At 43.6% G+C, this 72,089-nt stretch overlaps 1 protein-coding gene across 9 annotated transcripts; it reads left to right on the plus strand.

The window, feature by feature from the left end:
- Window positions 1-24,716: 24,716 nt before the first annotated feature.
- LOC139355360 (UPF0488 protein C8orf33 homolog) lies at window positions 24,717-44,134 on the plus strand. 9 transcript variants are annotated; one of them, XR_011622653.1, is made up of 6 exons: window positions 24,717-25,148; window positions 35,387-35,508; window positions 36,042-36,238; window positions 36,324-36,418; window positions 38,424-38,493; window positions 43,959-44,134. XR_011622653.1 is itself a non-coding variant. In XM_071095484.1 (3 exons), exons 1-3 carry the CDS (start codon window positions 24,779-24,781, stop codon window positions 44,020-44,022), a joined length of 504 nt encoding a protein of 167 aa, XP_070951585.1. In that variant the 5' UTR covers window positions 24,717-24,778; the 3' UTR covers window positions 44,023-44,134. The 9 variants fall into 9 exon arrangements, 1 of the variants encoding a protein (XP_070951585.1); XR_011622647.1 differs by having other exon boundaries at window positions 35,387-36,238; XR_011622650.1 differs by lacking the exon at window positions 24,717-25,148 and adding an exon at window positions 25,334-25,421 and having other exon boundaries at window positions 35,387-36,238.
- Window positions 44,135-72,089: the final 27,955 nt, after the last annotated feature.

Below are 72,089 nucleotides of genomic sequence, written 5' to 3' on the forward strand. Positions count from 1 at the left end.
TTTCATGAGAACTCACTATCACACAGACTGCATTAAGGAGATACCGTTTAACCACTTATGAAGGATCTGCCGCCCATCCCCACGTTCCACCCCCACCCGCGCCATGAAACCCCATTCTCCCACACTCCCACTTCCAACCTCCATTGTCCACCATGATTAAATCACCTTCTACAGAGCCCCACATTTAACATTCCCCGTTACAATTCCACAAGAGTTTTGGTAGGGAGACAGAGCCCAATCATATTATTCTCCCCTTTGTCCCCCAATTTCACGTCCTTCTCATACTGCAAAATACAGCTTTGCATTCTCAACGTTCCCCCAAGGGCTTAACTCATTCCAGCATTTACTGAAATGTCAAAAGCCCAAAGTCTCTTCTGAGATAAGGCTGCCATCCCTGCTGCCCCTAAGTCTCTGAAATACAACGCAAGTTAACTCATTCCAAAGTAGAAAGATTGTACAGGCATTGGGTAAGCATTCCAAGCCAAAAAGAAGAAATTTGCCAGAAAGCAGCACAAAATACAGATGGGACTTACAGATATCATGCAAGTCAAAACCCCAGCAGGCCACTCATTCCATCCTACAGCTCCAAATCATCTTTTGGGAATCTATGTCCACATCCGGAGCACAGGGTGGTGTGATAGCTGGTATCCCAAGGCCTTGGGAAGCTCTGCACCTGTGGCATTGCAGAATCTTTCCCCTCCAGCTGCCCTCGTGGGTTGGGCTGGTGTTGAATACTTGTAGCTTTTCAACACTAAGGGTGCAAGCAGTTGGTGGGTCTATGAATCTGGGGCCTGGAAAGGCTGCCTCCCTGAATGGGTATGGAGGCTCCAACCCTGTACTCTCCTTCTGCACTGCCCGAGTAGAGGTTTCTCACGAGGCTCTGCCTCTTGGAAAAGCTTCTGGCTGGACACCCAGGCTTTCTGATACATCCTCTGGAGCCCAGGCGAAGGCTCTGAAGCCTCTAATCTTGTGCTTTATGCACCTGCTGGCTTAACGCTATGTGGAAGCCACCAAGGCTTGGAGCTTGCACCCCTGAAGCAGTGACACAAGCTGTACCTGTGCATCTTTCAGGCATGGCTGGAGCTGGAGCTGCAGGGATAAAGGCAGCAGTGTCCTGAGGCTGCACACAGCAGTGGGGCCATGGGGCTGGCCCAGGAAACCATTCTTTTCTCTTAAGCCCCAGGGCCAATGACAGTAAGGGCTGCTACAAAGGTCTCTGAGAGGCCTTCAAGGCCGTTTTCCCCATTTGTCTTGAACTATTAGCACTGGGCTCCTTCTCATACAAATACGTGAAGCCTTCTAGATCTTCCCCCTGTAAACCAGCTTTTCCTTTGGACCACTTGTCCAGGTTACAAATTTTCCAAAGGTTTAAGCTCTGCTTCTCATTTCAATATGAGTTCCAACTTAGGGTCATTTCTTTGATCACACACAAGAACGTAGGGTGTTCGACGTCGGCCTGAGCTTAGCTGCTTAGGAGTTCATTCCACCAGATACAAAACCCTCAAGTTCAAAGTTTCACAGATCTCCAGGGCAGGGTCACTGTGTAGCCACTTACTTTGCTAAAGCAAAACAAAAAAGCCTTGGTTCCTGTTCCCAGTACGTTCCTCATTTTCATCTGAGACCTTCTAAGCCTGGCCTTCACTGTCCATCCTTCTGTCAGCCTTTTAATCACAACCATTTAACACATCTCTGCAGTGGTCCAAACTTTCCCTCATCTTCCTGTCTTCTTCCAAGCTCTCCAAACTCTCTAACCTCTGGCCATTGCCCCATTCGGAACCTGCTTCTACATTGTCAGCTTTGTCAAGGCCTGGCAATGTGGTAAAAGAAGAAAAGTCCATTGTCAGGGGGAAACATCAAGAAGGCCTCCAATATTTGCATGAAAAATACCCAGTACTAATAGCCAAGAGATTGGGGAAAAGGCCAGCAGACATCTCATAGCTTCATTTCGCAGCATTAATTTTCTGTTTGTACATAAAGAAGAGAGGTTTAATTGACTCACAGTTCTTCAGGCTGTAAAGAAGGCATAGTGGTTTCTGCTTCTAGGAGGACTCAGGAAGCCTCCCAATCATACCAGAAGGCCGAGCGGCAATGAAATGTTTCATATGGCAGGAGTAGAAGCAAGACAGAGCGAGGAAAGCGGTGCCATATCCTGTCATACAACTAGATCTCATGAGAGCTCACTATCAGGAGATCAGCATCAAGAAGATGGTGCTTAACTGTTGGTGAAGGATCCTCCCACCACCCCGTATCCACCCCCCACTGTTTCCAAGCAAAAGCCTGAGGCAGAGGCAGAGCCTCTTGGAAAATCTCTACTAGGGCAGTGCAGAAGGAAAATATAGACTTGGAGCCCCCACGAAGGATACCACCATCCACCAGACCCCAGAGTCATAGACCCACCATCAGCTGACACCCTCAGCATGGAGAAGCAACAGGCACTCAACACCAGCCCAGCCCATGAGAGCAGCCATGGGGGGCTAAAGCCTGCAAAGCCATGGGTACACTGCCCTAGTAGAGGTTTTCCATGAGCCTCTGCCTCTGCAGCAGGCTGCTCCCCTCCTACTACCCACCACCCTATATCCAGCCTACTCCTCCCCACCTCTGTTTATTTCCGACCCCACCCCTCTCCCATCCATGAATAAATCACCTCCCGGAAGGCCCCATCTGCAACATTCGGGATTACAATTACGCATGAATTTAGGTAGGGACACACAGCTAAACCATATTATTCTGACCCTGATCCCCCGAATATCATATCCTTCTCACAGAGTAAAATGCAATTATGCCTTTTCAAAAGTTGCCAAGTCTTCAGTCATTTCAGCATTAACTCAAGTGTAAAAAGTTCAACATCCCACCTGAGAAAAGGCTTCAGTTCCTTTTGCCTATGAGTCCCTGAATTAAAAAAGGGGTTCTTTTCTTTCAAGCTACAATGATGGTTCAGGCATCCGGTGATGTTTCTCAATCCAAAGGTAGACGTTTGCCAGGAAAATAACACAAATGGGGTCACAGGCCCAGTGCAAGTCCAAAACCCGGGAGATCAGTATCCATTCCATCTTACAGCTCCAAAACCATCATGAGAACTCACTGTCATGAGGAAACATTAAGGAGGCGGTGTTTAACCGTTTGTGAGGGATCCTCCTCCAATGCCCACTTTTCACCCTCTCCCCTACCATAATCCCCCCATTCTCCCCAATCCCCACCTTCCAACACCCACTGCCCTCCATGATTAAATTACCTTCCACCTGGCCCCAGTGTTCACATTTCTGATTCCAATTCCACATGACCTTCTGGAGGGACACACAGCCAAATCTTATTATTCTCTCCCTGCCTCCCAAAAGCTCATGTCCTGCTCACCATGCAAAATACAACGATGCCTTACCTACCACTTCCCCAAGCTACTATACTTTTTTACAGCCTGCAGAACCATGAGCCAATTAAACCCCTTTTCCTTATGATCATACAGAAAATTACCAGCGGGAAGTGAAGCTATGAAACGCCTTCAATGATTTTCCCCATCATCTTGGCTAAGACCCCCAAGATCTTAACTCAGTCCGACATTTACTCAGACGTCTGAAGCCCAAAGTCTCATCTGAGTCAAAGCTGCAGTCCCTTCTGCCCCTCAGCCTCTGAAATAAAAGCAAGTTAACTACTTCCAAGGTACAATGATTGTCCAGGCATTGAATGAGAGTTCCCACCAAAAAGGAAGATTTTTGCCAGAGAGAACAAAACACAAATGGGAATTACAGGTCCCATGAAGGTCCAAAACCCAGCAGGCCAGTTATTCAAACCCACGGCTCCCTGTCCCTGGTGTGAGGGCTAGGCTCCCAAGGCCGTGGGCAGCTCTGTACCTGTGGCTTTGCAGGGTTCAGCCCCCCAAGCTGCCCTCATGGGCTGTGCTGGTGTTGAGTGCCTGTGGCTTTTACCCACAGAGGGTGGGCCTACGAATCTGGGGTCTGCATGATGGTGGCCTCCAGTGTGGAGGCTCCAACCACAAATTTTCCCTCTGCTCTGCCTTAGTAGAGGTTTCCCATGAGGCTCCGCCTTCCTGGCAGTCTTCTGCATTTTCATACATCTTCTGAAATCGATACGGAGGCTCCCAAGCCTCTGGACTAGTGCTCTGTGAACCCGCTGGCTTCACACTATGTAGAAGCCATGAAAGTTTATAGCTTGCACCCTCTGAAGCAGTGAACCAATCTGTACCTCTGCATCTTTCAGCCAAGGTTGGCGCTGGAGCTGGGGCTGCCGGGATGCAGGCAGCAGTGTCCTGAGGCTGCACACAGCAGCGGGGCCATGGAGCTGACCCAGGAAACCGTTCTTCTCTCCTAGGTCCCAGGGCCCCTGACAGCAAGGGCTACTGCAAACATCTCTGAAATGCCTCCAAGGCTTTTTTCCCATTGTCTTGGCTATTAGCGCTGGGCTCCATTTTATGCAAGTTTCTGGAGCCTTCATGAATTTTCCCCCAAAAACAAAATCAGCTGTTCTTTTTGACCACTGGGCCAGGCTGCAAATGCTTCAAACTTTTGATCTCTGCTTGTCGCTTAAATATACGTTCCAACTTGAGGTCCTTTCCTCGGTCACACATAAGAGCACAGGCGGTTTGATGCAGACAGGACCCCTCTTATGCTGTGCTGCCACCAAATGCGCACTAAATCATCACCCTCCCGTTCAAAGTTTCAGAGATCTCCAGGGCAAGGTCACCCTACAGCCACGTTCTTTGCTACAGGAAAACAAAAGTAACCTTGGCTCCTGTTCCCAGTAAGTTCCTCATTTTCATCTGAGACCCTCGTGAGCCTGGCCTTCACGGTCCATCCTTCTGTCAGCCTTTCAGTCACAACTATTTAACAAGTCTCTACAATGGTCCAAACTTTCCCTCACAGTCCTGTCTCCTTTCAAGCTCTCCAAACTCTGGCTGTTACACGCTGCCGAACCTGCTTTACATTCTTAGCTATCTCTGTTGCAGCCTGGCAATATAGAAGAAAAAGAAGTCCATTTTCAGGGGGAAACTTCTAGAAGGCTTCAGATATTTGCATTAAAAAGAAACCCAGTGCTAATTGCCAAGACGATGGGGAAAAGTCATTGAAGATATTTCATGGCTCCACTTTGCAGTACTTATGTTCTGTATGATCACAACAAAAAGGGGTTTAATTGGCTCATGGTTCTGCAGGCTATAAAGAAAGCATAGTGGCTTCTGCTTCTGGGAGGACTCAGGAAGCCTCCCAATCACACCAGAAGGAAAACAGCAATGAAAAGTTCCATATGGCAGGAGTAGGAGCAAGACAGAGAGGAAAGAGGTGCCACACCCTGTTATACAACCAGATCTCAGGAGAACTCACTATCAGGAGATCAGCATCAGGAAGAGTAACCACGGGAGAAGGATCCGCCCCCCAACCCACCTCCACCCCCTACTGTTTCCAGACAAGCCTCATGTGGAGGCAGAGCCTCTTGGGAAACCTCTACTAGGGCAGCACAGAAGGAAAATATGGGCTTGGAGCCCCCACCCGGGATTCCACCATCCTCCAGACCCCAGAGTCATAGACCCACCAACAGCTCCCACCCTCGGGATGGAAAAGCTACGGACAGGCGACACCAGGCCAGCCCACGAGAGCAGCCATGTGGGCTAAAGCCTGCAAAGCCACAGGGGCACTGCCCTGGGAGAGGTTTTCCATGAGCCTCTGCCTCTGCAGCAGCTACTCCCCCTTCCTACTACCCACCACCCTCACACCAACCTACAGCCAGCCCACTCTTAACAACTCTACCCACCCCCTTTCTCCTTCCATCCCCACCTCTCCTGTCCATGATTAAATAATCTCCCACTAGACCCCAACTCTAACTTTTGGGATGACAATGCCACGTGACTTTTTCTAGGAGCACACAGCCAAACCATATTATGCTGACCTTGACCCTTCCGAATCTCATGTCCTTCTCACAGAGTAAAATACAAACATGCCTTTTCAAAAGTTTCCAAAAGCCTTAACTCATTCCCGCACAGTATTGTCCCTGGTCCGCCAAATCTCATGTCTTTCTCACATTGCAAAACACAATGATGCCTTCCCTACAGTCCCCCAGATCTTAACTCATTCCAGCATTTACTCCAATGTCCAAAGCCCAAAGTCTTATCTGAGACAAGTCTACAGCCCTTTCTGCCCATGAGCCACTGAATTAAAAAGCAAGTTAACTTTATAATTCCAAGGTACAATGATTCTACAGGCAATGGGTACGCATTCCCAGCCAACAGAAGAAGAAAAAGTGCTAGAAAGAAGTACAAAACAGAGACGGGACTCATAGGATACATAAACGTCCGAAACCCAGCAGGCCAGTCACTCAATCCTACAGCTCCAAAATCATCCTTTTTGAATCCCCGTCCCACATCCATGGCACAGGGCTGTGAAGGCTGGGCTCCCAAGGCCTTGGGCAGATCTGCACCCGTGGCTTTGCAGCGTTCAGCCCCTCTGGCTGCTCTCATGGACCCGGCTGGTGTTGAGTGCCTGTAGCTTTTCCACGCTGAGGGTGCAAGCTGTTTGTGGGTCTACGAATCTGGGGTTTGGAGAATGATGCCTCCCGGTGTGGGGGCTTCCACCCTATATGTCCCTTCTTTGCTCCCCTAGTAGAGGTTTCCCACGAGGCCCTGCCCCTTGGAAAAGCTTCTTTCTTGGACATCCAGGCTCTTCTGTGCATCTTCTGGAGTCTGGACAGAGGTTTCCAAGCCTCTAGTCTCTTGCTCTGTACACCTGCTGGCTTAACACTATCTGGAAACCATCAAGGCGTGGAGCCGCCTCTGAAGCAGTAACCCAAGCTGTACCTGTGCATCTTTGAGCCATGGCTGGAGCTGGTGTTGCAGGGATGCAGGCAGCAGTGTCCTGAGGATGCACGCAGCAGCGGCCATGGAGCTTGCCCAGGAAACCATTCTTCTCTGCCAGGCCCCAGGGCCTGTGACAGCAAGGGTTGCTGCAGAGGTCTCTGAAATGCCTTCAAGGCCTTTTTCCCATTGTCTTGGCTGTTTCTACTGGGCTCCTTTTTATGCAGATACTCTAAGCCTTCTTGAATTTTCCCCTGAAAATCAGCTTTTCTTTTTGACCACTTGGTCAGGCTGTAGATGTTCCAAACTTTAGATCTCCACTTGTCTTTTAAATAGAAGTTCCAACTTGAAGTCATTTCTTAGGTCACACATAAAAACACAGGCCGTTCAATGCAGAGAGGACACCTCTTTCGCTATGCTGCGGAGACATTCATTCCACCAGATACATCCTAAATCATCACCCCCAACTTCATAGTTTCACAGCTCTCCGGGGCAGGGTCACTGTGTAGCCACATTCTTTGCTAAGGTCAATGAAATGGATCCTTGACTCTTGTTCACAGGAAATTCCTCATTTTCATCTGGGACCTTTTAAGTCTGGACTCCAGTGTTGATCCTTCTGTCAGCCTTCTCATCACGAGCATTTCACACTTCTCTATAGTGGTCAATCTTTTCCTCATCTTGCTGTCTTCTAAGTTTTCCCAACTCTTCTGACCTCTGTCTTATACCCACTTCTGAACCTGCTTCTACATTGACAGCTATCTTTATCACTACCTGGCAATGTGGTAAAAGAAGACAAGTCCATTTTCAGGGGGAAAATTCATGAAGGTTCAGATATTTGCATGAAAAGAAGCTGAGTGCTGGTTGCCAAGACAAAAGGGAAAGGGCCTTGAAGGCATTTCATAGCTCCACTTCATGATACTAGTTCTCTGTATGATCATAAAGAAAAGAGGTTTAATCAGCTCATATTAAGTGAGCCAATTAAATCTGCAGGCTGAAAAGGAAGCATAGTGGCTTCTGCTTCTGGGAGGACTCAGGAAGCCTCACAACCATACCAGAAAGCCAAGGGGCAAGGAGATGTTTCATGCGGCAGGAGTAGAAGCAAGACTGAGAGGGACAAGAGGTGCCACACCCTGTTCTATAACCAGATCTCGTGAGAACGCACTACCATGAAGACGACAGTGTCAAGACGATAGGGCTTAACCATTGGTGTAGGATATGCCTCCCACCCCCACCTCCCACTGTTTCCAGGCAGAAACCGGCTGCAGAGACCGAGTTCCTGGGAAGCCTCTAGGGCAGTGCAGAAGGAAAATGTGGACTTGGACTCCCCACGCAGGGGACTACCACCCTCCAGACCCCAGATTCATAAACTCACCAACAGCTTGCACCCTCAGGGTGGAAAAGCTACAGGCACTCAACACTAGTCCAGTCCATGAGAGCCGCCATGGGGGCTCAAACCTGCAAAGCCACAGGTGCATTGCCCTAGGAGGGGTTTTCCATGAGACTCTGACTCTGCAGAATGCAACTCCCTCTTCCTACTGAGAGGAGCCGGGCACATTCCTCAGCCCCGGGCTCAAAACAAACAAGCCCAATACAAACACATCCCATCCTCCCATCCCACCACATATCGCCATATATCTCTCAAACTTCCTGAGCCCAGTACAAACACATCCCATCCTCCCATCCCACCACATATCGCCATATATCTCTCAAACTTCCTGAGCCCAGTACAAACACCACCTGGAAAAGTCTCCGATAAGGAGGCAGCCGTTCAAAGTTTTACTGAAAGCGCGGGAACCAAAAGAATACCTTTGTTCCCCTGTAACTTTCGGGCTATAAAAAGCAAACACTCGCATTGTTCGGGGCCCTCTTGTATGCTGTGTAATGGAGGGACCAAGTTCGAACTTGTCGTAAAGATCCTTGCCGCTTGGCTTTGACTCTGGACTCTGGTGGTCTTCTTTGGGGAACAGAGGGTCTGGGCATAACATCTGGGGGCCCGTCCGGGATTCCCCAAGCCCACCAGACCCCTGGTCAACGGATCTGCTAAGATCGATCTACTGATAGGTGAGCTGGCTCGTCTCCGTTTGTCTGTCTGTGTCTGTATGTCTGTTCTGAATCTGAATCTGTGACTCGCGAGGTCTGAAACTGGAGCTGGCACAGTCCTGGCGGACGCGCTATAGGACGACCAGTGGAGGCTGGTGGGAGACGTCCCCTGGCTCTGGTCTGATCTAGCTGTCTCTGACCCCGGTTCCCGGGCGCGCGCATGCGGTCTGAATTGCCCCAGTTCCCGGGCACGCACGTGCGGTCTGAATTGCCCCGGTCCCCGGGCTCCCGGCTTCTGGCGCGGATTTCCTTTACAGGGATTCTAACCCACATTCCTTTACAGGAAGAGACACAGAAAGTGAGACGGGACATCGGAAAGAAAAAGGGGAGGAAACGGTAGACTGGAGAGTCAGAGAGAGAGACAGAAAGAGAAAGAGACTAAGTATAAAGGAGAGAGGACACGGGATGACAGAGAGAGAGAGAGAGAAAAAGTGCACGAATGAGATAGAGACTTAAAAAAGAGACCCTGTGAGTCTGTCAATCAAAGATTTGGACAGAAATGGAAAGATTAGGGAGGGAGCAGGCGGACGGGAGGCGGCTGCTGCACCTGGACCCGCCCCCCGGGCTGAGTCGCGGGAGGGAGCAGGCGGAGGGGAGGCGGCCGGCACTCACCGGCCCGCTGATAGGGAAAGTAACTTTGAAGGGCCGGCGGGGCGGACAGGAGGGCGCACTTCGCGGACTAGACCCCCCCCCCCCGCCCAGCCGCCTGACTCTACGGTGGCTTTACCCCTTCGGGAAATAGGACCCCCAGATGACACAGGAATCCCCAGGATCCAGTACTGGCCATTCTCCACCAGTGATCTGTATAACTGGAAGACTCAGAGTGCTCGGTTTTCAGACAACCCCAAAGATTTACTGGCTTTACTGGATAGTGTCATGTTCACCCACCAGCCCACTTGGGATGATTGCCAGCAGCTCCTCCGAATCTTGTTTACCACGGAAGAGCGAGAGAGAATACAGGTAGAAGCTAGAAAGCTGGTCCCGGGGGACGACGGTCAACCGACTGCCAACCCTGACCTCATAAACGCGACCTTTCCTCTGACCAGGCCGGCGTGGGACTACAACACGGCAGAAGCCTTGCAGAAAATTCATCAAGAAATCTGGCCCAAGCTGAAGGAACTATATGAGACCGGTCCCCCGCCGACACCCCATCCGTACCAGCCAGGAGACTGGGTCCTGGTCAAGCGACACCGACAAGAGACCCTAGAACCCAGGTGGAAAGGACCACTCCAGGTACTCCTAACCACACCCACCGCCCTAAAGGTAGAAGGCATCGCGTCGTGAATCCACTACACCCACGTCAAGCCGGTGGACCCAACCTCCGACCTCCTGGGACCAATCACGGCGGCGGCTGAAGCACCGGACACGTGGACTGTGGACAGAGCTAAGAACAACCCCTTAAAACTCACCCTGCGCCGACAGCATAGCTCACTGCAAACATGCAGTTAGGTAGTCTGACTCTAACGTTGGTCGCCCTAGTGGCCGCTGGGGAAAACATAAAGCCAGCTCCTAATCCCTTTGTCTGGAGATTCTGGCTTTATGAAAACCAAACCCACTCTGGGCAACCTCATAAGCCCGGGAAATTAGTGGCCAGTGCAGATTGCCCCTCCTCAGGGTGCAATAGCCCAATTTTACTAAATTTTACCGATTTCCCAATAGCCAAACCAGTGGCACCAATGATATGCTTCGAGTATGATCAGACTCAATACAATTGTAAGCACTATTGGTGGCACCAAAGTGCCGGCTGCCCTTATAACTATTGTATCGTCCATAAATACCAATGGTGGGGTGGAAAAGAACAGATAGATCCCAGATGGCCCTTCCATCGTAGACGAGATGGAGACCTTTCATATACATGGATAGTTAGAGACCCCTGGAACTCCCGCTGGACCACGCCTCAACACGGGGCTGTATACTACTCCTCCGCCTCCACATGGCCTAGCAGTCACCTCTATCTGTGGCGGGGTCTAGTGCAGGTACGGCCCCTGGTCCATGGAAATATCCAGTGACAAGAAAACCGCCTGACACAAGATTTACGTCCTTTTTCCTGGTTAAAATTATTGCAAGAAGGATTAGAACTTGCTAACCTTACAGGACTTCACAGCCTGTCTGGCTGCTTTCTGTGTGCCACTCTAGGGCGTCCACCGCTAACCGCTGTCCCCCTGCCGTGGGGATCCTCTACCTCTGCCCAAGCTAACAACCACCGAAACCTCTCATATGCCCCTATCCCTAATGTGCCACTATACCTAAACCCCAGTCAAGAAAAGTTTCCCTACTGTTTCTCAGGAACTAATTCCAGCCTCTGCAGCATCACTGCAACGCCCCCTAATATCACCTTAAGGGCTCTGTCAGGCATATTCTTCTGGTGTAATGGAACATTATCTAAAAACCTATCAAGCCCCTCTGTTACCAACCTACTGTGTCTTCCTGTCACATTAGTTCCCCGGTTGACTCTACTTACTGCCGGAGAGTTCCTAGGGTATACCGGTAACTGGACTAGTGCTGTTATTCACCCAGTCCCTAGACCGAGACCTGCACGAGCCATATTTCTCCCCCTCATTGCAGGAATCTCCCTCACCGCATCCTTCATGGCAGCCGGACTGGCGGGGGGAGCCTTAGGTCACACCCTCATAGAAAGTAACAAGCTGTACCAACAATTTGCCATTGCTATGGAGGAGTCAGCTGAGTCCCTTGCCTCCCTCCAGCGGCAGCTCATGTCCCTAGCACAGGTAAACTTGCAGAACCGGAGGGCCTTAGACCTACTCACTGCTGAAAAAGGGGGTACGTGTATGTTCCTAAAGGAAGACTGTTGTTTCTACATAAATGAATCAGGACTTGTGGAGGACCGGGTCCAACAGTTATGCAAGTTAAGCACAGAAGTAAGAACACGGCAGTTTGCTTCAGCTGCAGACCAATGGTGGAACTCATCTATGTTTTCTCTGTTAGCCCCCTTCCTTGGACCCCTGCTGAGTCTTCTATTTCTGCTTACCATAGGACCTTGTGTTGTTAACAGAATTTTGCGGTTCGTTAGAGAAAGATTTGACACTGTACAACTCATGGTCCTCAGAGCCCAATACCAACCTGTAGACGCTGAAACAGAATCAGACTTGTAAGACCCAAGATTGGCTCTAGAGATACCTGAAAAGAAGGGGGGAATGAGAGGAGCCGGGCACATTCCTCAGCCCCGGGCTCAAAACAAACAAGCCCAATACAAACACATCCCATCCTCCCATCCCACCACATATCGCCATATATCTCTCAAACTTCCTGAGCCCAGTACAAACACATCCCATCCTCCCATCCCACCACATATCGCCATATATCTCTCAAACTTCCTGAGCCCAGTACAAACACCACCTGGAAAAGTCTCCGATAAGGAGGCAGCCGTTCACAGTTTTACTGAAAGCGCGGGAACCAAAAGAATTCCTTTGTTCCCCTGTAACTTTTGGGCTATAAAAAGCAAACACTCGCATTGTTCGGGGCCCTCTTGTATGCTGTGTAATGGAGGGACCAAGTTCGAACTTGTCATAAAGATCCTTGCCGCTTGGCTTTGACTCTGGACTCTGGTGGTCTTCTTTGGGGAACAGAGGGTCTGGGCATAACACTACTACCCACCACACTTCAGCCAACCTACACAGCCAATCTACTCCTTCCCACCGTAACCACCCCCCATTTTTCCTTCTACACCCACCCCGCTATCCATGATTAAATCACTCCCTCCCACTTCCTCATCTTTCTGTCATGCTCTAATGCCTCCAAAACCACCCAATCTTTGCTAGCCACTACTGAGCCTGCTTCTACTTTTTCAGGTATCTGTATAGCAGGTTGGTTATGTAGCAATAACACAAAACCCCATTTAAGGGGAAAAATTCAAGAAGATTTCAGAAATTTGCATATCAAGAAGCCCTGTGCTAATAGCCCAGACAAAGGGAAAAAGGCCTTGAAGGTATTTCACAGCTCTCTCTGCAGTTCTAATTTTCTGTATTATTGCAAACCAAAGAGATTTAATTGACTCATGGTTCTGCAAGCTGTGAAGGAAGCAAAGTGCCTTTCCTGTTTCTGGGAGGAATCAAGAAGCCTCCTAATCATACCAGAAAGCCAAGGGATAATGAGCTGTCTCCTAATGCAGGAGTAGGAGCAAGACAGAGTGAGGAAAGAGGTTCCACAGCCTTCTAGACAACCAGATCTCGTGAGAACTCACTCACCATCAGGAGGACAGCGTCAAGGTGCTTTATCATTCATGAAGGATCCACCCCTCACCCTTTGATGACTAAACCTTTTTCCACCTGGGCCTCCCCATGTGGAGTAAAATTCCACATGGGTTTTGATGGGGACATAGAGACAAACCATATTATTCTGTCCCTGACCCCACGAACGTCATGTCCTTCTCACATTGCAAAATACGGTCATGCCTTGCCAGCATGAGTCTTAACTCATTTCAGCATTAACTCAAAGTTACAAAGTCCAAAGCCTCATCTGAGTCAAGGTTACAGCCTCTTTCGCCTATGAGCCTCTGATATAAAAGCAAGTTCACTCCTTCTAAGGTATAATGATGGTACAGGCATGGTGGAAGCTTTCCATATCCAAAAGGAAGACATTTTCCAGAAAGTTTATTTCTATCTGAGACCTCCTCAGCCTGGCCTTTGCTGTCCATGTTTCTGTCAGGAATTTTGTCACAACCACTTAACCAGTCCCTAAGACACTCCAAAAATTTTCTCGTCTATCTGTCTTTTTTTGAGGCCTCCACACTCTTCCAACCTCTGCCCAGTACCTGGTTCCAAAGTTGCTTCCACATTCCCAGGTAGCTTTACAACAGTGCTCCAATCCTCATTGGCCATTTTCCGTATGATTTATTTTGAAAAAGAGGTTTAATTGGCTCATGACTCTGCAGGGTGGACAGAAAGCACAGTGGCTTCCAATTCAGGAAGTCCTCAGAAATCTCTCAATCTTCATGCAAAGCAAAGAGAGAGTGAGTTGTCTCACATAGCAAAAGAAAAACACGGCGAGTAGGGAGGTGACAGAGTTTTCGGTGACCAGGTCTCACGAGAAGTCACTCGTGATTGTGAGGATGGTACAAGGGGATGGCGCTGAACCATTCATGAGAAATTTGCCTTCATAATTCAATCACCTTATACCAGGATCCACTTTCCACATTAGGAAATATAATTAAATATGAGACTTCGTGGGGACACATATTCGAATTGTATCATCAATCTCTGAGTATCAAGACATCCACAGCGGGCTTTATCCAGCCAACTTCCTTGAGATTCTTTATAGGGTTTGAGGTCTACAGCATAGACACTACAATATTCACACTTCAAAAAGCAATAAAGTGGCATTCTCATTCATTCCAAAAGGTACAACGGTAGTGCAGGCGTTCGTAGCATGACTTAGTTCATGTTTGCTACTGTTTCTCTTCTATCACCATATTGACTCTTACCTACACAGTTCCGTATTCAGCTGGATTTCAGTTGAGCACAAAACCATCCTGGCACTCCCACCGATAGCTGGCACTAGCTCTTTGTTAGTGTTATTATTCTGCTGTAGAAAGTATCCTTGAACTGGAAACAGTCCACAATCAAATATCTAGTCATTCAAATCTATCAAATCCTGGGTGACTTTTTGAAAAAATAGTCTCTCTTTTGCAAGAAATGCCACATCTGTGATTTCATGTCTCTCATTCAAATTGGATGGAAGCAGCAAATTTCCACTGAAGTAGCGAAATAAATCCTGTTCCTGTGATTCTGACGTCATCAGCCTCTGCACCTCTGTCTTCTCTTCTGCCACGTGTTGCCTGCTCTCTGTGACTTTGGTAAGAGCTTCCTTGTGTACATGGATGAAGTTCAGGATGTTGCCTGGTGTCCCTGAGACAGCACTAACAGGTCCATGACTGGGTCCAGGTCCTGCCTGGAATGATTGGCAAAGCGCTCACTGACAGTGTGGAAGGCATCTGTGGTGAAGTGGGTGGCGTGGTCCAGCTCCAAGGACTGGCTGAAGCTTGAAGACGAACTGGCCACCTTCCGATGCTCTTTCTTAAAGCCTATCATTATCACCTGCTTGTATGTCAACTCATTGGCTGTGAAGATGAGCTGAGTGCCCTGTTGTCCAACTTCTTAGTGAAGCACTTGAAACTGTCCATCTTGCTCTCCCACTCCCAAAGGTTGAGTGTCACCCTGGGGTTAGGCTCAGGGCCAGGGAGAGTCTGGCACTCACCATCTCAGCCTTCCTCTTGTCCCGTCTCCAGGCTGTCTCTTCAGTGCTGGTGGGGCACATCAGGAAGTGACAAAAGCTGTGGCACTGTGCCTGTACCACCCAGAAGCTGGCCGTGTGCTTCATCGACCAGATTGGGCCCTTTCTACACTTGAACACAGATGTCACTTCACCATAGGTTGGCTCACAGCAACCTCTGTCTCCTGGGTTCAAGCGATTCTCCGGCCTCAGCCTCCTGAGTATCTGAGATTACACATGCCTGCCAATATGCTTTGCTAATTTTTGTATTTTTAGTAGAGATGGGTTTCATCATGTTGGCCAGGCTGGTCTCAAACTGCTGACCTCAAGTGATCCACCTGCCTTGGCATCCCAAAATGTTGGCATTAGAAGTGTGAGCCACCGTGCCCGGCCAAGCACAAAGCTTTTCACATAAAAATGGAAATGAACTTTTTAGTGTTTCATGTAATTCATAAAATGCAATTATTTTGGATTCTACTATATAATAAACATCCATATGTGGGCTAAAGTGCTTGGATGCCAATAATTCAGTTGTGATTGTGGGTGGGAAGAATTGAGATGGTGCAAATAAACTTTAAATATTTTTTTTACTTTCAAGATGGAGTCTCGCTCTGTCACCCAGGCTGGAGTGCAATGGTGCAATCTCAGCTCACTGCAACCTCTGCCTCCCAGATTTAAGCAATTCTCTCTCTCAGCCTCCCTAGTAGCTGGGATTACAGGTACCCACCACCACACGCAGAAAATTTTTTTTTTTGAACTTTTAGTAGAGATGGAGTTTCACCAACTTGGCCAGGCTGGTCTTGAACTCCTGACCTCATGACACACCTGCCTTGGCCTCCCAAAGTGCTGGGATTACAGGCATGAGCCACCATGCCCGGCCACTGCAAAGAAACTTTAAAAGTGACATAAGCCAGGCACGGTGACTCATGCCTGTAATCCCAGCGCTGTGGGAGGTTGTGGCAGGCAGATCACAAGGTCAGGAGTTCGAGAACAGCCTGCTCAAGATGGTGAAACCCTGTTTCTACTAAAAACACAAACCTCAGTCAAGTGTAAGAGTGGATGCCTGTAGTCTCAGCTACTCGGGAGGCTGAGGCAGGAGAATTGCTTGAACCTGGGAGGTGGAGGTTGCAGTGAGCCGAGATGGCACCACAACACTCCAGCCTGGGTGGTGGAGTGAGACACTGCCTCAAAAGAAAAAAGAAAAAAAAAATGTGGTATGAACCACAGCTAAACTACAGTCAAATAGAGAGTAAACCAAACCATCTCAAAGTATATCATCAGTTATCAGGCAATAACATGCAATTTCTAAAACCTAACTTAAATGCAGCTTTTAAAGACATTTTAAACATGTCAGTTGAGTCAGATTTGTTGAATAAAGTTAGCAAATGGATATCTCTTGAAAATGAGAGCTCCAGGGAATTAAAAAATATAAAATTCCCATTTCCTTTCTGTGTTAACAGAGCTAATTATGATCTTTACTTAACATGCATAAGTCAACAGAACAACTCAGTATTCCACCAAATTAAAAACAAGAATTATATTAGAGAAGTGAAACCCAAAAGAGAAACGGTCATATAACTAACCTCAGTCAAGTCGTTCTTGCAGTCATTTGAAGTCTGTGGGTTGGAAGTAGGAATTCTTACGGGCAGCTGGGGAATCTATTTTCTGTTGAGTCCTATACTAGAAAGATTTTCAACACAAGGTGACTCTGGGTCTCACCTTGTAGGAAGAGTGCTGAGAAAATATTTCACCCGCTCTTTCTCCATAAGGAGCTTGGTGCTGATCATTGCTCTTTTCTTATTCGATCTGTAAAGATAGCAAAGACAAAGGCTTAGTGTTTCATTTTTCCTTAAATGATTCTTAATGACTTGCAGTTTTTAAAAACTTGCCCTGAGAGTAAACCAAATAACCCACTAAACAGAGCTTTCACACCGAGGATGTGTGAGGGCATACCTGTTGTAAGGATTTATAACTTTAAAATCGTTCTAAAGGAGCACCTGTGTTTCTAAGGTGTTTTATACTGAACAAGCAGTTCAAACAAAGTAGACACGGAAGGCAAATGGCTATCAGTGATGTATGGCTCAAAGGCAAAACTTGCTGCCTTCTAAAACGGCTCTATTTGTAAGATTCTGAAGATTCCATTAGAAATACTTGTATTTAAAGGGTAACAGCATGGGACAATGAATATGTTGATTTGCTTGATTATAAGAACCACTTCACTAGAAATAATTTTATCAAAACGTCACATTGCACTCCTTAACGTAGGTTAAGAAAGCTAAAATGGACAGAAAAAAATCTAGGAATACTTGCGTTTAGTAAACCAGTTTCAGGCTTCACAAGGGTGAATGGTACATTTCACCCATTATCTAGGAACAATTAAACATTTGGCACTGAGGAATAATTCAGAGCCACAACCCCTAGAGGAGAACTAGATTGGTTGGGGATCAAAAACAACTAAAGCGTATCTGAAGGCAATTAGCCCCCAACACTGTGACCAAGGCACTGGAATCTGCCTTCCGCACACCTCTTCAGGCTGAACAAGGTGTTATTTTCTAACGACTTTGTGAATTACGCTTCTTTAAATTCCTGTGATAATCATTCCCTATTTCACAAGGACGCCTTTCTGTAACATCTTGAAAATGTTACACAAAGAGGTTTTCTAGTGATAATACTAAAGATCACCGTCAAAAATGATTGTGCCCAGAGTAGCAGTACCACTTGACACTTTGGGTTTAGGTAGTGATCTACCGAAAAATAAATTAAAATTGTTAATATTTCTATTTAGGGAAATTCTGACAAGTAATCTTATAACAAGATCACTTTATTAATTAAAAAAGTTCAAAAATACTTAGTGAAAAAAATTCACAGATCAGGTTATCTACATGAGACTTTTCAGGGGAAAAAAGCCATATGAAAACAACAACAACAAAAAAAAATGAGAGGAGAGACAGAAACTACTCTTGACTATTAATCTCTATCTCTCTCTGATTATCTTTCTGATGAACATCATCTAGTTGCTGCTCAAGCCACGGATTTTCACCTTGGAGTTGACATATCCTCTCTTCTACACAGTTTTCAGTGGATTTACTCACCTTAGCTTCTGCATTTTGATACATCTTTTTCATTTTCCTAGTCTGATTCTTCGGTCACCCCGAAGTCTACATCCTCACTCTACCAGGGTTCGGGATAATCTCTTATATTGTAACATACTACTCCGGAAAAAAAGAACAATTTGACTATATGGGCATAGTCTGAGCCATGATATCAATTGGATTCTTAGGCTTTATTGTATGAGCCCATCACATGTTCACAGTGTGTACAGAGGTAGATACACGAGCCTACTTCACCTCTGCCACTATAGTTATTGCTATCCCCACCGGTGTTAAAGTTTTTAGCTGACTTGCTGCACTCCACGGAAGCAATACCAAATGATCCCCCCGCAATACTTTGGGCCCTAGGCTTTATTTTTCTCTTCACAGTGGGAGGCTTAACGGGCATTGTATTAGCAAAGTCATCATTAGACATTGTATTACATGACACGTACTATGTTGTAGCCCACTTTCACTATGTCCTATCAATAGGAGCTGTATTCGCTATTATAGAAGGTTTTATCCACGGATTCCCCTATTTTCAGGCTACACACTAGACCAAGCTTATGCCAGAGCCCATTTTGCCATTATATTTATAGGCGTAAATTTAACTTTTTTTTCCACAGCATTTTCTCGGCTTATCTGGAATACCCCGACGCTATTCCGACTACCCTGATGCATATACCACATGAAACATTCTATCATCTATGGGCTCCTTCATTTCCCTAGTAGCAGTAATATTAATAATCTATATAACCTGAGAAGCTTTTGCCTCAAAACATAAAGTCTTACTAATCGAACAACCCTCTACTAACTTAGAGTGGTTGCACGGCTGTCCCCCACCCTACCATACATTTGAAGAGCCAACCTACATAAAACCTAGATGACGGCCGGGCACGGTGGCTCAAGCCTGTAATCCCAGCACTTTGGGAGGCCGAGACGGGCGAATCACGAGGTCAGGAGATCGAGACCATCCTGGCTAACACGGTGAAACCCCGTCTCTACTAAAAAATACAAAAAAAAAAAAAAAAAAAAAAACTAGCCGGGCAAGGTGGCGGGCGCCTGTAGTCCCAGCTACTCGGGAGGCTGAGGCAGGAGAATGGCGTAAACCCGGGAGGCGGAGCTTGCAGTGAGCTGAGATCCGGCCACTGCACTCCAGCCTGGACGACAGAGCCAGACGCCGTCTCAAAAAGAAAAAACAAAACAAAACAAAACAAAAAAAACCTAGATGAAAAAGGAAGGAATAGAACCTCCTAAAACTGGTTTCAAGCCAACCCTATAACCCCTATAACTTTTTCAATAAGGTATTAGAAAAACTATTTCATAACTTTGTCAAAGTTAAATTATAGGTTGAATCCTGTATCTCTTAATGGCTCACCCAGTTCAACTAGGTCTTCAAGACGCCACATCCCCTATTATAGAGGAACTAATCACCTTTCATTCACGACCACGCTCTTATAATAATTTTCTTAATTAGCTTTCTAGTTTTATATGTCCTCTCCCTAACACTCACAACAAAACTAACCAACACCAATATCACAGATGCCCAAGAAATAGAAACCATTTGAACCATCCTACCCGCTATCATTTTAGTCTTAATCGCTCTCCCATCCTTACACAGCCTCTATTTGACAGACAAAATCAATAACCCTCTTTTACTATCAAATCAATCAGACACCAATGATACTGAACCCACGAATACACAGATTATGGAGGGATAATCTTTAACTCTTATATACTCCCACCATTATTTTTAAACCCAGGAGACCTTCAGCTCCTCGAAGTTGACAACCGAGTAGTTCTTCCAATTGAAGCTCCTGTTCGTATAATAATTACATCTCAGGACATCCTACACTCATGAACCCTTCCTACACTAGCGTTAAAAACAGACGCAGTCCCCGGATGCTTAAACCAAACTACCTTTACCGCCATACGACCAGGCGTCTACTACAGACAATGCTCAGAAATCTGCGGTGCCAACCACAGCTTTATACCCATCGTCGTAGAACTAATTCCACTAAAAGCTTTTGAAATAGGACCCGTATTTACTCTATAGACCCACCACACTCCACTCTATGCCTCTAACACACCCCACCCATAAATCTTTACAAAATATCTCTACAGACCCACTGTATAGCTGCCCCAGCATTAACCTTTTAAGTTAAAGACCGAGAGAAGCAACCCCTCTCTACTGTGAAATGCCCCAACTAAATACAACTACATGACCAACCATCATCACATCTATACTCCTCATCATACAACTAAAATTACTAAACACAAATTACCACTTATCCTCCTCACAAAAAATTAACACACAAAACTACAACAGCCCTTGACAATCAAAATGAATGAAAATCTATTTACCCCATTCATCGCCAAAAACAATTCTAAGCCTGCCTGCTGCAGTACCTATTATTCTATTTCCCTCCTTACTATTTCCAACTTCCAACCACCTTATTAACAACCGGCTAGTTACTGTTCAACAAAAACTAACTCCACTTGCCCTAAAGCAAATAATAGCAATTCACAATACCAAAGGGCAAACCTGATCCCTCATACTAATATCCCTAATTATCTTTATCACTATAACCAACCTTCTTGGACTTCTACCTCACTCATTTACACCAACCACCCAATTATCCATAAATTTAGCTATAGCAATCCCCCTATGAGCAGGCACAGTAATCATAGGATTTCATTTTAAAACTAAAAACTCTCTAGCTCACTTTCTACCACAAGGTACACCCACACCCCATATCCCCATATTAGTCATCATTGAAACCATTAGCTTATTTATTCAACCAGTGGCCTTAGCTGTACGCTTACTGCCAACATCACAGCAGGTCATTTACTCATGCACCTAATTGGAAGCACTGCATTAGCATTATCAACTGTTAGCGCCCCCTCCACCTCAATTATCTTCACACTCCTAGTACTCTTAAGCATTCTGGAAATTGCCGTCGCTCTAATTCAAGCCTATGTCTTCACACTCTTAGTTAGCCTCTACCTACACAACACCTAATGACCCACCAATTCCATGCCTACCACATAGTTAAACCTAGTCCCTGACCACTAACAGAAGCCTTCTTAGCCCTCCTAATAACATCTGGTTTAATTATATGATTTCACTTTTATTCCAACACCCTATTAATACTAGGCCTCCTAATATGTTAACTATGTATCAATGATGACCCGACATTGTTCAAGAAAGTACTTACTAAGTCCATCACACAATACCCATCCAAAAAGGCCTCCGCTATGGAATAGTACAATTTATTATTTCAGAAGTCGTCTTCTTCACCGGTTTCTTCTGAGCATTTTACCATTCTAGCCTCGCCCCTACCCCACAATTGGGAGGACACTGACCACCAAGTCTTATTTTGTCAACCCACAAGAGTGGGTTAAAAAAGTCTTTATTAAAGGTCTTGAGTGGACTGATTTCTTTGTTATTTTAAAACAGCCCTCATGCTTACTGTGCACTATGACTCACCAGGTATTATCAACATCCTTCTTAAGCAAAATGTTAACAGCTTACTCAAGACGTGTGGATGAGAGGCCGAAGATTACACTCTTGTGGGTTGACAAAGTAAGTGTTTATGTTAAAAGATCAGTTAATACTAAATTGAAGTTTAAAATAATTGCAACTATTCCATCTTATATATTAGGCGAGAGTTCATAGTTTGGTTCTGGTAGTTTGAAATAGCAATGAGTTAGTCTACCTTTTAGTCAGAAATGAAGCAGAAGTCTAGATTAGTTAGAAGTAGAGGGCAAGCTTTCTTCAGGATTTTTAAGACCTTTATCCCTAGGGATCTCAATGTTCATTTTAGTCTAAGTATAATCCCCATGCATGGGATAAAAGGAGCCACATCTTTGACTTCTTTTATTTTCTTTTTTTCTTTTTTCTTTTCCTTTTCTTGGTAGAGACAAGGTCTCACTCTGTTTCCCTGGCTGGTCTTGAGCTCCTGAGCTCAAGTAATCTTCCTGCCTTGGCCTCTCAAAGTGTTAGCCACCATGCCAGGCCTGAGTTTTCTAATAGTATGTTGGGTGTTGAAATGTTCAAGTTAGACCAGGCGCGGTGGCTCAAGCCTGTAATCCCAGCACTTTGGGAGGCCGAGACAGGCGGATCACGAGGTCAGGAGATCAAGACCAGCCTGGCTAACACGGTGAAACCCTGTCTCTACTGAAAAATACAAAAAACTAGCCGGGCGAGGTGGTGGGCGCCTGAAGTCCCAGCTACTGGGGAGGCTGAGGCAGGAGAATGGCGTAGACCCAGGAGGTGGAGCTTGCAGACCTGAGATCCGGCCACTACACTCCAGCCTGGGCGACAGAGCAAGACTCCCTCTCAAAAAAAAAAAAAAAAGTTCAAGTTAGTTGACTATTTGTTGAGTAGCTCCAAGGAAGCAGTGTGAGTGAAACCAAAACGGGAGACACCCAATACTGAAATTATAATTATCACTCTAAAACTGTTGATGTACAGTGATCTCTGAAATGAGAGCAGAGCTGAGTAACAAGGGGATGTTACATGTTGTTGGTACATGTCTTGGAAATGGGAAAATGCCAACTTGCCTTGCCTTCATGGAACTGAAAAACAAAAAAAGCAGGGTTTTGTCTTGTCTGCTAGTTGGAGAGGACCATGGAGATCCAGCATCCTAGCACGGATCTGATGGCCCAGAGTGTGAGGAGGTAGAGAAGAAGCTGTAGTTATTCCAGCCAGGTTTTGATACCTGTTTGTTTTCTGTCCTTGGTGTGATTGATGAGCTCAGTGATAGGAGACAATTAGGTAATCTATTTTAATGAGATTTTATATATATATTTAATATACACATCAATATATAAATATATATTATATATTTATACATTATATATTTATATGCTTATATATTAATATATATTAATATAGTTGTATACTAAATATATACATATATACACACATATATATATTATTACAGAGGAAGGACTTTGCTGTACGAAATTGCATTCCCCAAAACTAAAACCATGCTACTTACTCAACTGAGGTAAAAAATGGAAGACTATCACGCCTGCAATCCCAACACTTTGGGAGGCCAAGGTGGGTGGATCGAGGTCAGGAGATGGAGACCATCCTGGCTTACATGGTGAAACCCCGTCTCTACTAAAACTACAAAAAATTAGCAGGGCGTGGTGGGGGGCACCTGTAGTCCCAGCTACTGGTGGGGGCTGCAGCAGGAGAATGGCGTGAACCCGGGAGGCGGAGCTTGCAGTGAGCCGAGATTGCGCCACTGCACTCCAGCCTGGGCGACAAGAGCGAGACTCCGTCTCAAAGGAAAATAAATAAATGAAATAAAAAATAATACTACTAATCAAAAAGACTAAGGGGGGACTCCCAAGGGTCAGGACAAGAATAAATACCTTGGAATATTAATATCCATTTCATAAAGCCCGAGTGTTAATTGCCCCCTTTCAAATAAAACAATACCGGCAGGGCACGGTGGCTCACGTCTGTAATCTCAGCCATTTATGATGCCAAGGCGGGTGGATCATGAGGTCAAGGGATCAAGAACATCCTGGCCAACAGGGTGAAACCCCATCTCTACTGAAAATACAGAAATTAGCCGGGTGTGCCGGCGTGCGCCTGTAGTCCCAGCTCCTCGGAAGGCTGAGGCAGGAGAATCGTTTGCACTCAGGAGTGCAGTGAGCCGAGCTCGCGCCACTGCACTCCAGCCTGGCGACAGAGTAAGACTGTTTCAAGAAACTATTCAAACAGAGTAACATTGCTACTATTCTGAACTCTTAAGTTAGGATAAATATGTAAGATTTAAATTTTTATTGATGTATATAGCATGCATACAGAAGTATATATGCAATAAAATAATGTAATGTTCAATAAATTATAACAAAGCTAATACATTAGTGTAACTATAGAATGGAAATACCTTTGTTTTTGTCCACCAACTATTTCCTCTTCCTCCTCCCCAAATGTAAGCACAAGCCTAAGAGCTAGTGTTCTAGATGACTTTTCTTTTTTATACTAGTGTTTTATTGGAGCATGTTTTAAATTCTTACACACAATGTCCAAAATAGTGTAATAGGCTGATGCTCAGCCTCAACATCTACTAATTCTGTCTCATTTCTGTTTAATTTCTGGTTCAGCTCCTTCCCCACACCCACTTTATTGTTGTGTTCATTTTCTGTAAGATAAGATGTATATGCATTGAAACATACAGTCTTTGTCTTTCTGACAAATCAATACAGCCATATATCCATTTCCCTTTCAAATATAGAATCACTGCCACCTAACAATTGTTAACGTGCGTGTGAATCACCTGGAAGTCTTTGAAGTTTAGATTTTGATACAGTGTATCTGGGTTTTGCCCTGCCCCTCCCCGCCCCGCCCCGCCCCGCCCCGCCCCGCCCTGGCTTCGCCTCGCCCCAGCTTGACCCCGCCCCAGCCTCGCCCCTTCCCCTCACGGCCCCCGCGCCCCGCCCCGCCAGCGGTTCTGGGGAACCTAGAGTCGCAGACGCGTTTCCAGAGGACGGAATTCGGCGTCGGACTCGGAGCCCCGCGTAGTTCCGGAGGCGACTGCGACGCATGGCGGCGAGCAGTGTGAAGAAGACGCGCGGGTGGCGGGGCCTTGCACGGCGGCGGCCCTCCGGCACCCTCGTGCTGCCCGCCTTCCTCCAAGCCCTAGGACCTCATGCCCGAGAGGCAGCGTGGGCCCCAGGCCCGGGTACTCACTGCGCCTCCCGCAGACGCCGGCTTCCCGGCCTGGTTTCCAGCACCGGGAATCCTTCCACTGTCTGTCTCTGCCCAGGACAACCCGCGCGCAGTAACACCGACCCCAGAGCGCACCCGTTAGGCGATGAAAGCACAAAAGAAGAGGAAGAAAACCTGGAACAGGGCCTCGGTGGCAAATGGAGGCGAGAAGGCCTCAAAGAAACCCGCCCCAGAGGAAGTTCCCGTAAGCGCTGAGGCTGAGGCAGGGGCGGGCGTCAGTCGGGAAGGGTGGAATCCCCCGGTGCGAATCCACGGGCACGTGTGATCCACGGGTCCGCGGAGTTAAGGCTGGGAGGGGGATGGAGTGGGGCTGGGCGTTGTGTTGTGTCCCAGCGCCCTCTCATAGCCGCGGCCCCAAATCCGTCACAGGTACAAGCAGTTGGCCCAGGGATTGGCTTGGTGCGTGGAGCGACTGCAGCTGGGTCTCAAGAGGCAGAAATTTCCATCCCGACACAGAGTAAGGGACGTGGATTGTGTGATGCCCCATTATTTTATGTTATCAATAAGATAATTTTTAAAATGCTACAAATGATTTTGAGTCCAGCTCGAGCAACTGAGACACCTGTCTCTAACAACAACAGCCAAAACAAACAATAACAAAACCCTCAAGGTTCGGATATACTCCTGATTAAGAAACCCAGAATAGATAAGTGCAATATATAAACTTCTGTATCTCAAAAATGTTAGAAGAGTTGGCATTTGATAGGTGCTACTTCCTTCAAAGTTCTCCTTTTTAATCTGCTTTTCAAGACTTATCTGTCTTTCCACATAGCAGCTGCCCATTTTTCTTTTCCATGTTTCTCTTTTTCTTACAGTCTATGGGACTTCATAAATTAGGAAAATAAGCTTTTTAGGACATAAGTCGCAAATATTTTGCCCCAGTTTGACTGTAAAGTATTGTAATAGAGAACTTAAATTTTAAAATTTCTACACTGTAAATATGCACATGGTATTAGATGTTAAAATTAAACCTTAACGAAGTTGTTTTTAAAATATCACACATCTTCTTTTAATTTTTTTTTTTTTTTTTTTTTTGTGAGATGGAGTTTTACTCTTGTCACCCAGGCTGCAGTGCAGTGGCATGATCTTGGCTCACTGCAACTTCTGCCTCCTGGATTCAAGCCCTTCTCCAGCCTCAGCCTTCTGAGTAGCTGGGATTACAGGCATGTGCCACCATGCCTGGCTAATTTTTGTATTTTCAATAGAGACGGGGTTTCAGCATGTTGGCGAAGCTGGTCTCAAACTTGTGACCTCAGGTGATCCCTCTGCCTCAGCTTCTCATAGTGCTGTTTAATGGGTGTATATATTACTCAGTTATAACTACATAACAAACAATCCCAAAACATACTAGCTCAGGATTGAGCAGGTTAGAAATTTAGGCTGGGCTCAGGTGGGCTATTCTCCTAGGCTGAGATTGGCTCCTTCAGGTGTCAGTGGTCAGCTGCTTGTGAATTAGGTGGCTCTGCTTCTGTCAGTGAGCTTTATGTAGACTGAGGCTCTTTGGCTTTTCTCAGCATGCTATTTTATCCTCCAGAAAGCTAAAATGGGCTTGTTCTCATAGACATGGAAGAATTCTGAATAAAATAACAGAAGAATCTAGGACCTTTTAAGCCTGGGCCCCACACTGGCACACTGTGCCAATGCAAATATGTCAAGAGAGATTCAAGGTTTATACATTGTAGGAGGTGCCTAGTGTGAAAACTCATTCCCCTATCAAAAATACCGTGAGTTATTTTCAGTAGGTGAAAAGTTCCCAGAGAAAACTGTCCATTTTACAACCGTATCCACCTGTGTAGGTAGGTTGCTTACTTGTAAGTGGGAGGTGGGTTCTGTGTTCTTGAATGGGAAGACACATTTTTCTCAACATGTGAGCTCTTTCTGTGTTTATCAATTTTACGTAGACCGAATGAAAATACCAAGGTTTTAACATTTTTGTATGACACCTGCAGTCTTTCACTATTGTGATGACAGTTTTAAAAATCTCATAATGGAGTGAAAAAGCACTTGCTCCTCTAGATAGCAAAATGTGCTATTAATGTCTACAATTAATTGTTTACTGACAGCTGAAAAGAGAAACACATGGAACAGAGTAGGAAACCCAGAAACACTGAAATTATGTAGGCTAGAAGTAAGGATTGATGAGTAGGAAAGGATGAATTATGAATGAAAAAATGCCTGCTGTTTGAAGAAAACTGATGAACTTTTATGTCACAAACATGAGTTCCTGATGGAATAGAGATTGAAATTTTGACATATGCAAATAAGATACCAGAAGAAAACACAAATGCTTGTTTTACAGGTACCTTTTGTGTTGACAAAGGCCTTCCTAAGAATGGCCTCATAAGCAGACATCCTGAAGGTTGATTTAGCCAACTAAAAATTAAAACTGCCTGTGTTTCAGGAAAAAAAGTAACAAAACAAAAGAGAGCTTACTTGAAAAATATTAACTATATTATATACATATGTTCAGAGGAAAAGTATGTTTTCATTTTTTAGGGCATTCATTATATATGTGTGTGTGTGTGTGTGTGTATGTATGTATGTGTGTGTGTGTGTATATATATATATATATTTTTTTTTTGTTTTTTGCTCAGTCTCGCTTCTTTGCCCAGGTTGGTGTCCAGTGGCACGGTCTTGGCTCACTGTGACCTCTGTCTCCCATGTTCAAGCAATTCTCCTCCCTCAGCCTCCTAAGTAGCTGGGATTACAAGCAGGTGCCAGTATGCCTGGCTAATTTTTGCATTTTTAGTAGAGAGGGAATTTCACCATGTTGGCCAGGCTGGTCTCAAACTCCTGACTTCAAGTGATCTGCCTGCCTTGGCCTCCGAAAGTGCTGGGATTACAGGTTTGAGCCACCGTGCCTGGCCTATTTTGTTTATTATATATGATATATACATATATTACTGATACATATACCATCTATACATATAGCATATATACCTTAATCAGCAACTTAAACTTTAAGCGGGAATATAAAACGTCCTCACAAATATTGTGAATAGAAAACTGTTTCATTCCTCTTTTAATTTAAATTCTTATACCAGAAACGTGAAGGAATTTTTCCAGTGTACATAAGTAACTTCTAGATCTGGAAAAAAGCACTTTGCGCAATTTTAGAGTTTTTGAAGGTTTGATTTGAAAGAATTCTCTGTAAAATGAAAACATACTTTTCATCAACTGTGTACATATACATATTACTTGTCATCTAACGTGTATATATAACTTACATAGCAGTATATCTGTAATATATATGGTATATGTATCAGTAATATATATCATATGATAGGTAATAAACAATATAGGCCGGGCACAGTGGCTCACACCTGTAATCACAGCACTTTCGGAGGCCAAGGCAGGCAGATCACTTGAGGTCAGGAGTTTGAGACCAGCGTGGCCAACATGGTGAAATCCCCTCTCCACTAAAAATGCAAAAATTAGCTGGGTATACTGCCACCTGCCTCTAATCCCAGCTACTTGGGAGGCTGAGGGAGGAGAATTGCTTGAACCTGGGAGTTCTCTACTAAAAATGCAAAAATTAGCCGGGCATGCTGACACCTGTCTGTAATCTCAGCTGTTTTCTAGAAACATTCATATTGTAGAACATATTGCCAATCACCCAGATCCTCAATTTTTTATTTGGTTGAAATAGGATTGCTGGTTATTTCACATTATTTTCTGACATTATTGTTTCATTTTTTCCTTTTATGGGTTTATTCAATTGGATAGATATAGAAATACAAGAATCTCCAAATCAAGTATCAAGGTGACAAAAAAAAAAAAAAAGAGAGAGATTAGGGAAAGTTATTTTGTGAAATAACCATCTGGTTACGGTTACACATATCATATCAACTTAATAAAATCTTACGCAGTGCTTACGTGTCTAGGTTTCCCACGACCACCCCCAGGTTTGGTGGTTCATCGGAAGGACTCACAGGACTCAGCAAATAGTCATACTCAGATCTTTAACTGATTACAAGAAAGGAGACAAGTAAAATTAGTAGAGAAAAAGGTGCCTGTGGTCAAGTCTGGAGGAAACCAGGCACAAGTTTCCAGGAGTTCTCTCCTGTGGAGTTCCCAGGATCTGCTTAATTCTCCTAGGCTCACATTTTGACAACATAGGTGCAGTGATGTCTACCACTACCAGAGTCTCATTAGAGACTAAGTACCCAAGTTTTTATATGGAGGTTACTCTCCCTCACATGTACCCAAGTTAGAGACTTCTAGAAGGAAAGCAGCTGTTCAGAGTAACCACACTGTTTGTATAAACACGTTAGACACAGTGAGCCAGTCTTCTCAGGGAATGGTGAAAGCCCTCCCAATTCCAATTTCCTAAACACCAGCCAAGGGCCAGCCTTGTATACTGGCCTTCCTAAGGATGGAAGTCTCTTACCTGCTATATGAAATCTTTTCTGCACAACACTTATGACCCGAACTTAATTTTTGGTGTTGTTTTATAATTTGATTTTAATAACACTCAATATTATAAGATAAGGTAACTTGATACTAGTTTCTGTTGTATGATCCATCTGAAGTTGTAATGCTAATTGCTTTTTTGACTTTTGGTGACTAACAGGTATTTGTATGTAAGTTGCCATAGCAATGTTAGGTAATGATAATCTGTCCTTTGTAACTCATTAATCTTTCAGCAAAATTGTTAAATAAGCATAATAATTTCTGAGTTAAAATTAGAATAAAAATTGTCCTTTATTTTGATTACATGAATAATCTAGTTTTCATATGGTGCTAAATCCCTGTTTAGAATTATGAAATAAGATAGTCAATCATTTATCAACATTTTCTTGCCTACACATGCAATTAAATTTATTTATTTTATGTAGATTATATACTTCAATTTGCAAAAGAATGACCACACGCTGTTCCTTTGGTCTTCAATGATGTCTAATTTTTAGGGCCACTGTGTCTTGCTTAAATTTATCATAATAACAGTTTCTGTGAATATCTTATTTTTTATCTTCATTTTTGAGACAGTTTAGCTCCGGTCACCCAGGCTGTAGCACAGTGACACAATCTCGGCTCACTGCAACATCCACCTCCTGGGTTCAAGCAATTCTCTGGCCTCAGCCTCCCAAGTACCTGGGACTACAGGCATGCACCACCATGCCCAGCTAATTTTTTTGTATTTCGTAGAAGTGGGGTTTCACCGTGTTTGTTAGGCTGGTCTAGAACTCCTGACCTCACGTGATCCACCCACCTCGGCCTCCCAAAGTGCTGGGATTACAGGCATGAGCCACTGCACCTGGCCATCTTTTTTTCTTTTTAAATTTTTGTTCTGGAGATCCTGGGATGCATAGACAGTATCTTTGCTTGTTTGTTTGTTTGTTTTTTGTTTGCTTGCTTGCTTGTTTGAGATGAAGTCTCACTCTGTCACCCAGGCTGGAGTGCAGTGGTGCGATCTTGGCTAACTGCAACCTCCACCTCCTGGGTTCAAGCGATTCTCCCACCTCAGCCTCCCGAATAGCTGAAATTACGGGAGGCTGCCACCATGCCAGGCTAATTTTTGTATTTTTAGTAGAGATGATGTTTCACCATGTTGGCCAGGCTGGTCTAGAACTCCTGACCTCAGGTGATCCACCCACCTCTGCCTCCCAAAGTGCTGAGATTATAGGTGTGAGCCACCATGCCCAGCTGTGAATATCTTTGTTAAATCAATAACTTTATTTCTTAGAGCAGTTTTAGGTTCACAGTACAATGGAGAGAGAGGAAGGTACAGAGATTTCTCATATGTTCCATGCCTCCCACACCTGCGTAGCCTTCCCCATTGTTAGTATTTTCCACCAGAGTGGTACATTTGTTAAAACTGATGAACCTACATCAACACATTGTAATCACTTGAAGTTTATAGGTTACATCAAGCTTCACTCTTGATGCTGTACATTCTGTGAATTTGGACAAAAATGTATAATGATACATATCTATTATTGTAATATTATTGACAGAACAGTTTCACTACCCTAAAAATTCTGTAAAACATGCCTGTTCATTTCTCACTTTCTCCCTGGCAACCATTGATCTTTACTCTGTCTTCTTAATTTTACTTTTTTCAGAAGAGTCATATAGTTGGAATAATACAGTGGATATATTTTTGAATAGTTATTAAAAAAAAAAAAAAAGCTCCGTCGCAATTGAATGTAGTCGTTTAAGATGTTCATTGTCCTTTTGTTTTTCTTTTGCTTCTGTTTTTTTTTTGTTTGTTTGTTTTTGAGACGGAGCTTTGCTCTGTCGCCAGGCTGGAGTGCAGTGGCCGGATCTCAGCTCACTGCCAGCTACGCCTCCTGGGTTTACGCCATTCTCCTGCCTCAGCCTCCCGAGTAGCTGGGACTACAGGCGCCCGCCACCTCGCCCAGCTAGTTTTTTTTTTTTTTTTTTGTATTTTATAGTAGAGACGGGGTTTCACTGTGTTAGCCAGGATGGTCTCGATCTCCTGACCTCGTGATCCACCCGTCTCGGCCTCCCAAAGTGCTGGGATTACAGGCTTGAGCCACAGCGCCCGGCCTCTTTTGCTTCTTTATCATTGTAAAGAAAGAAATATGCCGATGACGTATGCTTTACATATTTAGAAAACAAGATTGTATAAGTATTTGCCACATAATGGAAAGGATTGAGGAAAAGGACACCATACAGTACCACACAGCACAAACTGGCCTCTTGCTCCGTGAGATGGGTCCAGATAGACTCTCTAGCAATGAAAGGGGACAAGTTCAAGGGATTGTATTTTATAAAACTGGAATCACAAAGTCTTTCTTACTTACCTTCGGTTAGAAATAAGAGCAGACGGTGAATGCTATAGGTAAATAGATAGGTTCCTCACTGATCCTCCTCCTTTGAGGGATGAGTTTGACAACAGGCTAGTATAATGACATGACTCACCTACAACTGGATTCTGTCACGAGGGATGGCAAGAGAGTTTTGCTTTATGTAAGGTGAAAAAGAATTTTTTTCCCCTACCGGGGAGAAGGGCAAACATTGGAACATTCTGGTAGTAAAAGGGCACTGATAGAGTTTTCTTTCTATATACTTCTCACATCATATAGTATTGCCTGGCAGCCTGCCATACCTCCCCAGTGTTTCTTAAGCTTCTCTCTGAATGTGAGGTGTGGTTCATAGTGGATAAGCTCTCCAGTATGCTTTTTTATAATATGTACTAGGGTGACTAGCAACAGAAACATTAGCAGAATATTCTTTCCTTACTACTTTTCAAGTATATGCATTCTTTTGAAGATGTTGAAGTGAGAAATTAAATATCTGAGAACTAGAAAGGAAAAATAATCCAGAACATAGAAATGTTATTAGGATAATAAACAACATATGAAGAGGTAGATCACAGGATGAACTTTTTATTTTTTAACAAAATGAATTTTAAGATAAATGTCTTTATCTGCAGAGGCACCTTAAAGCAAGAAAATGAACAAAAAAAAAATGTTGATATGCTGTACAAAAAAAGTAGAGAAGAATTCGAAAGGAAAGGGAATGTGTGTATGTGTATGTATAGGTGTGTGTATGTGTTTGTGGCATCTTTGATTATTAAAAATGAGGAAAGTATTTTCTAACTGGTAGACAGTCTTTTAGAATGGTGATTTTGAGACTTTGTGATATTAAGGTTTTTGAAACATGATTGCATAGAGGCTACCGACATCATAAATTGGTTGTTTTTCATCTCAATGCCCTTTTGAAATCTTTAACTATATTGTGATGTCCAGAAATAATGTGCAGAATTTGTATCTGTGTCCTAAAATGGTATGTGAGTGGTTATACACTTTACATACCTCTCTGCCACTTTCTTTGGTGTACGTTGTATTATATCTTCCAGGTGTATCCAGAGTGATATGAGTATCTCTGGTTTAATTCATTTTACACTTTTCATTGTATTCCCTTAGACCACTTTAGCACATTTAGACTCTCCTGTTGCTGGTAAATGAAGAAAGAGATAAAAACAAATATAATGTCAGATTAAAAAGGCTTTTATTCAATCAGTTTGTATCTACTCATGTTTACTATATGAGAGTTTAAAGCTGAAAAATTCAGAATGCAAGCATGCACCACCATATTTTATAAATGCCCTTAGAACTATGACTCACGAGCCTTTAGCCTCTGAAGTTAAGACAATTCATTTCTCTGAAGAAGATTGCTGTGCTCTTCTCAGAAAAGAAAACAGAAAAGAGCAAATGGCATTGTCTTACTTGACCTCTTGGACATCCTTGAATGAAACTGAAACTCCGGGGATACTCAGATCAAAATTTAGAACTAATGTTTTGAGTAACATATATAGTTTGTGAACATTTGGTGATGATGAGGCCTTGGTGGTGAAATGAATGTTCAAGTTTCACTTTGGCATTTTTTGCTCTTTTCCTTGACTTGTCTTAAAAGCTTAAATTCAACAGTTTTATTTATACAGAAACCAGGAATATAACTTGTTGAATATATTTCTGTCCTGTCTCACAGCATTGTATATGTTTCAGATCTCGTGTGAACTAGACTTGTTCTTATATGGGAACAATTAGGTTTCTTGTTTGTTTGTGTTTTTGAGACAGAGTCTTGCTCTGTCACCCAGGCTGGAGTGCAGTGGCTCAGACTTGGCTCATTACAACCTCTGCCTCGAGTTCAAGCAGCTCTCCTCCTCAGCCCCTCGAGTAGCTGATCCCACATGCATGTGCAACCACAGCCCGCTAACTTTTCCTTTTTTTTTTTTTTTTTTTGAGACGGAGTCTCGCTCTGTCGCCCAGGCTGGAGTGCAGTGGCCGGATCTCAGCTCACTGCAAGCTCCGCCTCCTGGGTTCACGCCATTCTCCTGCCTCAGCCTCCCGAGTAGCTGGGACTACAGGCGCCCGCCACCTCGCCCGGCTAGTTTTTTGTATTTTTCAGTAGAGACGGGGTTTCACCGTGTTAGCCAGGATGGTCTCGATCTCCTGACCTCGTGATCCGCCCGTCTCGGCCTCCCAAAGTGCTGGGATTACAGGCTTGAGCCACCGCGCCCGGCCAACTTTTCCATTTTTATTAGAGATGGGGTTTCACCAAGTTGGCCAGGGTGCTCTCCAACTCCTGACCGCAGGTGATCTGCCCAACTCAGCTTTCCAATGTGCTGGGATGACACAGGGGAGCCGCTGTGCAACAAAGAAGATTTTTAAGGCTATTATATTTTATACAAATCTATGGTCTATATTTAAGGCTTAACATATGAATTCTGAAGGTATTCATGCATTGAGGAAAGATCATCTCAGTTTAATGAAAGTAGTTTTTAATTTAATGTATATTCATTAAAATATCTTTTGAAGATTTTGTCTCTAGTACACGAAAACACACAATAATGTCAAGGCTATTTAACCTTAATGTGTTTATGCACAAAGTTATTCAAATATTTTCTTATCTCTGGAGAGATAAGAAAATATTTGATAAGATTACTAATAAACAAATTTCTCATAGAAAGCAAAATATATAATAGACATCATTGAGTGATTCAAAGTAAATTGTAGTAAATGACAAAAGCTTAGTCCAAAGTGCGAGACTCTAGTTAAGTAAACTTGTCTGAGTTAATAGCAATTACAGGACTTGTAACATTAGACCTTGAAGGAGTAGTGTGTTTGTGGGGGTAGAGGTCAATATGGTACTGCTTCAGTGAAGAAGTAAACGTTATACTTTAGTACAATTTGCATTACTGTTTACATCGTAGTAAATAAAACCTTTATTTTCAGATATTTTAGATTATATTTCTACTACTTGAACCATCAATAGTAAGACTTTCCAAAAATTTGGGAAGCTGTGCGATGATGATACCTATCTATCGCCCTAAGTGTTCAAAAACCAGACAGCAACGACAGACTTTGGACACACGAACTTCATAGTTAAAGAAAGGATTAATCTTGGAGCTGTGTTTCTATCAGGGAATTATACTCTTCATTACCTGTGTGAATCACAGCTTTTGAGTAGAAAGAGCAAAGAAGGGAAAGAAGCATAGAAAATTTTATTCTAGATTCCTTCAATTGTCTTCATGCTACCATAATTCTGAGTTGTAAAAAATCATTTTGTGATCAAATGTAGTTCGTCTTTACTCCCCTTATGCAGTCTATAACCAAACAGAATGCTTCTTAGCAAAGCATTTGTATTCTTCCTGTAAGGAAAGCAACATATAGATAACAAAGAGAATGAGGAGAAAGAGGAATCTCATTGAGATTACCATTGAACATAAATTGGAGCGTGGGTACCATGGGGCTGGATGGGAAAACCATGTAGACGTCTACAGATTTCCTACTCAAACACAGTGTGGCTCTGATTTATTTTTACATCTCCCATTTTGCAATTATTAAGTACAACTATATGCAGTGTCACTGAAAATACCTTCTGAAACCAAATATTAAATAATGTCTATGGCTTTCTGTACTAGAATATTGATTTTCCCAATATTTATAGGGACTGTTGAACATTTGCCTTGTGGTGTCTCCTCAGCTGTCCTCACACATTCCATCACCTTGTCTTAATGGATGATCGTGCACTAGGAGTACGGGTTTTCAGCAGAGCTGTATCACTTAAAGGTAACACATGAGCATCAAATTTATTTCTGTGAGAACACCCAGTCTATTGATTACCTGCAGCTACTATGGGGTCTACTTTACATACAAGTTAAATTCAGTGCCCTTAGTCATATGCTTAGATGAACAGTAATAAATTATACAATATTTTTTCACCCCTATAGTATTAATTTCTTTTTCCTCTTATGTCTAGAATTAACATTTTGTTGTACAAAACGTGATGATAACCTTCTAGAGTAGTGATGACAAGCCATAAATCCAAAGTTTCTTACCCACGCAAATGGCTTGTTTGCTTCTATTATCTCATGAGCTTGGTAGATCCAGGAAGCAGAACTTTTAAAACAAAATCCCCAAATGTGGCCGGGTGTGGTGGCTCGTGCCTGTAATCCCAGCAGTTTGGGAGGCCGAGGTGGGCAGATAACCTGAGGTTGGGAGTTTGAGACCATCCTGAGCAACCTAGAGTAACCCATCTCTACTAAAAATATAAAAGTAGCTGGGCATGGTGGCACACGCCTGCAATCCCATTTACTCGGCAGGCTGAGGCAGGAGAATAGCTTGAATCCGAGAGGCAGAGGTTGCGGAGAGCTGGGATCGCACCATTGCACTTCAGCCTGGGCAGCAAGAATGAAACTCCATCTCAAACAACAACAGCAACAACAAGAACAACAGCTGCAGCCACAAAACCCAAATGCATTTTCTCAGCACAGTAAAACTGAAACAGAAAAAGTATAAAGTAAATACAAGTAACTGAAACAGTTTATGTTTTACTTCTTTTTTTTTTTTTCTTTTAAATTTATTTATTATTATTATACTTTAAGTTGTAGGGTACATGTGCATAACGTGCAGGTTTGTTACATATGTATACTTGTGCCATGTTGCTGTGCTGCACCCATCAACTCGTCATTTACATCAGGTATAACTCCTTATTTGATAACTTTTGTAAAGTAATGAACAGAATGTATTTCTCCAGGGACCCAGATATACACATGTGTTCATTCAATAAAAATTCATTCTTATAATGGGCATTGATACTTACATTCTAAATATTTCTAAAAACGTCTCCTCAGGCCTGCAGCATCTTTGCAACATTGCCTTATATTTTATCTTTGTTCATTTATTTATATGCCTCAGAATTTTATGCTCCTCACAGTATTTAGAGTTAATTATCTCGAATGCAAAGAGATCTGTGAACCACTCCTGAATACCTAAGGTCCAAGCATCTTAAAGGTTTATATAAGGCTTTCAGAAAGTACATCCTGGGTTGGGCACGGTGGCTCATGTCTGTAATCCCAGCACCTTGGGAGGCTGTGGTGGGTGGATCATTTGAGATCAGGAGTTCGAGACCAGCCTGGCCAACATGCTGAAACCCCATCTCTACTAAACATACAAACATTAGCAGGCAGTACTGGCACGTGCATGTAATTTCAGCTATCTGGGAGGATGAGGCAGGAGAACTGCTTGAAGCTGGGAGGCCGGGTTGCGGTGAGCCGAGATCATGCCCCACTGCATTCCAGTCTGGGAAACAGAGTAAGACCATGTCTCAAAAAAAGAAAAGAAAAAAAGAAACCGACTTCTGCCCAAATCTCCATCCGTAGCCCTTTCCCCATCTGTCTTTTTTTCTGGAATTACTGAGCTGCAGGTAATGCCCCCCTCACCATTCCTCTTTTGTAGAGAAATAGATACGCTCTTGGAGGCTTCTCTCCCTCTCTTGTTGCTGCCTGGCATGTGCTCACCTTTCCTGCCCTCTGCCTGATTGAATCTGGCTAACATCACTCTAAGCCTCAGCTCATGCATGATCTTTAGGAAAGCCATCCCTCACAGCGTATATTTATCGTCCTTATACCCCAGTGCCTAACACTTGACAGGAACTCAATAACTAATGATTTAGCAAAGTTAAGACTGTTTATAGAAAGATGATTCAAAAGATTGTCTTCTGCAGTCTAGCAGCAAAGGGGATGGACATCTAAAGACATGATGTGCAGTTCAGGTGGTAAAGTGACACTAGAAAAATTGACAGAGTACTAAGGGAGCCCCAAGAAGCAGACACCTGTGTATGTGGCTCAAGATAGCTAGAATCAAGGAAGACTTCACATAGCATTCCGAGCCTTTTTTTTTTTTTTTTCTTTTTCTTTTTCTGTTGCTGGAGACAAGTTCTTACTCTGTCTCCCAGGGTGGAGTGTAATGGCACGGCTGAGACTCACTGCAACCTCAAACTCCTAGGCTCAAGGGATCTTCTCACCTAAACTTCTTGAGTAGCTGGGACTACAGGCACATATCACCATGCCTGTGTAATTTTTTGTAGAGTCAAGGTTTAGCTGTGGTTCCTAGGCTTGTCTTAAGCTCTTGACCTCAAGCAATTCTCCCTTTTTGGCCTTCCAAAGTGCTGGGATTACAGATATGAACTATTATGCCCAGCCTACTTTCTGGGTCTTAAAAGATGAAAATAAATTTCTCAGAATAGTAGAATATTTGCAATGTAAAAACATGGGGTGCACGCTAATTAATGTATAAACAGCAATGATTTTGCAAATTATTAGTAACTGCCAGCTCAGTTAGTGTTTTGTTAAAAAGATACTATTAGGAAGTACAGTAAAGTGTTACATTGTATATTTTGACTGTATTTTAAAATTTTGTTTCCAACACTTTTGTTTATTTATGTTGGGTGGAACAATTTGTGAGTGACCCTGAGACAGTGCATGGCTTGAACCTGGTGATATCTAGTGTCTGCCTAAGTGGTTTGTTGAAGTTTTGGATAATTAAAAGTATTTCTTAAATAAGTAAATATTTCAGTAAACATTAAACTTCCTTTAAACTCTTAAATATAAAATACAAAGAAATCTTATTCTCTATTTTTATGAGGATTAGAGTATTTAACTGTTCTTAGTTCATTTGAACTCAACCTACGAATTTTTCAACAGAACAAGGCTTACTAGTGGCTTCAGAGGAAGAGCGAGAAAGGCTTGAAAGAAGTGAAAAGAACAACCACAGGTATATAAATATTTAAGTTTCTGGTTTCATATTAGCTTTTTTTTTTTTTTTTTTTTTTGCTTTAGCAACAAAGCATAGTCCAAATGACACAACCTTTTAGAATCCATCTTTCGAATCCAGTAAATCAAAATTTTATATTTAATTTTTAAAACATGTTAACCAGTTATGAAACTTAACATATTCCTACCATCTGTAGTAACTCATAGCTCTCTTTCCCCTTGGAATTAAGGCAAGACATTTCCAGAATTATCTTGCTTTTTCATTTTTATATCCTTACTCACAATACAGAGGGTAACATAAAATATTGAGTCATATTACTAAGGAAGAGAAATTATGAACAATTTACAAATGATGGCCACTGAGTTAAACTAATGTTAAAGGAGTCATCATTGCCAGTGGTTCAAATGTTGCAGTTTTATATTGCTGGTTACCAGTGCCGAGTTTGAGGATTTCTTCTGTTTTGTGGTTGTCAGTTGACTTTGGTGTCTGCGTTCAGGGAATGAATGGGGTCATAAAAGTCAACCCAGTTGCCTATTAAGAGAATTATACCTTCCAGAATGGGACCATTGGTGTCAGGGTACAAGCAATCACTTTATTTCAACATAAATAAGTGGTAATATTACCAAAATTTTAAAAATCCGTCCACTATCACTAGTGGAATGTAAACTCAATTGGAAGTGGATACAAGCAGAAAATCTCTTTAGATACATAGCACTATGGTAGTATATCATATGAATTAGAATTTAAAATTTTGCTTCTCTTTCTGATTGGTGTTCAGTTTGGCTCTTAATAATTTAGTGTTTGCCTAGTCTCTAATCTTCAGAGATATAAATGCACTGTAGGGGCTCACTCTTCTTGGTATGCTGAGGTAAAATCTTGTCAAGAGAGGAAGCTTTTGTAATTCCACATATCATCTTTGAATTCAATTCTGGTAGGTTTAACACATAATGAATTAAGTTTAGTCCAAACAAACACTGAGAGTTCAGCTTGCCGGTTCATGTTTTTCTCTTATGTTAAGCCAAGGCAAATTGTTTCACTTTTTAGTTATGATCCTGTCATTTAAGAGTAGCAACACATAGATTAAGTTTCACAGTTAAATTTTAATGATTTTCTAATATTTCTTGGTTTACACGTGATTAAAGTTAATGTTAAAACATGCACTCTGACAGAAAATATATCTGAGAAAGAAAACAAGAAAATTGGTGTTCAACTTTTGCACCTGTGGAAAAAGAAAGTCTCAAGAACCAGAGCCTGGTAGGAATTGTGATAAAGGGAATGTATCTGTATGTTCAGTACTTCCTTTAAAATTCATTACAAAGAAGTTCAAGCTGAATATTGGTAAGTTTTGAAAACGCCACAATTTCTGCTTGCCCTGAGGAAGAGCTCCTACATAGTAACTCTAAAGAGGGACGAACTTAAAGGCAGTTCCCTCTAATCTGATGAATCATATCCCAGGTTGTGAGGAGGAAGATGCATCTGGAGGGTCTAACTCTGTGGCATTCCAGGCAGCACCTGAACAGAGGTGTCAGAGCCCATGTCAAATGTCTTCTCCTTCTATTCACACTTCAGGTCCCTGAAATATACTTAGCAATTATGTTCTGAGCTTCATTGAAATGAAAATAAACCAGACTCTAAAACTGATAACAAACCAGACACATAGCTTGTTTCTAACAGAGATGAAGAAAACTTTTGTAATGATAAAGAAATGGAAAAATTAAGGAACCCAGTAATTATGATTGAAATGAAAGAGATTGAGTTTAACATGCAAATGGCAAAAAATAGAAAGCCAAATACCACTAATTGGAAATTAGACGTTAGGCATTGGCCTCAGTCTAGAGATCCTAAAAGTCTTTTTGATTTGTGGTTTACACACCCCAAAGCAATGAAGCGTATGATTCAGATAGAAAGCCACAGTAAATCTGCTGTTACAGATATGTATAAAAACAGAAAACCAATACAGTGCTTGTTCCAGAAGCCACGATATGACAATCACAGTGCTAATAACTACAAAAGCATGAATCTTGAATTATAAAATGTGAGTTATTCTCTACCACATAGTGAGAGAACATAAAAAGTATCTAGCTAGAAGACTTACAGCAAGATATTCCAAGATTTAAGGATGAGGTAGGCAAGCTACAAGTAGAGTTCCTGGCTTTGGGGATAGAGACAGTTCCATGTCAAAAGACAGAGGTTCACTTGCTGCTTCTCTTTTCTCTCTTTATCGATTATTTGATCCGTCTAATTTTCTATTCAAGAAAATCTCATGTGTACAGTTACAGTGGGGTTATCTAAATGTGTAATTATGTGTCAAAGTAGTTCTGCGATCTAAATAAGGGTTCTGGAGAATGTTCTCATAATATTTGTTCATTAATCAACCTAAATCTCACTATCAGTCTTCCAAGTGGCATATGAGCTGGGAAACGAATTCAGCCATATACCATGTGACCTTCTGAACCAGAGAAACAAAGAAATTGCTGAAGAAACAAGCTCTAGATTCTAGATTCTTTTTTCTGTATTCATTTAGATATGAATTACATTTCTTTAATGATAGAATGAGAATACAATGGGAGGGAAGCAAGAAATGAGTCAGAAGAGCCAGAAAAGCACATCTAGCCTTGAGAGTTGGAATGAATATTCCCAGCCAAAGGAGTCTGTTTAATGTGTTTTCATGCATGCGAGTTTATCTGCTTAGCTCAAACTGTTTGAACTTACAGTCCCATCACGGTTATTTCAAATATTTTTGAAAACAAATATATACTTCCACATATTTTAAAAAATTACCACTCTCCAATATTTCTGTTGAATCAGACCTTTATGGTATGTTGTTTAATAAAGTATGGTAAGTTGTGACATGTATGATTTTTATCATGTAAGAAGCATAACTTCTCAGCCAAAAAATTAGCACTTTGACTCTTTAGTGGAAAGTTGAGTTCTGTACCCTGTGTTCTAACGATTGACAACAATCTGGAGGTTTACTTCATTCAAAGTAAAGCAGATGAGGCCTTTTTCCACCCTCGGAGGCATCAAATGGCTTTGCTTAAGTTAGACTTTTAATATATCTGACTAATTTGATACATTTATTTGGTAATTTATGGAATTCAGCAATATGGAATTGTGTCATGAAATGCTAGGGAATGCCACCTGAGGAGCTTTGGATGAAACATTTAATATGTCTTAGCTGGTTTGACTCCTGTTATCAGTAGATAATGGGGCTAAAGTAGGTAACTGTACCATATGTTTTCCACCTATAAACTTTTGTGGTAACTGAATGTGAAATCTGGGAATCATCTCATTTTCCAGAATTCTGCCCTAGAAACAATTCACTCTGCTTTTTGTGTTGTGGCAGCTTTTGTTCCTATAGTTCAGGGAATACCTTTGCTTTTTTGATGTCCCAGGATTCAAATGAAAAAAAGAAAAAAACAAGAGAGATAAAAGGCAGTGGGGAAAAGAATAGCTTTGTGCAGAAAAGGGAAAGCTGCTTTTCTGTTCCTGAGGCCCTACAAGGTCACAGCCTCTTAATCTGGCTATTTCGTGTAAAATCCAGGTGGTAAAAACAGAAGACATATGTTGCGTGTGTGTCTTTTTATTTCTCTGTTTCTGTCAGTCAGATAGCATAAAAATGTGTATCGGGGAGCAAAGAGTGGATGGGAATAAAAGCACGAAATGGAGAAGAGCCCGTTTTGAAATTTTGAAATATTCTTCTATTCACTCAAACAGAAATAAGCAGACTTTAAAAAAGTTTCAATGATGAAATCGTAAGAATATCTTATGATTATGATGATTATGTAAAATGATAAATTAAGCACACAATATTTTTATGATGAAGATGGTGACAGTTAACCTGAATCAAGTGAAATAAGGAAAAAGTTACTTTTATTGAATAAAATGATGATTATTATTATTTAAAAAGTATATAATTATTATTAAAAGTAATAAAAATATTACTTGTATTAAATGTCAAAGAAGGAAATAATACAAACAAAAGTGAAAAATACAAATATCAGAAAAACTATGTGATAGTCCATTTTCTGCTGCTGGTGACAGATTAACCCAACAAACAATGATTAGTAACACATATCCTTAGCAATTTCCCAAGAAGCTGAAGGAAGAGCATGATAGGTAAGCCTATTGTTTGTTTGTTCGTTATGTTTTTTGGTATTGAGATGGAATTTCTCTCATTGCCCAAGCTCGAGTGGAATGGTATGATCTCAGTTCCCTGCAACCTCTGCCTCCCGGGTTCAAGCGATTCTCCTGCCTCTGCCTCCACAGTAGCTGGGACTGCAGGCATGTGCCAGTATGCCTGGCTGATATTTTGTATTTTTAGTAGACATGGCGTTTCACCACGTTAGCCAGGCTGGTCTCGAACTCCTGATCTCAGGTGTTCTGCCCATCTCGGCCTCACAAAATGCTGTTTACAGGAGTGAGCGACCATGCCTGATCGCCTATAGCGGTATTTAGCAGCAGATAATTGTCATTGTGCTATAAACTAATTCAAACTTGAACTAATATTCTTTGATTAACAAGTTTTATACTATTACCAGGGATATTTAGCCCTGTCTGGTCATCAGAAAAATGCAAATGAACCTAAAATAAGATACATTTTTTAAGGTCATGCTGATATATAAAAGGTAATTACTAGTGTTGGCAAATGTGAGGAAAAAGGCATTCTCATACACTGTCGGTATATGAAATTGGTAAATTATTTCTGAAGGGTAACTTAGTGCTGTGTATCAAAATTTCAAATAACCTGACGTCGCTTTAACTCGACAACTTCCTTCTGGAACTAGATTTCCCAGGAAAACATAACTTGTCTAAACAGACCCACACTTATTAAGGGTATTAATTATATATTGCACATAATGAACAATAGGCCAATAAATACATAAAATGGATGTAATAACAGGGTGAATTGAAGGTATTAAGAAAGAAATATGAAAAGTGTGGAGATGTTAGACTCTTTAGACTAGTTTTGGATTACAGTCATCTGCAGAGTTTGTGTGAAAGACATCTGAAGGTGCCATCTTACACTGTCAATCATTTGGGGAGATACCTGCAATGTTTCATAAAGATTCAAATTGATGCTTGTCAGTAAATAGTAACTTTAATAAATCAGTTAATTGTAAATGATCTTTTTAAATTCGGGAGTAATTATGACTGCATGATTAGAAAGTTAATTTTGAACTTCTAACTTTCCTGAATAATCTCCAGTATGCTTTTTTATAATATGTACTAGGGTGACTAGCAACAGAAACATTAGCAGAATATTCTCTCCTTACTACTTTTCAAGTATATGCATTCTTCTGAAGATGTTGAAGTGAGAAATTAAATATCTGAGAACTAGAAAGGAAAAATAGTCCAGAACATAGAAATGTTATTAGGATAATAAGCAACATATGAAGAGGTAGATCACAGGATGAACTTTTTTTTAACAAAATGAATTTTAAGATAAATGTCTTTATCTGTAGACGCACTTTAAAGCAAGAAAATGAAGAAAAAACAAATGTTGATATGCTGTACAAAAAAGCGTAGAGAAGAATTCGAAAGGAAAGAGAAACCATGTAAGAAAGAAGTTGAAGCAAAACAACTTGGACCAACTGTTCAATCACGAGAGATGAAACCGGAGACTCTCAGAAGTACTCCAAATCAGGTAAATCAATCTGTGGTAAAAATTCTAGAGTTTAAACTTCATTTTATCAGTCTTGCTTATAATATCCACTTGGTTTCATATATACGATTTAGGTCGAAAACCAGAAATGTTGTCTCATTTTTAAAAATGAATGACGACACTTACAGGTACAATTATTAATATTTATTATAAATCTTGACATCCACATAGAAAATTATTTTATTACAAAGAGCTTTTGCAAACAATAATATGCCATAATATATACTTAGTGATAAAAATTGTGTTCCCAGTAAAATGGTTCCTTTTACTTTCCCCTCTTTCATACTGATTACTGCACCTAATGTGAAAAAGAAGAAACAGAAATTATTTCAATCACAAATAATCTCGTGATATTCGAAGAAGAGTTCTATAAATTTTATCTTATTTACGATGAGTGTTTTGAAATAAAAGCTGTCTTTTGTATTGATATATTTACATCACAGAAATCACTGCGATCTGTTGGAAAACTAGAAGCAGAGTCAGAAGTCCTGGGGAAAACACTGTAGCTTGCTTATATTTTTAACCTTTCTTTTTCAAAATTGAGGTGACTAGATGAGTTCATCAATGAATGTATACAGGAGTGACTAGTATAAGGTCTAGATTTATGAGTTAGTAAAATGTAATTCTTATAACAGATGATAAAAGTGTTAAAAGAGTCTAATTACCGTCGAATATTATCAGTGAAATGGAACTGTAATAACTTTGGGAAATTTTATCTGTCCAAATACGTGTGAACTAAGGTTCTTACTGTAGGGTGGTGTATGGGTTAGCTATCAAAATGTAAATGCCATTTTTTGGATATATTTTAATTTAGTCAAATTTGTTAACGCTTTAATTTCTGCTTTTGGGTTTGTTGTAATTCAGGGAAAGGCTTCCAATTCTGATACTGTGAAATATCCGGTGTGCGTGAGTGCGTGCATGTGTGTGTGTGTGTTTACTTTTCTAAATTAATTGACTTTAAATACATTTCTGAACTTCTTGAAATTTATGCTCTCCAAGGTTCAAAGCTTTGTTTCAACTTTTTCTCCAGTTCTACATCCACTTACAGTAACCTTGTTAGTGTGTGGATGTGCAGGTTATTTATTAACTTCAGAGGTAATCATGATATGTTATTTCATTGGGTACTAGCTAAAACTTTCTTTCCTTTTACTTAGGATTTTCATAATCAAGAAGAAATGAAAGATCTGATGGGTGAAAATTGCATTTTGAAGACAAGTATTGCTGTACTCAGGCAGGAAATATGCACAATGAAAAATGACAACCTGGAAAAAGAAAGTAAATATCGTAAGGACATTAAAATTGTTAAAGACATAAACGCTGCCCTTGAAAAAAGTATAAAACTCAATGAGGAAATGATAATAAAAACAGCATTCCAGTATCAACAAGAGCTTAGTGACCTCAAGACTGAGAATACAAGGCTCAATTCCAAACCGTTGAAGGAAAAAGAAAGCAAGGAAAGACTGCAAGGTGAAATAGAATCTTATCAGTCTAGACTGTCTGCTGCTATAAGTAAACACGGTGAAAGTATGAAAACAGAAAGAAACCTAAGACTCCCTTTAGAGAGAACACAAGACGTTTCTCTACAAGTAAAAATGAGTTCTGATACTTCCAAAGTAGAAGATAAGAATGAGTTTCTTACTCAACAACGTTCTAAAAGGCAAATTAAATTCAATACCTTAAAAGACAAGTTTCATAAGACAAGAGATACTCTCAGAAAAAATTCACTGTCTTCAGAAACTGTACAAAACTACCTAAGCCAAACACAGCAGCAAATAAAAGAAATGAAAAAGATGTATCAAAATGCAGGAGCTAAGGTGAGTAAATCCACTGGAAAGTGGAACTGTGTAGAAGAGAAGATATGTCAACTCCCAGGTGAAAACTCGTGGCTTGAGCAGCAACTAGATGATGTTCATCAGAAAGATAATCATAGAGAGATAGTGATTAATAGTCAAGAGTAGTTTGTCTCTCCTCTCATTTTTTTTTTGTTTGTTTTCATATGGCTTTTCTCCCCTGAAAAGTCTCATGTAGATAACCTGATCTGTTAGTTTTTTTCGCTAAGTATGTTTGAAGTTTTTTAATTAGTAAAGTGATCTTGTTATAAGATTACTTGTCAGAATTTCCCTAAATAGAAATATTAACGATTTTAATTTATTTTTTGGTAGATCACAGCCTAAGCCCAAAGTGTGAAGTGGTACTGCTACTCTGGGCACAATTGTTTTTGTCTGTGATCTTTAGTATTATCACTAGAAAGCCTCTTTGTGTAACATTTTCAAGATGTTACAGAAAGGCGTCCTTGTGAAATAGGGAATAATTATCACAGGAATTTAAAGAAGAGTAATTCACAAAGTCGTTAGAAAATAACACCTTGTTCAGCCTGAAGAGGTGTGTGGAAGGCAGAAAGAACAAGCTCCACTTCCAGTGCCTTGGTCACAGTGTTGGGGGCTAATTGCCTTCAGATACGCTTTAGTTGTTTTTGATCCCCAACCAATCTAGTTCTCCCCTAGGAGTTGTGGCTCTGAATTATTCCTCAGTGCCAAATGTTCAATTGTTCCTAAATAATGGGTGAAATGTACCCTTCACCCTTGTGAAGCCTGAAACTGGTTTACTGAACGCAAGTATTCCTAGATTTTTTTCTGTCCATTTTAGCTTTCTTAACCTACGTTAAGGAGTGCAGTGTGACATTTTGATAAAATTATTTCTAGTGAAGTGGTTCTTATAATCAAGCAAATCAACATATTCATTATCCCATGCTGTTACCCTTTAAATACAAGTATTTCTAATGGAATCTTCAGAATCTTACAAATAGAGCCGTTTTACAAGGCAGCAAGTTTTGCCTTTTGAGCCATACATCACTGATAGCCATTTGTCTTCCGTGTCTACTTTGAACTGCTTGTTCAGTATAAACCACCTTAGAAACACAGACGCTCCTTTAGAACGATTTTAAAGTTATAAATCCTTACAACAGGTATGCCCTCACACATCCTCGGTGTGAAAGCTCTGTTTAGTGGGTTATTTGGTTTACTCTCAGGGCAAGTTTTTAAAAACTGCAAGTCATTAAGAATCATTTAAGGAAAAATGAAACACTAAGCCTTTGTCTTTGCTATCTTTACAGATCGAATAAGAAAAGAGCAATGATCAGCACCAAGCTCCTTATGGAGAAAGAGCGGGTGAAATATTTTCTCAGCACTCTTCCTACAAGGTGAGACCCAGAGTCACCTTGTGTTGAAAATCTTTCTAGTATAGGACTCAACAGAAAATAGATTCCCCAGCTGCCCATAAGAATTCCTACTTCCAACCCACAGACTTCAAATGACTGCAAGAACGACTTGACTGAGGTTAGTTATATGACCGTTTCTCTTTTGGGTTTCACTTCTCTAATATAATTCTTGTTTTTAATTTGGTGGAATACTGAGTTGTTCTGTTGACTTATGCATGTTAAGTAAAGATCATAATTAGCTCTGTTAACACAGAAAGGAAATGGGAATTTTATATTTTTTAATTCCCTGGAGCTCTCATTTTCAAGAGATATCCATTTGCTAACTTTATTCAACAAATCTGACTCAACTGACATGTTTAAAATGTCTTTAAAAGCTGCATTTAAGTTAGGTTTCAGAAATTGCATGTTATTGCCTGATAATTGATGATATACTTTGAGATGGTTTGGTTTACTCTCTATTTGACTGTAGTTTAGCTGTGGTTTATACCACATTTTTTTTTTTTTTTTTTTTTTTTTGCTTTTTTCTTTTGAGGCAGTGTCTCACTCCGCCGCCAAGGTTGGAGTGTCGTGGTGCCATCTCGGCTCACTGCAACCTCCACCTCCCGAGTTCAAGCAGTTCTCCTGCCTCAGTCTCCCGAGTAGCTGAGACTACAGGCATCCGCTCTTACACTTGACTGAGGTTTGTGTTTTTAGTAGAAACAGGGTTTCACCATCTTGAGCAGGCCGTTCTTGAACTCCTGACCTTGTGATCTGCCTGCCACAGCCTCCCACAGCGCTGGGATTACAGGCATGAGTCACCGTGCCTGGCTCATGTCACTTTTAAAGTTTCTTTACAGCAGCCGGGCATGGTGGCTCATGCCTGTAATCCCAGCACTTTGGGAGGCCAAGGCAGGTGTGTCATGATGTCAGGAGTTCAAGACCAGCCTGGCCAAGATGATGAAACTCCATCTCTACTAAAAGTTCAAAAAAAAAAAAAAATTTGCCGCAAGTGGTGGTGGGTACCTGTAATCCCAGCTACTAGGGAGGCTGAGAGAGAGAGTTGCTTGAATCCAGGAGGCAGAAGTTGCAGTGAGCTGAGATTGCACCACTGCACTCCAGCCTGGGTGACAGAGCGAGACTCCATCTTGAAAATAAAAAAAATATTTAAAGTTTATTTGCACCATCTCAACTCTTCCCACCCACAATCACAACTGAATTATTGGCATCCAAGCACTTTACCCCACATACGGATGTTTATTATATAGTAGAATCCAAAATAATTGCATTTTATGAATTACATGAAACACTAAAATGTTCATTTCCATTTTTATGTGAAAAGCTTTGTGATTGGCCGGGCGCGGTGGCTCACACTTGTAATCCCAACATTTTGGGAGGCCGAGGCAGGTGGATCACTTGAGGTCAGCGTTTTGAGACCAGCCTGGCCAACATGATGAAACCCATCTCTAGTAAAAATACAAAAATTAGCAAAGCATATTGGCAGGCATGTGTAATCTCAGATACTCAGGAGGCTGAAGCCAGAGAATCGCTTGAACCCAGAAGACAGAGGTTGCTGTGAGCCAACCTGTGGTGAAGTGACATCTGTGTTCAAGTGCAGAAAGGGCCCAATCTGGTCGATGAAGCACACGGCCAGCTTCTGGGTGGTGCGGGCACAGTGCCACAGCTTTTGTCACTTCCTGATGTGCCCCACCAGCACTGAAGAGACAGCCTGGAGACGGGACAAGAGGAAGGCTGAGATGGTGAGTGCCAGACTCTCCCTGGCCCTGAGCCTAACCCCAGGGTGACACTCAACCTTTGGGAGTGGGAGAGCAAGATGGACAGTTTCAAGTGCTTCACTAAGAAGTTGGACAACAGGGCACTCAGCTCATCTTCACAGCCAGTGAGTTGACATACAAGCAGGTGATAGTGACAGACTTTAAGAAAGAGCATCAGAAGGTGGCCAGTTCCTCTTCAAGCTTCAGCCAGTCCTTGGAGATGGACTAGGCCATCCACTTCACCACAGATGCTTCCACACTGTCAGTGAGCGCTTTGCCAATCATTCCAGGCAGGACCTGGACCCAGTCATGGACCTGTTAGTGCTGTCTCAGGGACACCAGGCAACATCCTGGACATCATCCATGTACACAAGGAAGCATTTACCAAAGTCACAGAGAGCAGGCAACACGTGGCAGAAGAGAAGACAGAGGTGTAGAGGCGGATGACGTCAGAATCACAGGAACAGGATTTATTTCGCTACTTCAGTGGAAATTCGCTGCTTCCATCCAATTTGAATGAGAGACATGAAATCACGGATGTGGCATTTCTTGCAAAAGAGAGACTATTTTTTCAAAAAGTCACCCAGGAATTGATAGATTTGAATGACTAGATATTTGATTGCGGACTGTTTCCAGTTCAAGGATACTTTCTACAGCAGAATAATAACACTTACAAAGAGCTAGTGCCAGCTATCGGTGGTAGTGCCAGGATGGTTTTGTGCTCAACTGAAATCCAGCTGAATACAGAACTGTGTAGGTAAGAGTTAATATGGTGATAGAAGAGAAACAGTAGCAAACATGAACTAAGTCATGCTACGAACGCCTGCACTACCATTGTACCTTTTGGAATGAATGAGAATGCCACTTTATTGCTTTTTGAAGTGTGAATATTGTAGTGTCTATGCTGTAGACCTCAAACCCTATAAAGAGTCTCAAGGAAGTTGACTGCATAAAGTCCGCTGTGGAAGTCTTGATACTCAAAGATTGATGATACAATTCGAATATGTGTCCCCACGAAATCTCATATTTAATTATATTTCTTAATGTGGAAGGTGGATCCTGGTATAAGGTGATTGAATATGAAGGCGAATTTCTCATGAATGGTTCGGCACCATCCCCTTGTACCATCCTCACAATCACGAGTGACCTCGTCACTGAAAAGTCTATGTCACCTCCCTACTCTCCGTGTTTTCTTCTTGCTATGTGAGACAACTCACTCTTTCTTTGCCTTGCATGAAGATTGAGAGATTTCTGAGGACTCCCTGAAGTGGAAGCCACTGTGCTTTCTGTACACCCTGCAGAGTCATGAGCCAATTAAACCTCTTTTTCTTTCTTTCTTTTTTTTTTATTATACTTTAAGTTCTAGGGTACATGTGCATAATGTGCAGGTTTGTTACATATGTATACTTGTGCCATGTTGGTGTGCTGCACCCATCATCTCGTCAGCACCCGTCAACTCGTCATTAAACCCTTTTTCAAAATAAATCATACAGAAAGTGGCAAATGAGGATGGGAGCACTGCTATAAAGCTACCCGGGAATGTGGAAGCAGCTTTGGAACCAGGTACTGGGCAGAGGTTGGAAGAGTGTGGAGGCCTCAAAAAAAGATAGACGAGAAAATTTTTGGAGTGTCTTAGGGACTGGTTAAGTGGTTGTGACAAAATTCCTGACAGAAACATGGACAGCAAAGGCCAGGCTGAGGAGGTCTCAGATAGAAATAAACTTTCTGGAAAATGTCTTCCTTTTGGATATGGAAAGCTTCCACCATGCCTGTACCATCATTATACCTTAGAAGGAGTGAACTTGCTTTTTATTTCAGAGGCTCATAGGCGAAAGAGGCTGTAACCTTGACTCAGATGAGGCTTTGGACTTTGTAACTTTGAGTTAATGCTGAAATGAGTTAAGACTCATGCTGGCAAGGCATGATTGTATTTTGCAATGTGAGAAGGACATGACGTTTGTGGGGTCAGGGACAGAATAATATGGTTTGTCTCTATGTCCCCATCAAAACCCATGTGGAAAAAACACCATGTGGAGGCCTAGGTGGAAAAAGGTTTAGTCACAAAAGGGTGGGGGGTGGATCCTTCATGAATGATAAAGCACCTTGACGCTGTCCTCCTGATGGTGAGTTCTCACGAGATCTGGTTGTTTAGAAGGCTGTGGAACCTCTTTCCTCACTCTGTCTTGCTCCTACTCCTGCATTAGGAGACAGCTCATTATCCCTTGGCTTTCTGGTATGATTAGGAGGCTTCCTGATTCCTCCCAGAAACAATAAAGACACTTTGCTTCCTTCACAGCTTGCAGAACCATGAGTCAATTAAATATCTTTTATTTGCAATAATACAGAAAATTAGAACTGCAGAGAGAGCTGTGAAATGCCTTCAAGGCTTTTTTCCCTTCATCTTGGCTATTGGCACAGGGCTTCTTGATATGCAAATTTCTGAAACCTTGAATTTTTCCCCTTAAATGGGGTTTTGTGTTATTGCTACATAGCCAACCTGCTATACAGATACCTGACAAAGTAGAAGCAGGCTCAGTAGTGGCTAGCAAACATTGGAAGGGTTTGGAGGCATTAGAGCATGATAGAAAGTTGAGGGAGAGGGAGGGAGTGATTTAATCATGGATAGCGGGGTGGGTGTAGAAGGAAAAAGGGGGGGGTGTTTAGGGTGGGAAGGAGTAGGTTGGCTGTAGGTTGGCTGTAGGGTGGTGGGTAGTAGGAAGTGGGAGTAGCCTTCTGCAGAGGCAGAGCCTCATGGAAAAGTCCTCCTAGGGCAATGCACCTGTGGCTTTGCAGGTTTGAGCCCCCATGGCTGCTCTCATGGACTGGGCTAGTGTTGAGTGCCTGTAGCTTTTCCACCCTGAGGGTGCAAGCTGTCGTTGGTCTATGAATGTGTGGTCTGGAGGGTGGTAGTCCCCTTCGTGGGGGCTCCAAGTCCATATTTTCCTTCTGCACTTCCCTAGTAGAGGCTTCCCAGGAACTCTGCCTCTGCAGCAGTTTTCTGCCTGGAAACATTGGGAGGTGGGGGTGGGAGGCATATCCTTCACCAATGGTTAAGCACTATCTTCTTGACGCTGTCCTCATGATAGCACGTTCTCATGAGATCTGGTTATATAACAGGGTGTGGCACCTCTTTCCTCTCTTAGTCTTTCTTCTACTCCTGCCACAAGAAACATCTCCTTGCCCCTTGACTTTCTGGTATGGTTGTGAGGCTTCCTGAGTCTTCCCAGAAGCTGAAGCCGCCGTGCTTCCTTTACAGCCTGCAGATTTAATTGGCTCATTTAATATGAGCCAATGAAACCTCTTTTCTTTATGATCATACAGAAAATTAGTATATGAAGTGGAGCTATGAAATGCCTTCAAGGCCCTTTCCCTTTTGTCTTGGCAAGCAGCACTCAGCTACTTTTTATGCAAATATCTGAAGCCTTCATGAATTTTCCCCCTGAAAATGGACTTGTCTTCTTTTACCACATTGCCAGGTTGTGATAAAGATAGCTGACAATGTAGAAGCAGGTTCAGAAGTGGATAAAAGACAGAGGTCAGGAGAGTTGGGAAAGCTTAGAAGACAGCAAGATGAGGAAAAGTTTGACCACTATAGAGCATTGTGAAAAGCTGGTGATGAGAAGGCTGACGGAAGGATCAACACTGAAGTCCTGACTTAAAAGGTCCCAGATGAAAATGAGGAATTTCCTGTGAAGAGGCAAGGTTCCATTTCACTGGCCTTAGCAAAGAATGTGGCTGCACAGTGAACCTGCCCTGGAGATCTGTGAAACTATGAACTTGGGGGTGAAGATTTAAAATGTATCTGGTGGAAGGAACATCTCTGCAGTATAGTTCAAGAGGTGTCCTCTCTGCATTGAGCAGCCTGTGTTCTTATGTGTGACCTAAGAAATGACTTCAAGTTGGAACTTCCATTTAAATGACAAGTGGAGATCTGAAGTTTGGAAAACCTTCAGCCTGAGCAAGTGGTCAAAAAGAAAAGCTGATTTTCAAGGGGAAAATTCAAGAAGGCTTAGAATATCTGCATAAAAAGGAGTGCAGTACAAATAGCCAAGACAATGGGAAAAAGGCCTTGAAGGCATTTCAGAAACCTCTGCAGCAACCCTTGCTGTCACAGGCCCTGGGACATGGTAGAGAAGAATGGTTTGCTGGGCAAGCTCTATGGCCGCTGCTGCGTGCATCCTCAGGACACTGCTGCCTGTATCCCTGCAACACCAGCCCCAGCCATGGCTCAAAGATGCACAAGTACTGCTTCAGAGGTGGCCCCACGCCTTGATTTTCTCTGTATAATGTTAAGCCAGCGGGTGTACAGAGCAAAAGACTAGAGGCTTGGAAACCTCTGTCCAGACTCCAGAAGATGCACAGAAAAACCTGGATGTCCAAGAAAGAAGCTTTTCCAAGAGGCAGAGCCTCATGGGAAACCTCTACTAGGGGAGCAAAGAAGGGACATATAGGGTTGAAGCCCCCACACAGGGAGGCATCTTTCTCCAAACCCCAGATTCATAGACCCACAAACAGCTTGCACCCTCAGCGTGGAAAAGCTACAGGCACTGAACACCAGCCGGGTCCATGAGAGCAGCCACGGGGGCTGAACCCTGCAAAGCCACAGGTGCATATCTGCCCAAGGCCTTGGGAGCCCAGCCTTCACAGCCCTGTGCCATGGATGTGGGACGGGGATTCAAAAAGGATGATTTTGGAGCTGTAGGATTGAGTGACTGGCCTGCTGGGTTTCGGACGTTTATGTATCCTATGAGTCCCGTCTCTGTTTTGTACTTCTTTCTAGCATTTTTTCTTCTTCTGTTGGCTGGGAATGTGTATCCATTGCCTGTAGAATCATTGTACCTTGGAATTATAAAGTTAACTTGCTTTTTAATTCAGTGGCTCATGGGCAGAAGGGGCTGTAGACTTGTCTCAGATAAGACTTTGGGCTTTGGACATTGGAGTAAATGCTGGAATGAGTTAAGATCTGGGAGACTGTAGGGAAAGCATCATTATAATTTTCAATGTGAGAAAGACATGAGATTTGGGGGACCAGGGACAGAATAATATGATTTGACTCCGTGTCCCTACCAAAACTCATGTGGAATTGTAATGGGAAATGTTAAAGTGGGGCTGATGCAAGATGATTTAGTCATGGTGGAGAGTGGAGAGTGAAGGTTGGAAGTTGTGGGAGTGGGGAAGATTCGGGGGGATTATGGTGGGGTTGGGGGTGAAAGGCAGGGGTGGGGGTGGATCCTTCAGAAATGGTTAAACACCATCTCCTTAATGCTGTCCTTCTGATAGTGAGTTCTCTGCATGATTTTTGAGCTGTGAGATTGAATGAACACTGGTCTGCTAGGTTTTGGATGTCCATTGTGACTGTGGTCCCATTTCTGTTATTTTTCTTGGAAATTTCTTCCGTTTGGATTGAGAACACTTACCCAATACGTGTACCATCATTCTACCTTGAAAGAAACGAATGCCCTTTTAATTTCAGGGACTCATAGAAGAGACTATAGCCTTGTCTCAGATGAGACTTTGAACTTTTTACATTTAAGTTAATGCGGGAATGACTTAAGGCTTTTGGAAACTTTGGAAAAGGCATGTTTGTATTTTACTATGTGAGAAGGACATGAGATTCGGAAATGTCAAAGTCAGCATAATATGGTTTGGCTGTGGGCCCATAGAAATGTCATGTGGAATTGTAATCCCAAATGTTGGAGTTGGGGTCTGGTGGGAGATTAGTTAATCATAGACAGGAGAGGTGGGGATGGAAGGAGAAAGGGGATGGAAGGAGAAAGGGGGTGGGTAGAGTTGTTAAGAGTGGGCTGGCTGTAGGTTGGTGTGAAGGTGGCGGGTAGTAGGAAGGGGGAGTAGCTGCTGCAGAGACAGAGTCTCATGGGAAACCTCTACCAAGGCAGTGCCCCTGTGGTTTAGCAGGCTTTAGCCCCCATGGCTGCTCTCGGGGGCTGGGCTGGTGTTGAGTGCCTGTAGCTTTTCCATCCTGAGGGTGGGAGCTGTTGGTAGGTCTATGACTCTGGGGTCTGGAGGATGGTGGCATCCTGGGTGGGGATTCCAAGCCCATATTTTTCTTCTGTGCTGCCCTAGTAGAGGTTTCCCAAGAGGCTCTGCCTCTGCATGAGGCTTGTCTGGAAACAGTAGGGGGTGGAGGTGTGTTGGGGGGCGGATCCTTCACCAGTGGTTAATTTTCTTGCTGCTGCTCTCCTGAGAGTTCTCATGAGATCTGGTTGTATAACAGGGTGTGGCACCTCCTTCCTCTCTGTCTTGCTCATACCCCTGCCATATGGAATGTTTCATTGCTATTTTCCTTCTGGTATGATTTGTAGGCTTCCTGAGTCCTCCCAGAAGCAGAAGCCACTATGCTTTCTTTATAGCCTGCAGAATCATGAGCCAGTTAAACCCCTTTTTGTTGTGATCATACAGAACATAAGTACTGCAAAGTGGAGCCATGAAATATCTTCAATGACATTTCCCCATCGTCTTGGCTATTAGCACTGGATTTTTTTTAAATGCAAATATCTGAAGCCTTCTAGAAGTTTCCCCCTGAAAATGGACTTCTTTTTCTTCTACATTGCTATGCTGCAACAGAGATAGCTAAAAATGTAAAACACTTTCAGAAGTGGGTAACAGCCGGAGTTTGGAGAGTTTGGAGAGCTTGAAAGAAGACAGGAATATGAGGGAGAATTTGGACCATTGTAGAGACTTGTTAAATAGTTGTGATTAAAAGGCTGACAGAAGGATGGACCATGAAGGCCAGGCTTATGAGGGTCTCAGATGAAAATGAGGAACTTACTGAGAACAGGAGCCAAGGTTACTTTTGTTTTCCTGTAGCAAAGAACGTGGCTGTAGGGTGACCTTGCCCTGGAGATCTCTGAAACTTTGAACGGGAGGGTGATGATTTAGTGCGTATCTGGTGGAATGAACTTCTAGGCAGCACAGCACAAGAGGGGTCCTGTCTGCATCTAACCACTGTGCTCTTATGTGTGACCGAGAAAAGGACCTCAAGTTGGAACGTACATTTAAATGACAAGCAGAGCTCAAAAGTTTGAAACATTTGCAGCCTGGCGAAGTGGTCAAAAAGAAAAACTGATTTTCAAGGGGAAAATTCATGAAGGCTCCAGAAATTTGCATAAAATGGAGCCCAGGGCCAGTAGCCAAGACAATGGGGAAAAAGTCTTGGAAGCATTTCACAGATGTTTGCAGTAGCCCTTGCTGTCAGAGGCCCTGGGACCTAGGAGAGAAGAACGGTTTCCTGGGCCAGCCCCATGGCCCCACTGCTGAGTGCAGCCTCAGGACACTGCTGCCTGCATCCTGGCAGCCTCAGCTCCTGCTCCAACCTTGACTGAAAGATGCACAGGTACAGATTGGTTCACTGCTTCAGAGGATGCAAGCTATAAACCTTCATGGCTTCCACATAATGTTAAGCCAGCGGGTTCACAGACCACTTAGGAGTCTTGGGCTTGGGAGTCCAGAGGCTTGGGAGCCTCCGTATAGATTTCAGAAGATGTATGAAAATGCCTGGGTGGGCCAGGCGCGGTGGCTCAAGCCTGTAATCCCAGCACTTTGGGAGGCTGAGATGGGCGGATCACAAGGTCAGGAGATCGAGACCATCCTGGCTAACACAATGAAACCCCGTCTCTACTAAAAATACAAAAAAATTAACCGGGCGTGGTGGCGGCGCCTGTAGTCCCAGCTACTCGGGAGGCTGAGGCTGGAGAATGGCGGGAACCCGGGAGGCGGAGCTTGCAGTGAGCCGAGATCGCGCCACTGCACTGCAGCCTGGGCGACAGAGCGAGACTCCGCCTCAAAAAAAAAAAAAAAAAAAAAAAAATGCCTGGGTGTCCAGACAGAAGACTGCCAAAAAGGCAGAGCCTCATGGAAACCTCTAAGGCATTGCAGAGGGAAAATACGTGGTTGGAGCCTCCACACTGGAGGCCACCATCATGCAGACCCCAGATGCATAGACCCACCAAGAGCTTTGTACCCTCTGTGGGTAAAAGCTACAGGCACTCAACACCAGCACAGCCCATGAGGGCAGCCTGTGGGGCTGAACACTGCAAAGCCACAGGTGCCGAGCTGCCCAAGGCCTTGGGAGCCCAGCCCTCACACCGGTACAAGGATTAAAAAAGAATGACTTCGGAGCCATGGGTTTGAATAACTGGCCTGCTGGGTTTTGGACTTTCATGGGACCTGTAAGTTCCATTTGTGTTTTGTTCTCTCTGGCAAATATCTTCCTTTTGGGTGGGAACTCTTATTCAATGCTTGGATAATCGTTGTATCTTGGAAGTAGTTAACTTGCTTTTATTTCACAGGCTCAGGGGCAGAAGGAACTGCAGATTTGTCTCAGGTGAGATTTTGGGCTTTAGACATTTGAGTAAATGTGGGACTGACTTAAGATCTTGAGGGTGTTAGTCAAGATGATGGGGAAAATCAATGAAGGCTTTTCATAGCTTCACTTCCCGGTACTAATTTTCTCTATTACCATAACAAAAAGGGGTTTAATTGTCTCATGGTTCTGCAGGCTGTAAAAAAGGATAGTAGCTTGGGGAAACGGTAGATAAGGCATCATTGTATTTTGCAAAGTGAGAAGGACATGAGATTTTGGGAGGCAGGGACAGAATAATAAAATTTGGCTGTGTGTCCCTACAGAAACTCATGTGGAATTGTAATCAGAAATGTTAAAATTGGGGCCGGGTGGAAGGTAATTTAATCAAGGAGGGCAGTGGGTGTTGGAAGGTGGGGATTGGGGAGAATGGGGGGATTATAGTGGGGTTGAGGGGTGAAAACTGGGCATTGGGAGAGGATCCCTCACAAATGGTTAAACACCATCTCCTTAATGTTTCCTCATGATGATGAGTTCTCCTGATGGTTTTGGAGCTGTAATATTGAATGGATACTGATCTCCCAGGTTTTGGACTTGCACTGGGCCTGTGATCCCATTTGTGTTATTTTCCCGGCAAACTTCTACCCTTTGGATTGAGAAAACTTACCCAATGCCTGGACCATCATTGTAGCTTGAAAGAAAAGAATTCCCTTTTAAATTCAGGGACTCATAGGCAAAAGGAACTGTAGCCTTTTCTCAGGTGAGATGTTGAACCTTTACACTGGAGTTAATACTGAAATGACTGAAGACTTGGCAGCTTTTGAAAAGGCATAATTGTATTTTACTCGGTGAGAAGGATATGATATTCGGGGGATCAGGGTCAGAATAATATGGTTTAGCTGTGTGTCCCTACCTAAATTCATGTGCAATTGTAATCCCAAATGTTGCAAGTGGTGCCTCAGGGGAGGTGATTTATTCATGGATGGGAGAGGGGTGGGGTCAGAAGTAAACAGAGGTGGGAAGGAGTAGGCTGGCTATAGGGTGGTGGGTAGTAGGAGGGGAGCAGCCTGCTGCAGAGGCAGAGGGTCATGGAAAACCTCTACTAGGGCAGTGTACCCGTGGCTTTGCAGGCTTTAGCCCCCATGGCTGCTCTCATGGGCTGGGCTGGTGTTGAGTGCCTGTAGCTTCTCTATACTGATGGTTTCAGCTGATGCTGGGTCTATGACTCTGGGGTCTGGTGGATGGTGGTATCCTTCGTGGGGGCTCCAAGTCTATATTTTCCTTCTGCACTGCCCTAGTAGAGATTTTCCAAGAGGCTCTGCCTCAGGCTTCTGCTTGGAAACAGTGGGGGGTGGATACGGGGTGGTGGGAGGATCCTTCACCAATAGTTAAGCACCATCTTCTTGATGCTGATCTCCTGATAGAGCTCTGATGAGATCTAGTTGTGTAACAGGATATGGCACCTCTTTCCTCTATCTTGCTTCTACTCCTGCCATATGAAACATTTCATTGCCGCTTGGCCTTCTGGTATGATTGGGAGACTTCCTGAGTCCTTCTAGAGGCAGAAACCACTATGCTTTCTTTACAGCCTGAAGAACTGAGAGTCATTTAAACCTCTTTTCTTTATGTACGTACAGGAAGTTAATGCTGCAAAGTGAAGCTATGAAATGTCTTCTAGGCCTTTCCCACAATCTCTTGACTATTAGCACTGGGCTTTTTTCATGCAAATATTGGAGGCCTTCTTGATGTTCCCCGCTCCCCACCCCACCGCCCAGCATAATGGACTTTTCTTTTACCAGTTGCCAGGCTGTGACAAAGATACCTGACAATGTAGAAGCAAGTTCTGAATTGGGTAATGGCCAGAGGTTAGAGAGTTTGGAGAGCTTGGAAGAAGACAGGAAGATGAGGGAAAGTTTGTACCATTGCAGAGACTTGTTAAATAGTTATGATTAAAAGGCTGACAGAAGGATGGACAGTGAAGGCCAGGCTTAGAAGGTCTCAGATGAAAATGAGGAACTTACTGGGAACCGGAGCCAAGGTTTTTTGTCTTGCCTTAGCAAAGTAATCGGCTACGCTGTGACCCTGCCCTGGAGATCTGTGAAACTTTGAACTTGAGGGTTTTGTGTCTGGTGGAATGAACTTCTGAGCAGCAAAGCTGGAGCCTACATCGAAAACCCTATGTTCTTATGTGTGGTCAAAGAAATGACCCTAAGTTGGAACTTATATTGAAATGAGAAGCAGAGCTTAAACCTTTGGAAAATTTGCAACCTGGACAAGTGGTCCAAAGGAAAAGCTGGTTTTCAGGGGGAAGATCCAGAAGGCTTCACTATTTGCATGAAAAGGAGACCAGTGCTAGTAATTCAAGACAATGGGTAAAAAGGCCTTGAAGGCATTTCAGAGACCTTTGTAGCAGCCCTTACTGTCATTGGCCCTGGAGCTTAGGAGAAAAGAGTGGTTTCCTGGGCCAGCCCCATGGCCCCACTGCTGTGTGTAGCCTCAGGACACTACTGCCTTTATCCCTGCAGCTCCAGCTCCAGTCATGCCTGACACATGCATAGGTACAGCTTGTGTCACTGCTTCAGGGGTACAAGCTCCAAGCCTTGGTGGCTTCCCCATAACGTTAAGCCAGCAGGTGCATAGAGCACAAGACTAGAGGCTTCGGAGCCTTCGTCTAGACTCCAGAGGATGTATCAGAAAGCCTGGGTGTCCAGTCAGAAGCTTTTCCAAGAGGCAGAGCCTCGTGGGAAACCTCTACTCGGGCAGTGCAGAGGAGAGTACAGGGTTGGAGTCCCCATACCCATTCAGGGAGGCAGCCTTTCCAGGCCCCAGTTTTATAGACCCACCCACTGCTTGCACCCTTAGTGGTGAAAAAGTACAAGTACTCAACACCAGCCCAACCCATGAGGGCAGCTGCAGGGGAAAGATTCTGCAATGCCACAGGTGCAGAGCTTCCCAAGGCCTTGGGATCCCAGCTATCACACCACCCTGTGCTCCGGATGTGGACATAGATTCCCAGAAGATGATTTGGAGCTGTAGGATGGAATGAGTGGCCTGCTGGGTTTTTGACTTGCATGGGATCTGTGAGTCCCATCCGTGTTTTGTGCTGCTTTCTGGCAAATTTCTTCCTTTTGGCTTGGAATGCGTATCCAATGCCTGCACAATCATTATACCTTGGAATGAGTTAACTTGCGTTGTATTTCAGAGACTCAGGGGCAGCAGGGATGGCAGCCTTATCTCAGAAGAGACTTTGGGCTTTTGACATTTCAGTAAATGCTGGAATGAGTTAATCCATTGAGGGACTGTAGAAAATGCATCATTGTATTTTGCAGTATGAGGAGGACATGGAATTGGGGAACGAAGGGGAGAATACTATGATTTGGCTCTGCCTGCCTACCAAAACTCTTGTGGAATTGTAATGGGAAATGATAAATGTGGGGCTCGGTAGAAGGTGATGTAATCATGGTGGACAATGGAGGTTGGAAGTGGGAGGGTGGGAGAATGGGGTTTCACGGCGCAGGTGGGGGTGGAACGTGGGGATTGGCGGCAGATCCTTCACAGATGATTAAACAGTATCTCCTTAATGCAGTCTGCGTGATAGTGAGTTCTCATGAAAAATGATTGCTGTCCTGGTGGGTTTTGGACTCGCATTGGGCCTGTGTGCCAGTTGTGTTATTTTTCTGGGAAAATCTTCCCTTTGGGTTGAGAAAGCTTACCCAGTGCCTGTACCATCACTGTAACTTGAAAGAAAAGAACTCCCTTTTATATATTCAGGGACTCATAGGCAGAAGGGATTGCAGCCTTGTCTTGGATGAGACTTGAACTTACTACATTTGAGTTACTACTGGAATGAGTTAAAACTTTTGGAAACTTTTGAAAAGACGTTTGTGTTTTTCTCTGTGAGAAGGACATGAAATGTGGGAGTATCAGGGTCAGAATATGGTTTGGCTGTGTTTCCCTACAAAAACTCATGGGGAATTGTGTTCTTGAATGTTGGAGGTGGGACCTGGTGGGAGGCGATTTAATCATAAACGGGAGGTTGGTAAGGGTGGAAGGATAAACAAGTGGGTAGGATCAGAGGAGTAGGCTGGCAGTAGGTTGGTGAGAGGGTGGTGGGCAGTAGGAAGGGGGAGTAGTCTGCTGCAGAGGCAGAGCCTCATGGAAAACCTCTACTAGGGCAGTGCACTTGTGACTTTGCAGGCCTTATCCCCCATGACTGCTTTCATGGTTGGGCTGGTGTTGAGTGCCTGTAGCTTTTCCACACTGAGAGTGCAAGCTGTTGGTCGGTCTGTGAATTGTGTGTCTGGAGGATGGTAACCTCCTGTGTGGGGCCTCCAAGCCCATATATATATATATGTATTTTTTTTTTTTTTTTTTTTTGCACTGTCCGAGTAGAGGTTTTCAAGAGACTCTGCCTCTGCCTCAGGCTTCTGCTTGGAAACAGTGAGGAGTAGGGGTGGTAGGGGGCAGATCTTTCACCAATGGTTAAGCAACATCTTCTGATGCTGACCTTGTGACAAGGAGTTCTCAGGAAATCTGGTTGTGTAAGAGAGTGTGGCATCTTTTTCCTCTCTCTGTCTTGTTTCTACTTCTGCCATATAAATTATTCCATTGCTGCTTGGTCTTCTGGTATGATTGGGAGGCTTCCTGAGTCCTCCCAAAAGCAGAAGCCTCTATGATTTATTTAAAGCTTGCAGAACCATGGGCCAGTTCAACCTCTTTACTTTCTGATTATACAGCAAATCAGTTCTATGGAGTTATGAAATGCCTTCAAAGCCTATCCCCTTTTGTCTTGGCAGTCAGCACTCAGCTTGTTTTCAGGCAAATATCTGAAGCCTGCATGAATTTTTCTCCCGAAATGGACCTGTCTTCTTTTACCACATTGCCAGCCTGCAACAAATGTAGCTGAAAATGTAGAAACAGGTTGAGAAGTGTGTAACTTCCAGCGGTTGGAGAGTTTGGAGGTCTTCGAAGAAGACAGGAAGATGAGGAAAAGTTTGGACCAGTGTAGAGACTTGTTAAATAGTTATAATTAAAAAGGTGACAGAAGGATGGACAGTGATGGCCAGGCTTAGAAGATCTCACATGAACATGAGGAGCTTACTGGGACCAGGATCCGAGGTCGCTTTTCTTTTGCCTTAGTAGAGAATGTCGCTGTATGATGCCCCTAATGCAGAGACCTGTGAAACTTTGAATGTGAGGGTGATGATTTAGAGTGTATCTGGTGGAATGAACTTTTAGGCAGCAAAGCTCAAGAGGTGTCCTGTCTGTGTGGAACAGCCTGTGGTCTTACATGTGACCAAAGAAATGACCTCAAGGTGAAAGTTATATTTAAATGAGAATGAGAGCTTAAAAGTTTGGAAAATTGGCAGCCTGGCCAAGTGGTCAAAAAGGAAATCTGATTATCACTGGGAAATTTCAAGAAGGCTTCAGAAATTTGCATAAAATGGAGTTCAGTGCTACTAGCCAATATAATGTTAAAAAAGCCTTGAAGGCATTTCAGAGACTTTTGCAGTCACCCTTGCTGTCACAGGCCCTGAGGCCTGGGAGATAAGATTGGTTTTCTTCCCCTGTCCCATGGCCCCGCTGCTGTGTCCATCCTCAGGACCCTGCTGGCTGCATCCCTGCAGCTTCAGCTCCAACTCCAGCCATGGCTGAAAGATGCACAGGTACAGCTTGGGTCACTGTTTCAGAGGATGCAAGTTGCAAGCCTTGGTGGCTTTCACATAGTGTTAAGCCACCAGGTGCACACAGCACAAAACTAGAGGCTGAGGATTCTTCGTCTAGACTCCAGAGTATGTATGGAAAAACCTGGGTGTCCAGATCAAAACCTTTCCAAGAGGCAGAGCCTCATGGGAATCCTCTACTAGGGCAGTACAGAAGGAACATATAGGGTTGGAACCCCCCACACAGGGAAGCACCATTCTGTAAATGCCTGATTCATAGAGTAACAGCTTGCACCCTCCCTGTGGGAAAGATACAGGTACTCAACACCCGCCCAGCCCATGAGGGAAATTGTGGGGGATAGACCCTGCAAAGCCACAGGTGCAGAGCTGCCCAAGGCTTCACACCCTTGTGCTCTGGATGTAGAATCTGGATTTAACAACAACAAAAAAAGATTTGGAGCTGTAGGCTTCTTTGACTGGCCTGCTGGGTTTTGACTTGCATGGGGTCTGTAAGTCCCATCTGTGTTTTTTGCTTCTTTCTGGCAAATATCTTCCTTTTGCCTGGGAATGCTTACCCAATGCCTGTACAATCATTGTACCTTGGAAATGGTTAATTTGCTTTGTATTTCAGAGGCTCAGGGGCAGAAGGGACAGCAGCCTTTTCTCAGAAGAGACCTTGGGCTTCGGAAATTTGAGTAAATGCTGGAATGAGTTAAGGCATTGGGAAACTGGAGAAGGCATCATTGTATTTTGCAGTGTGAGAACAGCATGAGATATGGGGGGCCAGGGTCAGAATACTATGATTTGGCTCTACATCCCTACCAAACTCACATGGAGTTGTAGTGGGGAATGTTAAAAGTGGGGCCTGGTGGAAGGTGATTTAATCATGGAGAAGAAGAGTGGGTGTTGGAGGTAGGGGTGTGGGGAGAATGGGGGAGATTATTTTGTGGGTGAGGGTGAAAGATGAGGGTGTGGGAGCAGATTCTTCACGAATAGTTAAACACTGTCTCCTTAATGCTGTCCGCATGATAGTGAGTTCTCTTGATGATTTTGGAGCTGTGAGATGGAGTAATACTCTCCTGCTGGGTTTTGGACTTGTGTTGGGCCTGTGGGCCCGTTTGTGTTATTTTTCTTGTAAATTTTTTCCCTTTGATTGAGAAAGTTTACACAATGGCCATACCATCATTGTACCTTGAAAGAAAAGAACTCCATTTTAAATTCAGGGACTCATAGGCAGAAGAGACTATAGCCTTGTCTCAGATGAGACTTTGAATTTTTTACATTTGGAATGAGTTAAGACTTTTTGCAAGCTTTTGAAAAGTCATGATTATATTTTGCTCTGTGATTAGGACAGGAGATTCTGGGATATCAGTGTCAGAATAATATAGATTGCCTGTGTGTCCCTATGAAACTCATGTGGAATTGTAGCACCTTTGGCTTTGGAGAGTTTAGCCCCTCAGCTGTTCTCGTGGGCTGGGCTGGGCTGGTATTGAGTGCTTTGTAGGTTTTCCACACTGAGGGTGGGAGCTGTTGGTGCGTCTATGAATCTGGGGCCTGGAGGTTGGTGGTGACCTGCGTGGGGGCTCCAAGCCCATATTTTCTTTCTGCATTTCTGTAATAGGGGTTTTCCAAGAGGCTCTGCATCTACAGGAGGCTTCTGCCTGGAAACAGTGGGAGTTGGGGGTGTGGGGCAGATATTTCACCAATGTTTAAACACCATCTTCATGATGCTGCCCTTGTGATAGTGAGTTCTCATGAGATCGGGTTGAGTAAGAGCATGACACCTTTTTCCTCTCTCTGTCTTGCTCCTACTTGTGGCATATAAAACATACCGTTGCCCCTTGACATTCCGATATGATTGGGAGGCTTCCCGAGTCCTCTCAGATGCAGAAGCCCCTTCTTTACAGCCTGCAGAATCATTAACCAATTAAACTCCTTTTCTTTCTGATCATAGAGAAAATTAGCACTGTGAAGTGGATGTATGAAATGTCTTTAAGTGCTTTTCCCTATTGTCTTGGGAGTCAGCACTCAGCTTCTTTTCATTCAAGTATCTGAAGCCTTTCTGTATTTTCCTCCTGAACATGGGCTTGCCTTCCTTTGCCACATTGCCAGGCTGCGACAAAGAGAGCTGATAATGTAGAAAGAGGTTCAGAAGGGGGGAGCAGACAGAGGTTGGGAGAGTTTGGAGGGTTTCGATGACAGGAAGATGAGGGAACATTTGGATCTTTGTAAAGAATTGTTCAATACTTGTGATCAGAAAGCTGACAGGAAAATAGTAAAGATCAGACTTAGAAGGTCTCAGATGAAAATGAGGAGCTTAGTGGGAACAGAAGCCAAGGTTACTTTTTGTTTCGCTGTAGCAAAGCTGCATGGTGACCCTTCCCTGGAGATCTGTGAAAGTTTGAAATTGAGGATGATGTCTTAGTGCATATCTGGTGGAATGAACTTTTGGGCAGCAAAACTCAAGAGATGTCCTGTCTGCATCAGAGAGCCTGTGCCCTCCTGTGTGACCGAGGAAATGACCTCTGGATGGGTCTTATATTAAATGAATCTCAACTCTTATATTAAATGAGAAACAGAACTCAAAAGTTTGGAAGATTTGCAGTCTTTCCAAGTAGTCAAAAAGAAAAGCTGATTTTCATTGGGAAAATTTAGGAAGGCTTCAGAAACTTGCATGAAAAGGAGCCAAGACAATCGGGAAAAGGCCTTGAAGCTATTTCAGAGACCTTTGCAGCAGCCCTTGCTGTCACAGGCCCTGGGGCCTGGGAGAGAAGAATGGTTTCCTGGGCCAGTTCCATGATCCCCCTCTATGAGCAGCCTCAGGACCCTGCTGCCTGCATCCCTGCAGCTCCAGCTCCAGCCATGGCTGAAAGATACACAGGTACAGCTTGGGTCTCTGCTTCAAGCCTTGGTGGCTTCCACATAGTGTTAACCCAGGAGGTGCACAGAGCACAAAACTAGAGGATTGGGAGCCTTTGTCTAGACTCCAGAGTATGTATGGGAAAACCTGGGTGTTCAGGCAGAAGCTTTTCCAACAGGCAGAGCCTCATGGGAAACCTCTACTAGGGCAGCACAGAAGGAATATATAGGGTTGGAACCTCTAAACATGGAGGCACCATTCTCCAGACCCCAGATTCATAGACCCACCAACTGCTCGCACCCTCATTGTGGAAAAGGTACAGGCACTCAACACCAGCCCAGCCCATGAGGACGGCTGTGGGGGATAGACCTGCAAAGCCACAGGCGCAGAGCCGCCCAAGGCCTTGGGAGCCCAGCCATCACACCCCTGTGCTCTAGTTGAGAGATGTGATTCAGAAAAGGTGATTGGATCTGTAGGATTCAGTGACTGGCCTGCTGCGTTTTAGACTTCAGGGGATCTGTAAGTCCTTGGACATTTCAGTAAATGTTGGAATGAGTTAAGTCACCGCGGGACAGTAGAGAGGTCATCATTGTATTTTGCAGTGTGACATGGATATGAGATTTGGGGAACCAGGGCCAGAGTAATATGATTTGGCTCTGTGTCCCTACCATTACTCATGTGTAATTGTAATGGGGAATGTTAAAGGTGGGACCTGGTGGAAGGCGATTTAATCATGGAGAAGAATGAGTGTTGGATGTAGGGGTGTGGGGAGAATGGGAGAGATTGTTTTGTGGGTGAGGGTGAAAGATGAGGTGGGGGGTAGATTCTTCACAAATGTTTAAATGCTATCTCCTTAATGCTTTCCACATGATAGTGAGTTCTCTTGATGATTTTGGAGCTTAAGGATGGAGTGAATACTGTCCTGCTGGGTTTTGGACATGCATTGGGCCTGTGGAACCATTTGTGTTATTCTTGGAAATTTCTTCCCTTTGGATGGATAAAGCTTACACAATGCGTGTACTATCACTGTACCTTGAAAGAAAAGAAATCCCTTTTCAATTCAGGGACTCATAGGTAGAAGGGACAGCAGCCTTGTCTCCGATAAGACTTTGAAGTTTTTACATTTGGAATGAGTCAAGACCGTTGGAAACTTTTGAGAAGGCATGATTGTATTTTACTGTGTGATAAGGTCATGAGATTCTGGGGTTATCAAGAACAGAATAATATTGTTTGGCTGTGTGTCCCTATAAAATTCCATGTGGAATTATTATTCTGAATGTTGAAGGTGGGGCCTTGCGGAGGTGATTTAATAATGTATGGAAGGGGGTTGGGGGTGGAAGGAAAAGGGTTGGTTAGGGTGGGGAGGAGTAGGCTGGTGGGAGGGTGGGGGGTAGTAGGAAATGGGAAGTAGCCTGCTGCAGAGTGAGAGGCTCATGGAAAACTTCTACTAGGGCAGTGCACCTGTGGCTTTGCAGACTTTCGCCCCTTCAGCTGTTCTCATGGGGTGGTCTGGTGTTGAGGGCCTGTAGCTTTTCCACACTGAGGGTGTGAACCGTTGGTGGCCATCTGTGTGGGGGGCTCCAAGCCCGTAGATTCCTTCCACACTTCCGTAGTAGAGGTTTTCCAAGAGGCTCTACCTCTGCAGGAGGCTTCTGTCTGGAAACAGTGGGAGTTGGGGGTGGGTTGTGGGTCATGGATCCTTCAGCAATGTTTAAGCACCATCTTCATGATGCTGCCCTAGTGATAGTGAGTTCTCATGAGAGCTGGTTGTATAATAGGGCATGATACTTCTTTCCTCTCTCTGTCTTGCTCCTACTCCTGCCACACGAATCGTGTCATTGCCTCTTGACATTCTGGTATGATTGGGAGGCTTTCTGAGTCCTCTCAGATGCAGAAGCCACTATACTTCCTTACAGCCTGCAGAATCATGAGCCAATTAAACCTCTTTTCTTTATAATCGTAGAGAAAGTTAGTACTGCAAAGTAGATCTATTAAATGTCTTCAAGGCCTTTTCCCTATTGTCTTGGGAGTCAACACTCAGCTTCTTTTCATTCAAGTATCTGAAGCCTTCTTGAATTTTCCCCCTGAAAATGGACTTGTCTTCTTTTACCACATTGCCAGGCTGTGGCAAAGAGAGCTAGTTCCAAAGGGAGTAAAAGACAGAGGTTTGGAGAGTTTGGAGGGTTTCGAAGACAAGATGAGGGAAAGTTTGGATTGTTGTAAGTAACTGTCCAATACTTGTGATCAGAAGGCTGACAGGAAAATGGACAGTAAAGATCAGACTTAGAAGGTCTCAGGTGAAAATGAGGAACTGACTGGGAACAGGAGCAAACGTTACTTTTGATTTGCTGTAGCAAAGAACATGGCTGCTCAGTGACCCTGCCCTAGGGATCTGTGAACTTTGAACTTGACGGTGACGATTTACTGAGTGTCTGGCGGAATGAACTTCTAGGCAGCAAAGCTCAAGAGGTGTCCTGCCTGCATCAAACGGCCTGTGTTCTTAAATGTGATGGAGGAAATGACCTCTGAATGAGACTTACATTAAATAAGTCCCAACTCTTATATTAAATGAGAAACAGAACTCAAAAGTTTGGAAAATTTGCAGCCTGGCCAAGTGGTCAGAAAGAAAAGCTTATTTTCAGAGGGAACATTGAGGAAGGCTTCAGAAATTTGCATGAAAAGGAGCCCAGTGCTAATAGCCAAGACAATAGGGAAAAGGCCTTGAAGACATTTCAGAGACCTTTGCAGCAGCCCTTGCTGTCACAGGCCCTGGAGCCTAGGAGAGAAGAATGGTTTCTTTGGCCAGCTCCATGACCTCCCCCCCACCCGTCTATGTGCAGCCTTCAGGGCCCTACTGCCTGCATCCCTGCAGCTCCATCTCTAGCTCCAGCCGTGGCTGAAAGATGCACAGGTACAGTTTGGATCACTGCTTCAGAGGGTGCAGGCTAGAAGCCTTGGTGGCTTCCTCATAGTGTTAAGCCACTGGTGGGTGGAGCATGAGACTAGCGGCTTGGGAGCCCCTCTATAGATTTTGAAAGATGTATGGAAATGCCTGGGTGTCCAGGCAAAAGCATCCCCAAAAGGCAGAGCCTTATATGAAACCTCTACTAGGGCAATGCAGAAAGAAATATGGAGTTGGAGCCCCCACACTGGAGGCCACCATCATGCAGACCCCAGATTCATGGACCTCCCCCAACAACTTGTATCGTCACAGGCACTCAACACCACCCCAGCCCATGAGGGCAGCCGTGGGGCACAAACCCTGCAAAGCCACAGGTGCAGAGCTGCCCAAGGCCTTGGGAACCCAGCCCTCACATCCTTGTGACCTGGATGTGGGACAAGGTTTCAAAAAGGGTGATTTTGGAGCTGTAGGATTGAATGACTGGCCTTCTGGGTTTGGAGTTTCATGGTTCCAGTAAGTCCTGTGTTTTGTTTTTTCAAAAGATGTCTTCCTTTTGGCTGGGAATGCTTAACTCAATGTCTGTACAAGCATTGTACCTTGGAAGTAGTTAATTTGCTTTATATTTCAGAGGCACATGGGCCTAAGGGACTGTAGCCTTGTGTCAGATGAGACTTTAAGCTTTGAATGTTTGTATAAATACTGGAACGATATAAGATTTTAGGGGACTGTAGGGAAAGCATCATTGTATTTTGCAATGTGAGAAGGACATGAGATTTGGGGAACCAGGGACAGAAAATAAAATTTAGCTCTGTGTCCCTATCAAAACTCATGTGGAATTGTAATCAGAATGTTAAAGACGGGGCTGGTGGAAGGTGATTTAATCATGGTGGAGAGTGGGGGTTGGAAGGTTGGGAGGTCAGGAGAATGGGGGAATTATAGTGGGAGTGAGGGGTGAAAATTGGGGGCGGGGAGTGGATCCTTGACAAATGATTAAACACTATCTCCTTCTTGCTGTCCTTTTGATAGTGAGTTGCCTTCACGGTTTTGGAGCTGTGAGTTTGAATGGATACTGGCCTCCTGGGTTTTGGACTTGCACTGGGCCTTGTCGTCCTATTTGTGTTATTTTCCTGGGAAATTACTTCCCTTTGGATTGAGAAAACTTACCCAATGCCTGTACCATTATTGCACCTTGAAAGAAAAGAGCATCCTTTTAAATTCAGGGACTCGTAGGCAAAAGGTACTGTAGACTTGTCTCAGATGAGGTGTTGAATATTTTGCATTTGAGTTAATGTTGGAATGAGTTAAGACTTTTGGAAACTTTTGAAAAAGCATGAATATATTTTGCTCTATGAGAAGGATATGAGAGTGCAGGGAATCAGTGTCAGAATAATATGACTTGGCTGTGTTTCTTTTTTTTTTTTGAGACGGAGTCTTGCTCTGTGCCCCAGGCTGGAGTGCAGTGGCGCGATCTCGGCTCACTGCAAGCTCCGCCTCCCGGGTTCACGCCATTCTCCTGCCTCAGCCTCCCGAGTAGCTGGGACTACAGGCGCCCGCCACCTCGCCCGGCTAATTTTCTTGTATTTTTGGTAGAGACGGGGTTTCACCGTGTTAGCCAGGATGGTCTCGATCTCCTGACCTCGTGATCCGCCCGTCTCGGCCTCCCAAAGTGCTGGGATTACAGGCTTGAGCCACCGCGCCCGGCCAAAAGTCATCACCATTTTTTTTTTTTTTGAGACGGAGTCTCGCTCTGCCGCCCAGGCTGGAGTGCAGTGGCCCGATCTCAGCTCACTGCAAGCTCCGCCTCCCGGGTTCACTTGGCTGTGTTTCTTTACCAAAACTCATGTGAATTGTAATCCTTGTTGGACATGGGGCCTGGCTGGAGGTGATTTAATCATGGATGGGAGCGGGGTGGAGGTAGAAGGAAAAGGGGTGAGTCGGGTGAGGAGTAGGTCGTTGGTAGGGTGGTGAGATGGTGGTGTAGCAGGGAGTGGGAGTAGTCTGCTACAGAGGCAGAGGCTCATGGAAAGTCTAGGGCTGTGCACCTGTGACTTTGCAGGCTTTAGCCCCCATGGCTGCTCTCATGGGCTGGACTGGGGTTGAGTGCCTGTAGCTTTTCCACACTCAGAGTGCAAGCTGTTGGTGGGTCTATAAATCTGGGGTCTGAAGGATAGTGGCCTCCTGTGTGGGGACTCTAAGCCCATATTTTCCTTCTGTACTGCCCTAGTAGAGGTGCTCCAAGATGTTCTGCCTCTACAGGAGGCTTCTGCCTGGAAACAGTGAGCAGTGGTGTGGCCGGATCTTCACCAATGGTTAATCTTCTTGATGCTGATCTCCTGATAGTGAGTTCTCATGAGATCTGGTTGTATAACAGGGTGTGGCACCTCTTTCCTGCCTTCCTCCTCCTGCCACATGGAACATCTCATTGTTGCTTGGCCTTTTGGTACGGTTAGGCGGCTTCCTGAATCCTCCCAGGAGAAGCCACTATGCTCCCTTTACAGCCTGCAGAACCATGAGCCAATTAAACCTCTTTTAAAAATATCACAGAAAATTTATAATCTAAGAGTAGAGCTATGAAATGCCCTGAAATTTTTTTTTTTTTTTTTTACTATTAGCATTTGGCTTCTTTTATATGCAAATATCTGAAGGCTTCTTGAATTTGAATTTTCCCCCTGAAAATGGACTTTTCTTTTTTTTACCACATTGTCAGGCTGCCACAACAATAGCTGAAAATGTAGAAGCAGGTTCAGAAGTGGGTAATGACCAGAAGTTGCAGTTTGGAGGGCTTGGAAGAAGGCAGAAAGATGAGGGAAAGTTTGCACTATTATAGAAATGTGTTAAATAGTTATAATTAAAAGGGTGACCATAGAGACTTGTTAAATAGTTACAATTAAAGGGGTGACTGAAGGATGGACAGTGAAAGCCAGGGTTAGAAGGTCTCAGATGAAAATGAGCAATTTACTGGGAACAGGAGCCAAGGTTACTTTCGTTTTGCCTTAGCAAAGAACTTGGCAGGATGGTGCCTGTGCCCTGGAGACCTGTGAAACTTTGAACTTGAGGGTGATGATTTAGGGTGTATTTGGTGGAATGAACTTCTAGGCAGCAAAGCTCAAGTGGTGTCTTGTCTGTATCGAACAGCCTGTGGTCTTCTGTGTGACCGAATAAATGACCTGAATTTAAAATTTATACTTAAATGAGAAGTAGAGCTTAAAATCTGGACC

This window comes from Macaca nemestrina, chromosome 4 (genome assembly GCF_043159975.1).
Source record: "Macaca nemestrina isolate mMacNem1 chromosome 4, mMacNem.hap1, whole genome shotgun sequence".
Taxonomy (NCBI): Eukaryota; Metazoa; Chordata; class Mammalia; order Primates; family Cercopithecidae; genus Macaca; species Macaca nemestrina.

Bases quoted from the DNA above. Each gene is read 5' to 3' on its own strand.
- LOC139355360 (XM_071095484.1), top strand. From the start codon at position 24,779: ATGGCGGCGAGCAGTGTGAAGAAGACGCGCGGGTGGCGGGGCCTTGCA. The intron at 25,149-38,423 runs GTAAGCGCTGAG...ATTTTTCAACAG, and splicing joins CCGCCCCAGAGGAAGTTCCC to AACAAGGCTTACTAGTGGCT. The intron at 38,494-43,958 runs GTATATAAATAT...CTTTATCTGTAG, and splicing joins AGTGAAAAGAACAACCACAG to ACGCACTTTAAAGCAAGAAA.